This window comes from Lytechinus pictus, chromosome 18 (genome assembly GCF_037042905.1).
Source record: "Lytechinus pictus isolate F3 Inbred chromosome 18, Lp3.0, whole genome shotgun sequence".
Lineage (NCBI taxonomy): Eukaryota > Metazoa > Echinodermata > Echinoidea > Temnopleuroida > Toxopneustidae > Lytechinus > Lytechinus pictus.
In genome coordinates, this window is record NC_087262.1 from 9,191,299 (window position 1) to 9,253,337 (window position 62,039).

General features: G+C 36.3%; 2 protein-coding genes across 2 annotated transcripts; both read left to right on the forward strand.

The window, feature by feature from the left end:
• The first annotated feature begins 2,612 nt into the window (after window positions 1–2,612).
• On the forward strand, window positions 2,613–31,915 carry LOC129281358 (maternal embryonic leucine zipper kinase-like). The gene is made up of 6 exons (XM_054917302.2): window positions 2,613–3,295; window positions 8,216–8,322; window positions 12,691–12,776; window positions 18,068–18,184; window positions 23,984–24,127; window positions 30,476–31,915. The coding sequence occupies exons 1-6, from the start codon at window positions 3,279–3,281 to the stop codon at window positions 30,563–30,565; spliced, it is 561 nt and encodes a 186-aa protein (XP_054773277.1). The 5' UTR covers window positions 2,613–3,278; the 3' UTR covers window positions 30,566–31,915.
• A 9,517-nt stretch (window positions 31,916–41,432) lies between these two features.
• On the forward strand, window positions 41,433–52,938 carry LOC129281581 (maternal embryonic leucine zipper kinase-like). The gene is made up of 9 exons (XM_054917502.2): window positions 41,433–41,522; window positions 43,394–43,561; window positions 44,500–44,598; window positions 45,198–45,284; window positions 46,129–46,233; window positions 46,640–47,214; window positions 48,332–48,518; window positions 49,397–49,503; window positions 50,905–52,938. Exons 1-9 carry the CDS (start codon window positions 41,436–41,438, stop codon window positions 51,080–51,082), a joined length of 1,593 nt encoding a protein of 530 aa, XP_054773477.2. The 5' UTR covers window positions 41,433–41,435; the 3' UTR covers window positions 51,083–52,938.
• Window positions 52,939–62,039: the final 9,101 nt, after the last annotated feature.

Consider the following 62,039-nt stretch of genomic DNA (forward strand, 5'->3'; position numbering starts at 1 on the left):
GTTTTTTACATCCTACACCAGACTTTAGAGTGTACTATGCAGGCCTGGATCAAACTGGATGCACAATGCAACACGTACAAGTAGTAGCATGACTTGAAATACGGGAAAATCAAGGTTGATATAATATCAGTTGAATACTACGTTGTATAAACTGTGTTTCGTGTTGCCCTTTTGTTCGTGAAATCTTCCAGCATAAAATTAAGAAGAAACCCTATATCCATCTCAAGACTGGATATTTATGTCCATTTATGGTTATTTGGGGGGCCTAGCAAACCCTGCAAGAAGTGTTTTTCCAGACTATGCAATGAAAACAAAAATAGAGGAGGATTGTCAATCCATTTGTAGAAATCCCCCGCTTTTAGAAATCCTTTAAGTGGTACACTTAAGATATCTTTAGCACAGCACATAAGAGTTTGGTTAGTCAAAGTTTGAATGTGTTGTATCCCTACCTGAACACTCTTAATTTGTTTTTCAATTCACTCAGATCAAGTTGCTCTAGAAGTGGACTTCAATTACCTTTTTATCAACAAATTTCATTTTTGGTTTTTATACTTGTGTTTTTTATATAAAAACAAAAGAAGTCCTGTTCCTAACAAAAATATAGGGCCTTCAATCAAGACAAAATATGACATGAATTATATCAAGATAAATATTACAAAATTGTATCATATTTAATAGCAATGCATCTATATCTCTATCACATCTTCTATTTCTTTCATTTAAGAGCGAATTCCACTGTGGGCATTAAAGAATTGAATTGGAATAGAATGACAGAAAATCATACATGTTTCTTTGCGATCAGGTTTTCGTTTTGCACGTATCCTAAGAGTGTGGTTTGCAACCCAATACAAGGAAGGAATTTGAGAAATTAAAATTGTAAAAGCATGTGAGGTCTTGGATATGTGCGTAGTAGTAAACGTCTGGCTGGCGGTCGGCTACCTATAACTGTTGACTGGGCGCCTGACTGTCGACTGTCACGTGTGCACGTAATAGAAGTACACACGTTGGGGGTCTGAGTCTAGTCTGCTGTGCAAACCCTTCATCCTGGGGAAGTGGACTGATGCAGCCAAAGGTCCGTGCCAGTGACTTTTTACATAGAAGGCCCCTCTCATGCAGGAACAGCAAGTTATTCATTGTTTATTTATTTGTGCTAGTCTTGTGTAAAGACCAACTCATTGATAAAAGTCTTGATCTGGGTCTGTGCATGCAGACTAGTCTGAAGCTTGGAAACAATGAATAGTCTACCACTTTAGACACTTTACTCAGCCTGCTATCAACAGAACAGGGAAATCCAATGATATCATCAACCTTGAATTATAATTGACAACGTCAAAATGATGATGCGTTTCAGGCTGTGCTAAACTGGGTCATTACGCCAATACAGAAGTGGAAATGAGGTCATGTCAGAGACAAAGTTTACATGTACGTTCTTTGAGAGAAAAAAATTGCTTGGCAATTTGCCCATTCGATCTGCAAATAATATGAACTCAATGTAATTTGTAAGATCGTGTGTATACTCCCATGTCATTCAAATAGGAACTGAACTCTGGAGCAGCTCTAGTACAGAGTGAATCTGCTGCCATACATGTAGGTCCATGTGCATTATGATAGTCTTGATACATATACCCTTTCATTTGTAGATAAGCTGTAATACAAGTATCTGTTAAAAGAATTATGATGGATAGTTGATATTCATCAAAAATGAGAATGCTTGCAATCATAATACTATATACTTTTATTTCTTTGCAAATATTTTGTTATCAATATTATAAATAGAGACAAAAATATATTATAACTTTTAGTAGGCATATAGGCCTGTTAGAAGAATACATCGTCAAAATGCTGCATCATGGTTACAGATCCAGGAACTGTAACTGGCTTATGCTGGTGCAGAAATAAGCATTTTATGTTTTTGCCTTATAAAGATGACATGTACTATTGATATAAATAGGCTACAGGACCTGTTTCAGTCACATTTTCAATGTTTAGATTTGAACACGGGAAGTGCAATGTCATGAATGAAAACGAAAGTAGAGGCTGGTTGGGATAACATTTATGGGTTATCCCCTAAGCATTAGGACATTGACCTAAAGTACACCTGTGTACATTTCTGTTGCAATGGCAGTGATTTTTCATTTTGAAAACTTAGCCACAAGTTTGGAAATTACCCAAAATGTTGACAAATTGTCACCATTGCCTTCTATGAATAATAATGAAAAAGTTTTATCTGCAATTTGGCATGATTCAGAACATGATTTTATAGGGGCCTGGTGGTGAGACTATCATGTCCAATGAGCATTGAATGCCTATTGCAGAATGCAATGCTTTGTAAGGGTCTGTTGATTAGACTATCCAATCCAGTGAGCATTCACAGCTGAATGATATGCACATATAAACTAAAGCAACAAAAACAACATTGTTTATAAGCATGAGCATACTGCAGAAATCTTTTGGTTTTGAATGGGTCTGGTGATTAATCTATTCAATCCGGTCATCATTGTGTATGAGCACGAAGGCATTATGCAGAATGTTTTGGTTTTGAAGGGGGTCTGGCAATTAGACTATCCAATCCAGTGAGTATTGTTTATAAGCTAGCAGCTCTGCTCATCGTAGTCATATGTCATGTGTACACGGAACGCACCAGAGACTCGCAGCTCCAGCCAAAACTCAATACTTTCGTCACCGAGGCATGACTCCTCTGCATTTGTGATTACACTCTTCTCTCTCATTAGTCGATAAGTGAGGTTCTTCAACTAAGCGAGGCTTCCCTGGCGCTCTTCTCTCGATTAAAAGCTTTGGAATGTCATCTGGAATTTCATTCTTCTCAAATTGGCCACAAAGCGAGCTCGAACTCAGATGACTGAATAAGCCTTTTTGCTCTTACCTGCGAGTGGAAAATTATTGTTGCCGGATTATATCTGAATAAATTGAAAGATAAGCTGCTTATCCAGCGATTTGTGTCTTTATGTTTTCAAAATTAACAGAGAATCACTTGGAAGCTTTTAGACGTTACAAATGTTCCAAGATAAATTAAACTTTACTGCTTTCGCTGAATACCAATACTTTCCATCATCATCGAGCAAACCAAAGAGTCAAGCAATATTTCATATCCACTTTTCAGAAGCAATATTTGATGGTGCGGGAAGCAATATAGTGTTCATATTGTTGCAATAAGAGTTCATCTGCAGAATAATGCTTGTTTAGATAATTTTTCGTCACTTTGTGTTGATATTCGAGGAGTTAAGTTGGATCAGCCAAGTGTAATACCAGACACAATCATGCGTGGGCAAATATTGTGAGTATTTCATCAAGTTTTGATTGTTAATTTATACTTCTGATTTGATTTATTTTTTTTCTTCTACATAACAATATAATATGGTTACATAAATAAAATAAAAAGACATTTTGATAATAAATCAAAAATAGATATCAATGAATATAAAATCACTTGAGATGGATTGTCATTGCCAGCAAAAAAATGCTTGAAAATATGACAAACCAAAACATATATTAAATATATAATATATATAGGATATAATATTTAAAGAAAAAAAACCACTCGCTATAATATACAATCATGAAGAAAATCAATGATGTTGGTGAAAATGATGATGATGATGATGGAAATTGAATAGTGGCTATCCTAAATGTATCAGAATGGGTATTCTTGTTTTCAAACCTAATCATCTGTCCATAGCTTTAGCAAGAGAATATTGACTATGATCATGAGCATGATGTTAATTTTCCTAATGGCATTCATTCTGGTTTCAAACAAATAAAATACTTGAATATTTCAATATTCGAATGACACGTTGAATGAACGTTTGTGTCCAGTTCGTTTAATATAGGCAGCTTTCTGCATTAAAAAAATAAACAAATCAAATACATTTACCATCCAACACTCCTATCCTACCGTCACATTAAAGATATTTTACCTAATTGTTAATCTTTTTTTTTAAATTGAATCGAGGAGAAAAATACATTTGAAATATCTGGGCCCTGTCTTACAAAGAGTTACAATTGATCTGATCAATCGCAACTATGGACGGCCAGCAACGTCAACATGTATTATGCATGTTTGTTCAAAATATTTTCTGTTGTTCTATGATGTATATTTATGCATTCATTTTTTTCTTGAAAATTCACTGTGCTTCTCTTTGTTTAACAAAGGACATTGTGCCAATCTCCTGTAGAAAAAAATTATGACACTGATGGATTTCCAATAGAGTTACGATTGATTGGATCAATCTTAAATCTTTTGTAAGATGGGGCCCTGATCCCAATGAGAGTTGGCACACTGTGTTGATCAGTTCATTAACCCTTTAAGTCTTTAATTCTTTATGATGATGACAGGAAGATAAAATAAAATAATTCCCTAAAATGGTTTCTGACTAAACACATCATAAAAGGGGTTTTAATCAAAATGTCAATTCTAAGTGGGTCTTCTGAGAAACTGCGTGATGTTTATGGTTTAAGTGAGATCAGTGACGTCAAGAATTTTTTTCCAGAGCGTGGTGTTGTAGAGGATTAATTGGATTAGTAGGGAAAATAAATAGTGAGAAAATTCTTAATCCTCGTGAGTGAGATTTGTAAATAAGAGATTGCAGGATTAAGATATTCAGAATTAGTGATAATTCAGTTATGTATATCATTCAGATTCTGTAAAGATGTGGATTCTTTAAAATATAATAATAATAATAATAATAAACAGTTCTTGTATAGCGCATATCACAATTATGAATAATGTCTCTATGTGCTTCCAAATACACATACATGTAGTTGATTTTTTTTAAGACTATGATTTCAGCATAAAACCACAGTGTTTCATTAAAACCAACTGCAATATGACATTACAATATTTTTACTATAGAAATTGTAGTGTTAGAATATACACCACCAGTGTTCATAGGAACCACTCAAAATAATTTAAACCTGTGTTAGATTTACTGCGTAATATACATGTAGATAAACACAAAATATGATAACACGTTCTCTGTTGTTATTTTAACACTGTTTGGTGTAATTATGTTTGACAGGATCTAATTACAGTGATGTCCTCCTCTCAAACTATATGTAGATCAGAATATATTTTTTCAATGAAATTGATTTTTTTTTCTTTTGAGAAGGTTTAAGCCAAAAAACCTACATTGTGTGGAAAATGATGGTATTTTATGAGTTCAAATATATTAGCCAAGGCACTAATCTTAGTGTCCTACTACTATCATCATTACGCTCTATAATGTTACCATCAGTAGCCTTGATTAAGTATATATGTTCATAGGATCTCGAAAGTGATAGCAACAATTTGGACAAAATTCAGGTTTCATAGTTCAACTAATCTAGATTTGTAGACCATTAGAGAAGGTTCCTTTGAGTACTTTATTGACCTTTGCATTTTTTTAAATCATCATCTTAAAAAGTTTATATATTGTGGTATTGCATCTTCGTAAACAACATTTATGGATTCAGCCTTCAATAGACGGAGTATTAACAGCTTGGCTGTGGTTTAAGATATCAAGCTCTATGAGTACTGAGCTTGTGTAATTTTCTTATATCTTTATGAAAGATTATTCATTTTCAATATTTGAATTTATTGTAGGCTGAAATTAGAAATCACATTCATTTTGTGAGAGAAACTACACACAGTAAAAACTTTGTTTAAAGGTTTTGATTGTACAAGTCTGTTCACAATACGAACCTTACAATAATAGTTTAAACAGTTTAAAACAAGTGTTTATTATCTTAAACAACAAAGTTTGTTTTTTAATAATTCTCAATAAATAAAGTGTGGTTGTGTAAACTGTTAAAAAAACTTTCATTATAAGGTTCATAGAGTAAACTGTGTTGTATAATTTTTAAACAATGTTTTTGCTGTGTAGACTTTGAGGGCTACGTTTTGCAGCTTACATGTACAATTTACATTCAAACAAAAATCGGGTCCCAAATTTTTGCAGGTTTTTTTCACTCTTTGTATAAAATCCATTCTCAAGATTGTAATTTGCTCTTCATAATAAATTTAGCATTCTAATTAAACAACAACGAGATATAAGATGAATATTTTTTAAAAAAAATTGTTACATCACAGAAATAGGTTGCCAAATCTTATTCATTAAAACAAAAAATTGTCAAAATTTGAATGGAATATTATTCCGTGATAATAAATGGTTTTAATCTTGACGTATGCTTAAGTTCTAGAATTTGAGTGAGAATTCATAAATGGCTTTAAATATAAAGAACCCAAGTATATCTTATGCAACGATTGTTTTCCCACTTAAATAAGCTTTTAATAATCTTAATTTAATGATTTAAAGAGACTAATTGATAAAGAACAAGCTCCACTTCCTGTCTTAGTATTTGTTTCCATGATGGCATGTACGTTACGTGGTTGTCATGGTAATAAGTTATTTCCACTTGCCATGTGTTCATCGTACTTTAATGCTTCCAAGGTCAAACATGGTGTAAGGTTACAAAATACCTTCAAAGACCATGAAATCAAAGAATATGATTAAAAAATATTTTCTCATACAGTCCCACCCACATTGTATGACGTCGTCATTTCAATCAAAATCCCCAGACCGATAAACCGTAGCCGGTTTTTAAAACCAATTGTTGCAAGGGTTGAATGAGGCGAGGTGAGTTGGTTGATTGATTTTGTTTTGGATGGCTCCCGGGCAAGGGTGTGTGCAGTTCAATAGAATTTTTTATGAATGAATGATATTCATCCATTCATTTACCCGATGTTCCTTTTTATGAAAGTCGGACGTCATGCTTTTTCAAGTGAGGCACAGTACTATAGAGACATCAAAATTGGGTGGGATATTTGAAATATGTAATGAACATACATGGAGTACATAGCTGCATTATGTGGCAAAAATGTATGAATGGCTTTATAGTTAAAGATTTCAAGAGCACTTTTGTAGATTTGTGAGCAACATATAAATGCAGCTTAAAGCTAAATTACAGTAGTTGCAGTAAAACACTAATTTTGTGAGAAAGTCTGTAAAACCAAGGTTAAGTATGACTATATCACCGTGGATCTAGATCTGGTACAGTTACATAAACTGAACTTTGTGAAATCATAAAATCTAAGCTGAAATACGATCACACTGAAGATCGCCAACACAGATAGGCACACGTGGGACAGTGTATTATTATTGCTGGAATAAAGACCCGACGGAAGTGACCAAATCCGCGCTTATTTTGCTTATTTCTCAGCAATTACACAATTTCTTCCAGAATCCTTTGGCACATATATTTTATTCATACAAACAGACACTTGGGTGGTCATTATATTAGATTCTGTAAAAAGTCATTTTGAGATCGTTACCAGAACTGGAATTTACCTATGTGCATGTTGTGCTGGTATAGAAAAGTGCTTGTAACCTTGTAATACAGTGGGATTTTTAAGCATATGATGAGAAAAAACCAAATACATATATGTTTCAGGGCCTCTTGAGAAAACAGCATATTCCTGATTGCTGAAAGAGCTACCATCATAAAATCATGGAGCTATTAGTAGCTCCATGATAAAATAGAACAAATAGAAAGTAATGATACATCATTTTTGAAGGGGCTGAGTTTACATACAGACCACTATTTATGTAAATTTGTTGAGTTAGCTAAAGAGCAATCACAATCGATTTCTATTTTAATAGATTTTAAGTGGTAAATCATCAAATTGATTAGATTTTTAGGAAATTTGCTGAAAATCGTGTACAAAATGCAGGTCAATGAAAATATACAACTTTAAAAATTGGAGATTTACATTAAATTTCTGTTGTCTCCCCCACCCCTCTCATGATCACCCCCCCCCCCTTGCTCTGGCTCTCTTTCTCTCTATGCTACCTCTCATCCAAATATAGAATTGTTTCCTTATACATGTATCTTTCTACATATGTTTTTATCACGTTTTACATCTATTTATGAATAATTGTTTCATTGCCCTGATATTTTAATTTTATCTCACATCAGGACAACAGAGATTAAATTTCTAGTTTTGAGTTTTGCTATTTTGCTTCTGTGCGATCACTGAATCTGGGTATAGTATCTTGGAACCATATAGGCATATCTCCTGTATGTTTTCATATCGACTGAATTTTTTATGTCACGCGATGATTGATATTCATGCCGATAACCAAGCCCACCTTCTCAATCAGTTGTATTTTTAGCCATTGCATCGCTAATAATAGTTCTGTTGTTTATCTTGTGATCACAGATTGAAACCGCCTGAAATAGCGCTGAACGGCGTGCGGCAGACCGCCATGGATAGCGACTGGAATGAAATCAAACACAGATACCATCTGAAGGAGACCATTGGGTCAGGTAAGTCAACAGGGTGTATGTTCACTTGGACCCCGTTCACATTGCAATCCTAAAACTAGTCCAGTGGAAACCGGTTCAGGAAATCAGTGTGGAAGAAATGCTTCACCAGCGCTCCCATCTGATCGCCCAAAAGCAGTTTTCAGAAAGACTTTATACAATAGGAAGGCTCTCGGTTTGTGTGCGAAATTTCAAACCGCAGTGTAGGCATTCTACACGCAACATGTGCGAAGATCGCTTCCCGAAGAATCATGGTTGCGTCCTCACCTATGCTTAAACTAGTTTATCGAGGCAAAGCGATCTAGAAGACTGCATCGCAGGGTGATTTTCCGAACCGGTTTAGAATATCGATTCCACAACCAATTTTGAGCGTTCATTGTGCATGTAATAGAGTATAGTTTACACTGAACTAGTTTTCAGTAAACTGGTTTTAGGACTGTAATGATCACGGAGTCTTGGTCTAATTCTCAGATAGTCTAATATATCATGGGATAATCCTATTTGGTCTAATTGCCATTTGGTCGATGCAACATTTATTCTAATACCGACTTAGACTATTTCTTATTTGGCAAAATGCCTAGAAAAGAAGAATTTGATAATCACATGCATGTCTTACAAGCAATTGGTCAGTTGGTCCTTTTCCAATTGAGAATTCAACCCTGATCAGAAAATACCAGGGGGGGGGGGTTTCATGAAAGGACTTGTCGGACGTTTTATCGGACAGTTACCATAGTAACAGTACCTCTCAGCCAATCAACATCAGGGAAAGATGTCAGATCTGTCGGATGAAAATGTTGATGAAACACTCCCCAGGTGTTATGCCAGAGTAAAAAGAAAGTACTTGTAACATTCCCCAAAAAGTCAACATCAACAAATTAGCAGGTACAAAATTACGAGAACTTTTGCAGGTTTTTTATTTTTATATTGTGGGGGGGAGGGGGGGGGGGTTCCTTCCAATATTTCCCACCAATATCAGCTCTTTACTGATCACGCGAGTGATTACGCTCAAAGTTATCATGAGAAGAAAAGTTGCTTGAATGCCAAGGTCCTTTTTGCTTTGTGTTTCTGAGGGCACTGAAGATCTTTATCCACCCTCTGCGAAATATGTATGTCTTTTAAATCAAAATTGGAGTATCGAAAGGGACTTGATCAAATGATAAAGCCAAAAAAAATTGTTTATTACCCTTTATCTCTCAGTGTACCCATTTGCAAAATTTATGAAAACATATTGAATATCACCAGTAGTTCAAGTGCCAAATGCACATTTTAAAACCCCCAGAAACCTCCTGGTCTGGTGGTACTGGTAGCAGTCTGCTTGTGCAGACGGCCATTATTGTCACTGTACTAAACAAGTGTGTTTGGAGACAAGCCTAGCATAAGTTATAAAAGTGTCAATATAGGTATGGCATATAATACAGAATTCCATTAAACCCAGTGTAGGCTAAAAATGCAGACCACCTTATATTATACCCCTTTCATAAACCCAATTATGCGGCTAATAGCAGCATAATTTGGTCGTAAAATCGGAGGAGGACCAGAGTTATCCGCATTATTTTGATGCTGCAATTATCCGCATAATAGCAGCATCGGGACAAGATTTTGAGTTTATGAACGTATTTCCAAATAATGCGGATAATTGCCATGGTGCGGTCACAAGGTCACCCTTTTCCAACACAACCGCATCGGAGGGGGCGTGCTCAGTTGTCATGACGATTATCCGCCTTTTTCAGGACGGGCGCTCGTAAAAATAATGCGGATAATTTTCGGAGTTTGTGAACGCACTTTTTATTGAATTATCCGCATTACTATTAGGCGGCTAATTGGAGGATAGGTTTATGAAAGGGGTATTAGAAACAATCCAACATAATTACTTTCTTGAATGCACAAGGCACTGGAATGCATAGAGACAACATGAATCCCACGATGCAGTGCACAGAGAATTGTTTTTCAACCAGAAACTGATAAATACATTTGATGGATGATGTGATTTCTGTTATATGGGTCAGGATTTTTTTTCCCCCTCTGGTGTGCGATCAATGGGTGATTTCAGACCGCCTCGAAGTTCATCAGTTCCAGGTATTTTCTGATAGGGAAATTTACCCTGATCAGAAAATACCAGGTAATTTTGGCAGTGTGAAAGCAAATTACTTGTAATAACCCTGAAAGAAAATACCCGCTAAATTGTAGGTCTAAATTGCCAAAACTTTTGTGGGGATGTTTCCAAGGTCACAGGCATTTTAGCGGTGTGAAAGCAAATTACGGGAACTTTCCTAGCCCAGCGTGTAGTGGGCGCGGGTGGCTGCTTAGCTAGGGAATTTGAATCTCGCGCCTTGCCTGCTTATCAGACCGTACTGCGCATGCTTGTAAGGGTATGTTTCAGGGCAGCGTGAATGTGGGGAAAAAATAATCGTCGGTATTTTTTAGCCTGAATTTTTTTTCGTAATTTAACAGGGATTTATTGCAATCGAGGTGGTTTGAAGCCACCTAAATGTGGGTTGTTTATTTGACTGCATCTCATCACCCTACTGAGGCCTGTATGATGCATGGCATACCTACAGAGAGATGTGCCGTCCATGTCTCCCTCGTGAAATTCATAATCCCCAAGAATTATTAATGAAGCCAAACTCATGATGCGACGAATATTAAACTCGCTCCAACCTTGTAATAATTCTCATATCATCCTCATTATCGGTGATTAGGCCTCTTTGTAGCCTCATTTTGCTCAATCATTTGTCTTGTCCCGGTTTGAGGCTGTTCCATTTCTCTCCCTACAACCCCCCCCCCCCCCTCTTTATTCTCTATCCCGCCCCCTCTTTCTCATTTCCAACATGCTGAAGTTTTATTTCTGTTTATAAACTAACTCACAGAGTACCAGAGAAAAGGGAGATAAAGCTTTTAGAATTGAATTTGATTCTCATTCTCTAATACCCCTTTCATAAACCCAATAAAACATATCCTCCAATTAGCCGCCTAAGAGTAATGCGGATAATTCAATAAAAATTGCGTTCACAAACTCCATAAATTATTTTTACGAGCGCCCGTCCTGAAAAAGGCGGATAATCGTCATGACAACTGGACACGCACCCTCCAATGCGGTTGTGTTGGAAAAGGGTGACCTTGTGACCGCACCATGGCAATTATCCGCATTATTTGGAAATACGTTCATAAATTCAAAATCTTGTCCCGATGCCGCTATTATGCGGATAATAGCAGCATCAGAATAATGCGGATAACTCTTGTCCTCCTCTGATTTTACGACCAAATTATGCTGCTATTAGCCGCATAATTGTGTTTTATTGGGTTTATGAAAGGGGTATTAATTGTCTCATAGCAACAGCTGCTATAATGATGTTTAATACTCAATTTATTTTAAAACAGTTATTGCTGTGGTGATTTTTCCTCCTACTGAACTTGCAAATTCCTCTTTCCCAATATTTCCCCTACCTCTTTTTTATTTTTTTAAATGAGCTCTTTACATTAAGACTCTGATTCACTGTTAGAATGCAGCCTCCAAGAAAGTACCTGAAATTTATAATCATCTCTTTATAACCCTTTATAGTTTTGCTTTCTGTGCGCATTGTTCAAATTCAATTACAAGTTTTCTCTGTGTGTGTGTGTACTTTCACTTTTGTTGTAAACAGGTCCACTGATGTCGTTTTCTTTGTCTACGTTGAACAAAAATCCAGGTCGTTAAGTTTCAAATGACAATTAAAAGAAATTTGTCACAGATAATGTTAGCTTCAAAATCTTTTATTCAGAATATTATGGTATCCGGCTATCCGCAAGTAAATGCATTACATGTATGAACTTAAACCAAAGAACAGAGCTGTGTCTATCCCTTGCTAATACATCGCCATGGGTAATGTGAGAAAGCTGCTTGGGAAGACATTATCTGAAAATCAACTACAAACAATGTTGTTGATGATGATGATGATGATGATGACGATGATGGTGGTGGTGGTGGTGGCGGTGGCGGTGGCGGTGGCGATGATGATGATGATGATGGTGATGATGATGATGATGATCATGATGATCATGATTATGATGATGATGATGGTGGTGGTGAAGATGAAGATGATGATGAAGATGATGATGAAGATGATGATGATGATGATGGTGATTATGGTGATCATGATGATGATGGTGATCATGATGATGATGATGGTGATCATGATGATGATGATCATGATCATGATGATGATGATGATGGTGATGATGAATATGATTATGATGATAGCTGAAGAAAAAGTTTATGATGAAAGTAACAGTGACAACAACAACCACAGATTTAATGGCAATGATACTTAAGACAAGGAGGACTGATATTTCTTGTACATTCAGCTTGTTTTTTTATTTTCTTCACTCCCTCAGGTGGTTTTGCGAAGGTGAAGCTAGCCACTCATCTACTGAGCGGTCAGAAGGTGGCCATCAAGATCATGGACAAACATGCCTTAGGGGTAAGTTAAAAAAAACGTTTTAAAAACGTTAATATCCTATTGGAGTATTAATGAAGCATGGCTCAAAAATTGCCTTTCACTGTGAAAACTGAAGAGACAATCCATTTACAATTGCTATGATTTAAATCAGTTTGAACACTGCTGGGCTAGTCCAATGAAAGTCCTTTACTTGCTAACAATGTGAATACCGCAGGAATGGTCCATTGACAAGACTTTAAATTGTGAATTAAAGCCGTATGAACACTGCCGACAAGACTTTGATTGGGTCTCCCTGTGACAACATCTTCCGTTGGCTTATTGCCTTTAACCGTAAACACTGGAGAGACAATCCATTTACAAGATTACAATGATTTAAATTAGTTTGAACACTGCTGGGCTAGTCAATTGACAGTCCTTGGCTTGCAAACAATGTGAATACCGCAGGAATGGTCCATTTACAACACTTTTCATCGTGAATTATAGCAGTGTGAACACTGCCAGGCTAGTCGATTGACAAGACTTTGATTGGGTGGTCTCCCTGTGACAACATCTTCCTTTGAATGATGGATGACACACTCTTAAAGGAGCATACCAAGAAGATGGAGAAGAGAAAAGATGAGACACAGACCCCATTCACACGTACTGCGCAAAGTCTGTGCTGCTGTTTGTAAAAAGTGTTAATTGGGTGAAATGGATGAAAAGCAAATGGGTATAAGACCAACTGGTTATGAGATGAAATGGTCATAGACGAACTGGTGATTAGATGAAGTGGTTATTGGACCAAATGGTTATTGGACCAAATTTTTAGTTATTAAGACAAAATGGTGAGTGGACGAGTTGGCAATTGGAAGAATTGGCATTGGGCAAAATGAAAATAAATCCTTAATGCTACAGTAACACCACAGAAACCAACTGCAAACCGACTGATGGTATGTAAGTGCAAGTAAACAGTACCTTTGGTCGGTTTGAAGGGGATTTTGCAGGTATAACAAAGGCATTAATAATAATGATAATAATAACGTTTTATTTACCCAGGGTAGCCACTTCAGTTAGGAAACTGCTCTACCAGCAGGCCCTGCATAACATAATATGTTATTATTACCCTTCACAATCTAAATGCTGAGCGCCAAGCATGAATGCGGAAGGTCCCATTTTAAAAAGTCTTTGGTATGACTCGGCCAGAGATCGAACCCACGACCTCCCGCTCATGAGGCGGATGCTCTACCACTGAGCCACCATGCCCAGTACTGGTACACTAACTCTCTCTTGTGGGTGTTTCATAAAGCTGTTCCTAAGTTAACAAACAATTTTGACTATACTGGTGACTGGTGATCCATTCTTGTCCTAAATGATATACATCAAATTTTCATTCATTTTGATTTAGCACCTAAGAAATGATCACCAATCATTCCTAAAGTCACTCATAACTTACGATCAGCACTGTGAAAGATCGTTAGGGAGCTAATCAATGTCGTCATTTGCGACACTAGATTGAGAGATGCCTTTTTGGAATAACCTGAACCTCAAGATGACGAACAGACCTAGAAAAGAAGGGAACAGGATGGAGAGAAAAAGAGAGGAGTGTGAAACAATAAAAGCAAAAGAAGGAAGAGATCAAGGATAGAACTAGGAGAGAGCAATAGAGGTAGGAAGAGGCAGAGGTGTTTTTAATTATACGCTTCTTGAGTGTGGAAGTCTGAGACGAGCGAGCACTCGGCCCACAGAGTGCAGAGCGATCTATTTTTTAAAATGTTGAAGGAGTTGATCTAAACAAAGTCGTGTTGCCATATAGTCCATGACACCGTTCTCATTACAATCCTTAAAACCAGCTTTCAGGAAACCAGTTTGGAAGATCGCTTTGCTAGCGTTCCCGTTTGATCACCCGGAAGTGGTTTTCAAAGCCACCTCACAGAAAGTGATCTTGTTGCTATGGGTAAACTCTCAGTGAACCCGCAGCGTAGGCATTCTACTTACAACATGTGCGAAGATCGCTTCTAGATGAACGCTTGTGTCCTCACTTTCGCTAAAACCAGTTTGACAAGGCAAAGCGATCTTGAAAACTGCATCGCGGGGTTGTTTTTCAAACTGGTCTGGAAGATCGCTTCCAAGACCGCTTCAGCCATTCTCATTACACATTAAACTAGTTTCCACTAAACTAGTTTCCAGTTAACTAGTTTTAGGATGGTAACTAATACCCATAAGTTATAAGATATTTGTTCAAAGCACCTGATAATTCATTCTATTGAATAATAAATGTTATTCACACTTGCCCTTTCATCAAATACCTGTAAATTATGAGATACTTATTCAAAATACCTGATAACTCATTCTTTTGAATAATAAAAGCTATTCACACCTGTCGATCATCAAATGCTTGTAAATTACAAGGTAATTGTTCTTGATATGTCATCCTTTTGAATAATGAGCGGTTTTTCAATTCTACCTATTCATCCAATACCTAGGAATTATGAGATATTTGTTCGTGCCTCAATTTACCTAAATCCATTTGGCGCGTCTACACTCTCCTGAAACAGGTACAAGCCTCACACGTTCCTATAGCAAATGATCTGCATACATGTTCTCTGATATAAAAAAAATCTTGTAATTTGCTTTCACATTGCATATCCCAGCAACCTTAACTTGGGGGAATTCCTGTGAAAGTTCTCATAATTTTGAAAAGTACCAACTAGTCACAATCATTGCTTTCTGTCACACACTGCAGATATCCCAGCATCTATAGAAAAATCCCTGTTCAAGTTCTAGTGTTTTTTGAAAAATAGTACCAACAAATTTGCAACTGTTTTATGTCAGCGATGTTACGATCCCTTTGCTTTCAGTGTCACACTGGAAAAATACTTAATTCCCCCTAATTCTGAATTCTACTCTGGTATTATTAACATCAGGTATTTGTAATTTAAAGGCTATAAAAGCACTTTCTGCTGCCAAGGTAATCATTATATCATAGAAATTACAAAAATTTTATTTGTGAATTGAACACATTTTTTTTTTAATCAATGATCGAGGTGATCAAACTTTGAAATGATTCATAATGTTCACATATTCTAGATATTGATTCAGATATGAAGTATTTTCACTTTGCCATCTTATGAGATAGCATCCAACCTTTGGCATGGTAATCGTTATGTAAAGTTTAAACTAAATCAGGTTTATGGTACGGTATCTTTGAAATTGTTCTTGTTTGTTTTTATCCTTCCTGCAATTTGTTGGTCAAATAGGATATGGGAAGTTGTAACATTGTTTGTGTACACACAAATTTGAAAGAAGTATCAGTGAACTTTCAACATTGACCTTCAAGTAACTGAATTCATATCTTTGTATCATTTTGAAAAAATACATAGGCCTATGTATATTGCAGTTTAAAACTGTAACTAAATTTAGTTATTTCTAAAAACATGTTTAATCTAAATAATTGATTTTATTGATTTGTTATTTGTTTAAAATATGTTGCAGTTGAGTTTTCCAGTTGTTTATTTTTAATATTGAATAGTGATACTTTTAGTTGCTTTTGTTTTTACCTTCAGTGGTATATTTGTAAATGAAGTTTTCCACACCTACTTACCTGTAAAATATATATTTTTTTAAATCTTAATCTTGAAATAGCCTCTACAATAAGAACACTACATGCAGGTCACTCTAAAAGTTCAACATTACATTGTTTGTAACCCTCCCACACACTGGCTATTAAAGTGTATTGTTGCGTATTTGTTTTTCTTGGTCTGTTTTTAGTGGATTGTGTGTGGGAAGGGGTCGTGTTCAAAACAACCAAGAGTAGGTTGCATTTTCTTCCATATTCAGCATTTTGAACTAAAATGCAAGTCTATAATCTAGGTTATGAATTTTATTATTTTACAAAATAATGAATAGGTCCCTTTATATATATCCAGCAAAAATATGGAGTTTTTCCCCTGGCATTTTTTTTTATAGTTGCTCATTGAGAAGCAAAGATTGTCAATATAATGTTTTTTCTTGATGAATGCGATGATATTTCCTACATCTTCATCTTTTCTGTCAATTCATTCTCAAAAATAATTATTGAATAGGATCCAAATCAAGTAGGGACAATACATGCTTTTAGTCCTTATCCGACTCTGCTAAAGGTTGAACAAATCCTTCTGAAAATGAATTGGGTCATCCTAAAGAAATATAAACATTGCTGGTTCTTGTTATCCTGATTGATTTATTTATTCATTTTTCATTTGTGGTTTTATTTTAACAGGGTAGCCTTTTCAGCTATAAAGACTGCCCGACCAAGGGGCTCTATATCATACATTTGTTTTTAGAATGTAATCCTTTCTTTTAAAACTCAATAGGTTTATTTCCATTTCGTCTAATGCCAATTCACCCAATTGCCAACTCGTCTACTATCATTTGGTCTACCATCAGTCCATCCACCCACTACATGGTCTGCTTTCATTTGGTCTTAATGCCATTCCGTCTAATAACCAGTTGGTCCAATAGCCATTTAGTCCATATACCATTTGGTCTAATTGGACTAAGTGTTAAAATGTGCAAAATATAAATGTATGTATGAAAATAAAATGGATATTAGACCAAGTGGATATGAGACGAAATGGTCATAGACAAAAGGGTGATTAGACGAAGTGATGATTGGACCAAATGGTTACTGGATCAAATGGTTGTTAGACAAAATGTAGATGGATGGAATGGCATTAGACTAAATGAAAGTAGACCAAATAGTGGGTGGACGAGTTGGCAGTAAACAAATTCGCAATTCACCACTCAATAAATCTTATCTATATCCTATCTATTCTCCTTTGTTTTGCCTACATCTATTCCACCCTCCTAATATACACTAATGTACATGTTTTTTCATTTTTCTTTTAATATGACAAATAAGTGTCAATTTTACAATGTAATCTATTGTATGATTGTCAATCAAACATTCATAGATTAATTTTTTTTTCTTACTTGTTCTTCCTTTCTTTTGCTCCTTTTCTTCTCTTTTGCTCTTTCTCCCTTTCATTCTTTTTCCTTATTTTCTTCTTTCTCCCCACTTTCTTTATTCATCTTTCTTGCTTGCTTTTTTGCATTCTTTCTTGTTTTCATTCTTTTTTATTTATTTCTCTCTTTCTTTCTTACTTGCATTTTTTCTGGTTTTCTTTCTTTTTACTTTCTTTTCTCTCTTTATTTCTTTCTATCTCTCTGTCTTTCTTTCTTTCTCTCTCTCTCTCTTCCTTCTTTCTTTTCTTTCTTTCTCTCTCTCTTTCTCTCTTTCTTTTTTTCTTCTTTCTTTCTTTCTTCCTGTCTTTCTTTCATTCTTCCGTCTACAGGACGACCTTCCCAGAGTAAAGACAGAAATCAAAGCAATGAAGGAGTTGGTTCACCAGCACATATGTACGCTCTACGAGGTCGTAGAAACAAAAAACAAGATTTTCATGGTTATAGAGGTAAGAGCTTGTTCACATTTTTACTTTACCAGGACCAATTTCTCCCCCTTTCCACCTTTTTCCCTTTCACTCTCCAACTCTTTATCTCTCTTTCTCATCCCTCCATCCCCCCCCCCTCTCTTTATTTCTTCCCATTTCACACTCTACCTATCATTTTTCTTTCTCTCTTACCCCCATTTCTGTCAGTGTATTCCTGGTGAATTTCTTTAAGGCTGCGTTTATGCCACCTCAAGCCAGAATCATGATTTGCTTCCAGAATTCAGTCTGTTGTACTTCATTTTGTTTAATTCTGTTTGTCTTTCCGGTTTATCGAAAATGCTGTTCGGAAGTGAATGTCAGCGTAGATCCAATTTAATAGTATTGACACTGTTAACTCAACAACAACTGAGATCATTGTCCAAATTCAAATTCAGATCATGATTCTAAGGTTAAAAAGTGGCACATAAAAGCACCCAATCAATAATGATAATAAGTAACAATATTTGTATAGCCCTTATCACACAACATGTCTCTATAAAGCACTTTAGAAAACTAGAAAGAGAAAGAGAGAAGGAATTTCAGCAAAAATAAATTAAGTAATACATGCATACATGTAGTTCACAGTAGACTGTAGACAGTTGAGGGTCTGCATATGCTATGGGAACAAACTTTTTAACAAAAAGTCATTTTTTTAATGGATTTGAATTTGTCGGTTGAATCTGCTTGTTTTATACTTTGAGGTAGATTGTTCCAGAGTTGAGGGGACCAATTTAATGTCATACAACAGTTTTCAGATTTTTATTATTTTTTTCTGCTATTTCATTTTTTGGGCATTATTTCACACTACTTACTACTTCACCCAACCCCTATTTACTGTAATCTCAATTCTATGCGTTGGTCTGTTGATTAACAGCTTCCTGATTTGTAATATCACACTCGTAGAAAAAAATTTATTTTAAGATTTGAGATGCAAGATTTCATGGAAACCATCATTTTGTATTGATGTGTTTTTATCTAAATTCCAGGAAAGTTGCATTACGCAGGCTTCAGGTCCAGGTGTCCACTTGTGTGCTTTTAATTTCCCCTGGGCGTTCTCTATCAAATAAGATTGATTAAATTGATTATTTTGGCTTATTTTCTTGTTTGCATCATGCCATACCCCGTGATTTAGGGCTGGTTATTTCTTGTACGTTCGAATCCATCCCCCTGTTTTCAGATCTTTGACAGATAAGATGGGTATTGGATGATTTTGAAGTTTCGGGAGGAATTCCTGATTTGTAGGATGCAAGTAGCGGTTGCCATGGCGATTCAAGCACGAGGTTGTTTGTCGGCAGGATATGAGGGAAGTTGATATTTTGAATTCAAGCCGAGCTTCAAAGAAGCCCGTCAAATAACAAGATGGGGGCAAAAATATGTGGGTCACTTTATTTGATATATTTTTGGTTATTTATTCATTTATCTACAATTTATCTATTTATTTATTCTTTCATTTATTTATTAATTTATTTATGTTTTATTCAGGTTAGCTCATGTCACCAAAAATGATGATTCTTCATTAGGCCCTGATTATTATTATTTTTTTTTTTCAAACAAACTGAAAAAGAAGAAAGGTCAAAATTGACACATTTAATAAGGCAAAAAGAAATAACATGAAAATAAATAACATACATGGGCTAAAAACGTCAATGAACTTTAAAATATGTCAATATACAGTGCATGCCCAATAGGCTTATTAGGGCATTAAAAATGGTACATTATTTACAAAGAGCACTGGCAATAACAGATAATATGAATAACTGCAGCGATCTATTGTGAATTAATGATAGTAAATTATTTACACGTGCGACAAGAATTTTGTAAATCAATTGTATATATCTTGCATTATTGAACATTTGCCAAAGCTTGTTAGACAGGCTTTAAATATTTCTCTCTCACACTTGCAAGACAAGTGTTGTTGTTTTTTTCACTTTGAAGAGGCTGAAGAGTGGTGATTACTTGTTCTTTCGGATTTATTTTGAAGGCCCAATTTCTCCTTCCTCGTCGTCGTCGAAAAGAATTGACATTTCTGAGGCCTTGTAGAGATCCAACTTCGAACTGTGTGTGGGTGGAAACAGTGAGAGAAAGTGCACTTTTGGAATTACTGAAGTGTCGCCCAATTCGTTGCTTCTGAGCAGTATTCGATCCACGGAGAAATGGCAATCTTTCCTGACTGCTAATGAAATCATTGCAGTGTCTGCATGTAGTCTGTCTCTGTATCTAGGTCTGCCCCCCCCCTCTTTGCCCCTCTCTCAGTCTCTCTTTTTTCCATCTACTCTCCTCTTACCCCCTATCTCCTTCATTCTTTTTCCATATCTCTCTATCGTTCTCTTTTCTTCACTCTCCTTTCAGAAGCTTTGTTGCCGTCAGCCCCCATGAATTTTTTCCGGGGTTCTCGTTTGTTCATCCCTCTCTTTTCATCCCCTCTCTTGTTTCGTCTATATGCCCTTTTCTTGATAACATATGTTTACTATGCCCATGATTGAGTAACGGTTTTGTGACATAGTAGATCTGAAGGTCGTAGGATTTGTGGCTCAAGTCCTGACATAGCACCACCAGTGTCCTTTGGCAAGGCATTAAACTAGATCTTTCATTCGCCACCCAGGGATTTATTTTGTGCTTGTTGGGAGGATATCCTTTATTGCTGTGAATGCAAAAATCAATACCCTTAAAGAACTGGGGTAACAAAGTTAAATAATCAATGTCCAATGGAGCCTTTGTGAGCTCACCTTTTTTTCTGTGCAAAATCAACTGTGCCTGAAGCTTAGACTACCATTATCTCAGAATCGGGAGCTATTATTATTATCATCGTTATGATTGAAACACATGGTGAACATCTTAAAGACTGCGAGGCTGATTAGCTCTACCCCGTAATGAAACTGCTCTGTTTATTTCCCCAGGCAAGACGTCATATGATTGGTATGTGAATGAACCAAGCTTCGTCTTGGAATCGTCTATTTTGTTACGTCTTTCGATGATTCCCTAAAATGTGTCTGATCCTGTCTATTATCTTAACTCATCCGTTAAAAAAGTTAGGTTTTTCTTTAAAATGCAAAGCTTCGCGATATTTTGTGATTAGATTCGTGGAAAGATATTGATAAATCGTTGCTCTGTTGTATTCTGATAAGTATGGCATTTGGTTTGAGATGAAACTGTCACTCTGTGGAATATGATCATCTGTTCTTCAAATTGGCAACTATAGATATATTTGAAGTCCTTGGAAGTTGTATTGTAAAAATCATATAATGATTTTGAATTTCCTATTACTTGTCAATTCGATATAGTTTAGTTGGTGGTGGTGGTGGTGGTCATGATGATGATGATGCTGATGACAATGTAGGCTTGCTTATTCCTTCACACTATGACTGGATATCCAAACCGCAAGTTGCTTTGCACACTACAAATCTAATATTACTCAAATCTTGCATCATCTGATATCATCCCATTTCATTTCCTCTTACAATTCAGATCCTCACTGCCAAAGAATTTATCCCATAAACACCGTGATCATGATACAAATTTCTTGTCCACGGTAGATGTCATGTAATTTACAAGACAACCTTCCCTGGGGAGTTCCCCCAGATGATGGATGACTCCACTTTCGTGTGTACTTTTCAGGGCAGAAAATTGCACGCTTGACGCCGCCGCTTGCTTTCCCCTAATTTGTTTCTCTCACTCTGCTTTCATGGGGATGCCTCGGAAAATGCAAACAAGGCTAATTCACTCTCTCTCTCTCCATTAAAAGCAGCCATGAATATTTCATACCTCTGACAATGGACGCTTGGATGAAGAGATGGGAATCTAATTTACAGTCGTCTAGCTGTCAGGCTTATCTGCTCATTTGCGTTGATTGGCCCAAGCCTGTTTATATTTATGTTTGTTTTACCCCTTTACTATAATCTCATGAATGGATGAATATAAGTGTGGACCTTTAACTAATGCCCAGGCTGGATGTAGCCAACATTTTTTATTGCTAAAAACACATTTCACAAAGAATTTACTCTTATTGGTTGTGAATATAGACATTTTTCAAAACTTTCATGTTGAATTGCTATTCTGCAGAATACGTGAAGATAGAAATTTGGTTTAATGCAAGAGAGATCTCATCATGATTATGCATTGGACCTTCTTCTGGAAAAAAAAAAAAGAATTTCAAAGAATACCAAGCATTTTACTTCCAGATAGAATTGGTCGTGTGAATTGTTCAGTGTCACTTGTGATGCGGAATACCAGGGCCCTGTTATCATTATGGTAACTTTGCCATCTAATGGTGACTACCATGGAATCCTTGATTGTGATTGGCTGTTGAGCATCGTTACAGCGGTAGCTACCATAGGATCGCAAATAACTTTTATGTAACGGGGCTCTGAATTGAAAAGAAAAAAAAGTGATCCCAGAAACTGATCACATTGGATGCAGTGTTCTAGCAGAACAAACTCAGATCAAGAAGATATATACATATTTCTGCCACCTTCAACAACCCACTATTTTCAGACTTTAAAGTGTTTTAAAGTGTTGCTCTTTTTTTTTTCTTTCTTTCTTTATTTGAAAAATATATTCCTCCTTTTATTAGACCCTATATCCTGTTCATAATTAATAAATTGTGCTATGAAATAATATGTGCTGGAAAGGAGTGGGAGTTTATGATGCTAGTTTAGATTTATGAGTTTCTTGTAAGCTTGATAAACCTCTTCACTTTAAGAGGGTACTTCGGACAGAGAGAGAGAGAAAGAGAGAGAGAGAGAGTGAAAGAGGAAGAATGATTTTCTTAAGATGTTTTTAGTTTTGAACAGGAATGTGTGGGTGATTATTATCAAGATGCACTTGGGAAAAAGTGTGGGGGAGTTTAATTTCAAGGGGTATTTCACTAATAGTTAAGTGTAACTTATAGTCATTTCACAAATAGTTAAGTGTAACTTATAGTCATTTCGCAAATAGTTAAGTGTAACTTAGTCATTTCACAAATAGTTAAGTGTAGCCTAATTTCACAAATAGTTAAGTGTAACTTAGTCATTACACAAATAGTTGAGTGTAACTTATAGTCATTTCACAAATAGTTAAGTGTAACTAATTGTCATTTCACAATTAGTTAAATGTAACTAATTGTCATTTCACAAATAGTTAAGTGTAACTTATAGTCATTTCACAAATAGTTAAGTGTAACTAATTGTCATTTCACAAATAGTTAAATGTAACTAATTGTCATTTCACAAATAGTTAAGTGTAACTAGTAGTCATTTCACAAATAGTCAAGTGTAACTTATAGTCATTTCACAAATAGTTAAGTGTAACTAATTGTCATTTCACAAATAGTTAAGTGTAACTTGGAGTCTTTTCACAGATAGTTGAGTGTAACTTATAGTCATTTCACAAATAATTAAGTGTAACTTATAGTCATTTCACAAATAGTTAAGTGTAAGTAATAGTCATACTTACATGGTAACTTGTAAATTGTAATTGTACCTCATTCAATAAAAAAATACAAAAGAAAAAGTCTTCTGATTCAACAATCTTTTTGATCTCTATTTTGATCATATCAAAAAAGATAATTATTTTTAATCACACACGACCCAGGTGAGGTAATTGGGTACCCTGTAAAAATGCATTCCTTGGGGGGAAAAGCACCTTATTGGCTGCAAGGCCAAGCCTTGGTTAATAATATGCAGTACTTCGAAATAGTTCCAAGCGCTATATACCGTAAATGTGGCATATTGTCATTTATTCATTATTTAATATTTATGATTATTATTTTTGTCATATTGTTTCTTTTTTAACTATGTGCAGTACTGTCCTGGCGGGGAGCTATTTGATTACATCGTCGCCAAAGACCGTCTCAAGGAGGCTGAGGCCCGAGGATTCTTCCGCCAAATCATTGCAGCTGTCGCTTTCATCCACCACGAAGGGTACGCACACAGGGACTTAAAACCGGTAAGCATTATATGGGAGAGGGTGTGCAAGAGGTACGCACATGGGGACGTAAAACTTGCAGTGGCGGATTGAGGTCGCCGTGCAAGGGGCGCAATCCCCCTCTAAAATTTGAGAACTGCCTATTGGAATTAATGATTAGACTACTTTCCTCCTAAGCTTAAACATTGTAGTCTAATGAATATTTCCCCAGCTGTATATAGTAAACATAGTTAAAAATTCTTTAAAATAAAATTGTAACCCTTTCCCCTGCTCTCTGCGCCCCTCAATTTCAAAATCCTGGATCCACCATTGAACTTCTGAGCATTTTTGGAAGGGTATTCAAGAGGTACACATGGGGACTCCATAGGTATTAGAACAATGATGCGAGTGTATAAAGGGGCAAAGGGACCTTCTAAAGGGGAAGTTCACTCTGACAAAAAATAAATTGTAAAAATAGCAGAAAAAATAATAACAAATATTGGTGAAGGTTCGAGGATAATCCATCAAGGAGGTACCTAGACAAGCAAGGGGAGGGTGCATAGAGAGTGTTTTATTCTGGTAAGGTCTTTTGAAAAGGTACAAACAAACCCTGAACAGCCAGGCAGGGCGGCAGGATGGTAGCCCCTTTCCCATCAAATATCCTGATCTCTATAGGCGGTGCTGCACCATCCCGAGTTTGCTCAATCTCGAGATTTTAGCCCGATCAGCCCTCTTCGCGATTAATCTCGAGATTCATGAAACCCCGTCTGCACCATCCCACGAGGAGCTATATCTGCTCGAGCGAGGCAACAAGCCCGATATTCCGGGCATGCGCACTTTCGGATCTTGGAGTTTCAACGGCCCGCGCTTTTGAATAACTTCCCGCGATATGCAAGCAATGAACTCCTTTCATTAGTACTTTCGCCGAATTCAACCGGTGTTATGCAACAATCCTTTCAGCTCAGCGAGTGAAGAAGTGATGTATTCTTCGTGAAATATGATGGCGGAGTAGGAGGCAACGACAGAGAGAGAGAGAGAGAGGGAGAAGGAGGAAAGAAATGCTATTTGCTAACATTTTGCGAAGGAATAAGACAACACTGCTGTCAGTGTTGTTATTGAATATGACCATCGTCGATGCGATGAGCGCCTCCCCCTTCGGTCTGGTCTCTCCCGGGGTCTCTCCCAAAATCCATTCACTGGTGGGGACACCATCGTTGCTTATGAACGCTATTCGCATGTATAAAGTTGACTTTCGCACGTGTTTATGTTTTGACCAAGGCGGAAGTGGAACGCGAATTGCATTATGGACTGACGTCATGAATAAATTACCCCGAGTCCAATCTCGAGTGCGTCTGCACCGACGAATTAGCGGGATAATTCGTAAAATAGCGCGCTATTTTGCAAATAAACCCGAGTTGACTTGGGATTGCAATCTCGAGATTAATCCTACGAACTAGCGCGATAATTGCGTCTGCACCGCCAACTATCTCGAGATTTTTCAGATCGGGATAATTTGCCGGATCAGAAATAGCGCGCTAATTTGAAACTTCGGGATGGTGCAGACGGCCCTTATGTAGCAATGGCGATAGCCTTTTTTTTAATATCAGCAAGCTCTGTAATTCATGAAATGAATAAGATACATGCACTTTAATATCAAGGAATAGCTCTTGTTCAATCAGGTATACATGTACTGAAAATACTATCGTGATTTGTTATCTGGTAAGATTGATTAAAACTAAAGTTACAAAAATAAAGTTTAACGAACAAGACAAATAGATTAAGAGGAAAGTGAAAGATACAAAAGATATAGTTATGGGTTGCCATAAATCATCCAGGTCTGTAATCAGTGAACAAAACTAAGTATATAAAATTTATGGTCAGTAGAGGTGGCCAGCTCTTGAGCAATCAGATAAATTGACCTTATGACATTTATCGTAGAGAGCTGGGGGGATGTCTAATCACACGTAGTAATCTCAGGGCACAGGTTTCTTGTTTACATTTGGCTTCTGTAGACTTAGACCCCTTGTACACATACTGTACGTCAAAAGCCTGGTGCACTCTGCAGGATCCGATCTGATCCGGTTGCGGTTCCATTTAGGACAAAATCTGTAATAACATTTGATATGAGCATTCCAGCCTTTATGAATACTGAAATCCAAATTCCAGTCTATTGCGAGCCTCCATGTAGGAAGAGAAAAAAAAAACTTATGCATTTCTAAATTGTTGTGAGGTTGTAGAAGTGTTGCCATTGGCTCTAAAGCCGAATTGAATTTGATTCCGACCACAAGGCTCACAGACAAGCAGAATGTTGTTTTTAGCATTCCTATCATTAATCCGGACATCAAATAAGATGATTTTGCTTGTTTTTAAATTCATGTTTAATGGAAAATCTGATTTGTTAAAAAAAAAATGGGTTGCATCAGATTGCATAGTGTGTAGCTGGCTTTAAAAATGGACTGAGGACACTTACGTGTAACAACAAATTTTTTGAAAAGGCGGAGTTAGCCCCCCCCCCCCCCCCCCCCCCATTGCCATCTGATTGCAACTTGTATGGATTCCTTGATTTTGAATGGTTGCTGAGCATCGTTAGCATGGTGGTTGCCATGGAAAGGTAAAATAGTCCTGATCAGAGAATACCAAGGTTTTCTAGTGATGGGGTACATGTATACGTAAAAGCACCCTGTAAAGTACCCAGTACTGAAAAGCTGATATAACATAATTTATGTATTTCATTACAGAAGTGATGCTTTCTATATACGCTGCTATACAGGGTATCCCAGGATGCAGTATGGTGACTTTTACGTACTTTGACTTCTCAATTTTTGTCTTTTTCTTATTAAACCAAATTCCATGATCTTAATGGTATCATTCTCCTTGTTAAAATATGCTTTAACCAGTAATCCAAACAAACTTTTTAAACATTTTATCCAATGATGCAAATGAAAATTTAAAATTGTATCCAATGATGCAAACAAACATTTAATAGTTTATCCAATGATGCAAACAAACATTTAATATCTTATCCAAATATGCAAATAATTTTTTATCCAATGAAAGCAGGGAAACACTTCACGCTTTATCCAATGGTGCAAACAAAACATCAACATTTTAAAGTCAAGGCACTTCAAACCCGCCACCACTTCATTTTTTCTAGGATATCCTGTATATGTATTATTTTATAGTAATTGGATTTGAAAAGGTGCTTTTCATTAGCCTAAGCTAATTGAGTCTCTTAATGAGTGATTTACGAGTCGTCTGGGAATGCTGTAAATGTCAACGTAAAAAGGTCTCGACTTCCTGACAGCGAAATGAACACACTAGAGCAAATTACATCAGCAAAACCCACGTTTTGACAAGTTTCACCTGCTGGATTTGGGATTTTCTACAAATTATGATTAATGGCGCAGGTGCAAATTGTGGAAATTCCTCTAGAATTCTTTTCTACAGAACCATAAAGAAAAATAATTGTCTTAAAATGTTTGTTAGGATGAAGATTGTGAAAGAAAGGCAAGCAAAGGGCAAAATGAGCCATTTAAGTCATTGGATACTTAGCCCACATTGATGGAGCCATATGAGCTGGGATGTATGGAAAACAAGATTCAGTCCCATACAATTTTAAGCTTTTAAGGGGGAAACAAACCTTATTAATGATAATTTATGATTTGTGGTTTCAATTCAATCCAATTTCAAAATGGTTCTGCAGAATAGCCTTAATTTCAAAACTCGCCTCTTCAGCCCTTCATTTTGAGATTTGCAAGACATTATATTTCACGACTTATGAAGCATCACTATTCAGCAACCGCGGTTTGTGCCGAGAGTTTTTCGAAACTGGGTTTTCTAGGGTAAAAATTTGTTGATTTGAACGCAGCTATAGATCCACTTAGCACACTTATTATACCAGATGGTATACCCGTGGTATACCCTATCCGATCCCTTGTGGTCCTCTAAAGTACCTTCTGCAATCAGGATGATGATGGCAACTCTCTTATTTGTTTTCTTGTCTAAGCTTTGTACTAGTCTGCAATCACAGACTCGCATTTTGACACTTTAACCGTAGGGTCCATGCTTTAACAAATTATATAATGTCTAGAGTTGGAGACTAGGCTCCTATTAACCCTATGTGTGGTAGAAAGCAGTCACGGTACAGTACAGGAGTGAATCTAGTCTCACTATTCAGACCCTGCATCATGCACAATGTGAAAACTAGAGGTCTGGGCCAGCAAAAAAGCTTTTCACTGGGAGAGGGGGGGGGGGTATAGGGATGCTCGGTCAAGAGATTTTTTGTGTGCTTGACATACCTACAAATTCCCTTTCATTCATGCATTGAAAAGAATCATTTTATTCTTTATTTAAAAAATCATGTTATAAGCTTTGGTCAATGTAAAAATGACATGTTTTCAAAGTTGTCTCATAAAATGAAAGAGTATGCCTATGTAATGAAACACAAGTTGTGGGAATCATGTGATCAATTATATTATTATATGGATAAAACTTGCAAGTAAAATGTTGAGATTCAATTAAATCGGGTCTCTGACAAAAATCCATTCTTAGTAATAATGTTCTTGGTATAAGCTCACATGTCTCTCAATTCACGAATTGGGTGACAAGGGTATTACACAACACCAAGTCTCTCCCCCCCCCCCCTCAAAAAAAATAAAAATGACATATATTTTTAAGTTTTAACAAAAAAAGGTTTTCGGCAGATTTTGTTAATTTGTGTTTCTGACTTTCTACTCTTTTGTCAAGTCATGCTTGAGTATGCACAAGTTAAATGCAAAATGGTAACTTTCCAAATTTTCATGAGAGACATTGTTTTACATCACATTTAAAGATAACCTGAAAGAATGATAATCATGATATTACTTTAAATTCATAATTTTCCGAAATCGATTTGTTCTAATAACTTCAGGCATTAATTTAAAGCATAAAAAATTGTCAAAAAGTTCCTCTAACCATTTCATAAAATCCTGTGAGAAGTAATGAAAGTGATCAGCCTCTTGATACCACTTTCACACCAGTCACGGGTCACATTGGAAACTGCTTAGATGTGACATCTGAACACAGAGCTCTGTTATGAAAAATAGTAAAAGACCCCTATAAAGTTTATATTTTACCTTCACTTTAGACCAAAATTTAATAAATAAGAATGTGAATGGAGATGCTGTAAGATTTAGTCAAATGTTTCAATATTTCTTTTAAAGGTAAATATTAGTTGTGGTAACAATCTAAAAATGAGTTCGAACAGAATCCAATAAAATGATCACCCAAGTCTTTGTATGTATGAATAAAAAAATATGTACCAAATGGCTCTGGAAAGAAAATATGGTAGTGCTGAGAAATGAGCAAAATAAGCACAGAATTCCATAATATGTCGGGTATTTTTTTATAAACAGTATTAATACATTGTCCCACACGTTATGCCTTTTTGTGTTAGTGATCATGAGAATTATCGGTTTTCAGCTAAGATTTCATGATTTCACAAAGTTAAGTTTATTTCAATGTACCCGAACTCGGTCTATGATAATATGGTAGCATCTAACATTGATTTTAAAGACTTTCTCATGAATGACTGTTTGCTGCAGCTACTTTCTTTTAACTTTTGAGATCAAGTTTATAGAATGCTTGAATTAGATTTGCAATGTGAATTGGGTGTATCCCCTGCAAGATGAAATCCAACACTCGCTCGCCTAGATGATGCAACTCAAAATCTATTCCAAACTTCTTTCTCAGATCTTTTCTATCAGTCTAAATATCATCCGTGGGCAATCTCTTCTAAGAAATGATATTAAAACTATGTTTGCCTCGCCATCTGCCTCGCAGCTGCAATTGTCTTCTGTATAGAGGGGCAAATCAGTTTTAGGGGCTCTCGGATTGTTTATCCGGTTTCTCTGAATGTTCAAGTAATTTCATTCATTTATCCTTTTTCATTTTGACATTCTCCAATTTGTTCTCATTTTTCATCAGTCTGTCCCTGCTTTCCCTCCCCCATTTCAATTTGTTTTTCATGTTTATCACTTATTGAACCCACTTTCAAGAAACAAAATAAATTCTCTGTTATTGTCTTTTTATATTTACATGTATAAACATCATTTTGCTCTATTTGATATTTGATTATACATTTTCATATCAGTCTTTTTCGTCTAAAATAATAATTAAATCTCTCTCTCTCTCTCTCTCCCTTCTCTCCATAATCCTTTTTTTTCTTCTTCTCCTCCTCCTTCTCCTCTTCTTTGTTCTTCTTTTTCCTCTTAATCTCCTCTTTGTTTTTCTTGTTCTCCTCTTAATCCCTTTCCTCCATCTACTTCTTTTTCTCATTTATATCCTCTTTTTTTCTCCTTTTGATTCTCCTCTCCCTCCCGTCTTCTGCCCCTTCTTCTCTCCTCATCACAGGAAAATCTCCTCTTAGACGAAGACCAGAGCTTAAAGTTGATTGACTTTGGCCTTGCAGCCAAACCCAAAGTAAGTAGTAACCACTTCTAATGTACCATATTCGCTTACCCCCCTTCAGCACATCGTAGAAGTTTTTTCCCCTATCCTTTCCTCCCGTCGTCGTCAAGAGCTTCGTATGCCCTCTCCCCTTTTTTCCTTGATTCCTTTCTCCTCCTTCTTCAATATATTTAATTCCCCCTTTCTTCTACATTCCATTTTGACCCCTCCCTACTTTCCTGAAATCCTTCCTGACCCTCTTTGTCAGCATCTCATTGTTATGAACATGCTAATTTAAGTGCATTAAAACCTTTCATATAAACAAAGATAAACAAAAAATTTAGGGGGTTGGCATATATTCTCTTTAGAATTGCCCATCTCATGAATTTTGATATCTATGGCCATATTCCAAATATTTCTTGACAGAAATTCCAATGACAAATTGGACACCAAAGGGATAGTTCATGAAAATGCAAAATATCATTCGCACGAAGAAATCTTGTTGGCAAAAGTAGGCTGGTTCATATAAACGCCGATGATCTCACCTTTCTCCCCTGAATTTGTTATTTTCTTCAGATATTTTCATGTTAAATTCATCAGTGGAGTAATGCACTGGAATCAGATGAACATGAAATATTCATTTTTGTCTGTAATGCTTTCAGCTAAAATCACAGGGGGGAAAAACCGATCCTCCTTAGTTGTTATTCCAGAATCCAAATCATAAAAGGAATGGATTTTTTTCTCCCCTCTCTCTCTCTCTTTTATATCACTCTTCTGAGTACTTGAATAACTGTTCTGCATTTCTTTTTTATCAATTCCACTTCTTCATTTTTTCTTTGATAAAAATGAATAGTCTCTTTTGGGGAGTGTTTCATAAGTGACTATTTGTATTTCATAAAACATTCGCACTAAGCCAAATTAAGCAATCAGAAGCAAGGATTACAGTAGCTTATAACGATAATCATTGATAGTCACTAGATTTTTCATGAAATGCTTAATTTCCCATACATGCAGAATGCTGTACATTTTACACCTGCTTTCCTAATACTTTATTGAAACCTGTATATAATGACCATAAGGGGACAAATAAAACAGCCTTCATATTAAAACACGTGGTCTTTACTGCAGGGTTCCTATCATACATGCCTCAATGGGAAAAGTACACTCCACTCTAAAATTAGGATTTAAAAGATAGCGCGGATCTGCTACAGTTACTGAACGCTTGTGCGGAATATTTTAGTGCGGGCCTGGTGCGGACCAAAAAATGATAAAGGTACTGAAAACGGTATGACAGGTTCAACTGCATTTGTAGATATTTCTTTTTGGGAAAAAAAAAATGAAATGAAGCCCATCCCTTTGTTGCGTGTAATGATCCTTTTTTTAAATTCAGGGCAGAGCCATGACAAAAAAAAAAAAAAAAAAATCCCTAAGTTATCAAAAGCATTTTACTTCTGCGTTGCATCTATGTACTGTGTTTTCAATTGAGCTCAAAACAATTATAATATCTTTTTCACCATCCTATTTGGGCTGTTGTTTTCAATTTTCCCAGAATGAAGTGTTGTGTTTCATTAAAGTCGTGTAAAATTTCTGATCAGTTTATCTGACTTGTTCAGTCTCCTCAATATACAGTGTTTTAGCTTCCAAGGTAGTCAGTGTTGCTATGGTGATGTAAACAAATCGTGCGGAAGCACCAAGATGTGTTCCCAGGGATGTTTGCTTTTATGAGAGCGAGACCTTGGAAAATTGGTCCAATATTTGTAGAAGATGACTGTATTTTTGTTCAAAAACATAATAAGGCAGTTGGTAAGAAGTTATATGGAGCGTTGTGGCCCAGTGGATTAGTCTTCTGACTTTGAAACAGAGGGCCGTGGGTTCAAATCCCAGCCATGGCGTAATTTCCGTCAGCAAGAAATTTATCCACACTGTGCTGCACTCAACCCAGGTGAGGTGAATGGGTACCCGGTAGGAAGAAATTCCTTGAATGCTTTGAGCGCCTAGGCAGCCCAGCTAAAGCCGGGGTGATAATGATAGCAGGGCCCGCTGGGAGAACAGTTTTCAGAACTGAAGTGGCTTCCCTGGGTAAATGTACCTATATTATTATTATTATTATTATAATTATATGGATTCAACTTGTCCTGAAGCTTTATTTCTCTTTTTACCAGGCCCTGTAACATGAAGCTTAGTGGTTAATTATAGGACTGATTAATACTATTGATTGCATTGGTTATTGTGTATGACCAATCGTAAAAATTATCTCTATGATTAATTGCCAAGTTATATGTTCCAAATTCCCAGGAATCTTATACTATATACTGTAGGAAACTGGTTATAATCAATTTTGAAGGTCTCAGTTCAATAAAATAATGTAAAATAAAGTCAAATCAAATCAAATACATGCAAGTATTTTCTTTGTACTTAAAGTAATTGATGGAACATGATTTAAATGTATTTATCCGTAATAGTAGATTACATACGAGCTCCTGTTGGCTCTATAAAAATCTTGCAAGATGTTACTTTCTGAAATTTACTGGGTTTTAGATGTGAATGTGAACATGATATGTACTATAATAAGGGATCAGTAATTTTGAGTTAGTTTGAATTATACTAGCAATTTTCTTTAATGTGATTTGATTTTGATTTTGAAAGCTAGGTGGGTTTATTTTTAGATACATTATCTTTTGACTCATTTCAATTTAGGTTCTTTCCTCCAATTCAATATATGATTTTGATGTGGGAATTATTTTTTTATAATTTGAATGATTAGGTAGATATGGAAAATCATTTATTGAACCAGCTTAGGTATAACTCTGTCTACCATCTTGCCTATCTTCTCAAAGTTAAAACTTTCATCTCTGCATCCTCCTCAATGATTCAATTAACGATTCCACGCTTCCAGAGCAAGTGCACAAAAATTATCCCCCCCCCCCCGTGCCCATAAGCGCTGGGTATCTGTTACGCACAGGGGTAATATGAGCTGAAAAACAAGGATCTTAGCTGGAGAAACCTTTAGGTGTGAGAGAGGCAGGGGCTGGCGTCGAGGTAACTGTAGACCAAATTCATGGTATGTAATGTTGTCACCTGGATATTTAAGCTAATATGATCAGGTAGTATTCAAAACTCTGCACGCAAAAGTGCAGGTTAATATCGTGGGGGGGAGGCAATGAGGGGCTTGCGCCAGTTTAAAGGAGGCTATTTCATCCTACAATACTGTATACCCATTTAGCACTTGGGTGGGGAGTGACAAAGTGTAGATTAATGCCTTGCCAAAGGATGCTAGGCAGCAGTGGGATTCAAACACACAAGAAGACAACTACGTGTACACTATGATGCTTCCAAGATATAAAGTGACAAAGATATACATCAGAAAGTTGGTGCCAGGAAATTACGTTTTAGGATTAGGTTTTTTTTCTCCTCCCAAGTGACAGCTCGAAAATGTCAGCTCAGTCAGGGTGTTTATCCTTAGAACCAGGGTACTAATTATGTTTACAATGATTTGTGTGTGGGTGTGAAGTCTCCTTGTCCAATTCTCTTTCCCTCTAATCCTCCCATTCGCTCCTTCTCCCTACCTCCCCCTCTCTTCCTTTCCCACCCACTTCCTTCCCCTCCCTCCCTCCCTCGTTCCTTTCTCTGTTTCACTCCCCTTTCTTATTCGCATTTTTTCTATTTTAACATCAGAATTCTTCTTGTTTCTTACACCAATATCTTTCCAGTCATTTTTATATGTTCACCCTTTTTTCCTCTATCAGTTAAGACATTTTATCACATGTCAAAAAAGCCCTCTTTTTGTATAATTCAAAATGAACTTAATGAAAAAAAAAATAACAATCACTCATTTGTTGAACACATATCCTCATAGTGAATTCTAGTTCTTTTCTTCCACTTCATATTTTACAAGTATTTCATGACCTCTCCATTTTCCCCTCTAACCGAATTTATGTACATGATAAAATGTTAATATCAAAAGCCTTTTGGCCAAGGGTAATGGGTTGATTCTATTAGGGTGGATAATTGTGGGGGCGTTTTCTTAACGTTAGTAATTGCAAATCACTTCCATTCCTTGGAGCACATCTGCGCTCAATTACGGGTGGAGCGTGGACCATTTTAAGAAAGGACCGTTCCCACTGCCACACCGGTCATCAGCTTGCATTCCACCTCAATGCTGGCACTTGGTGACCTCTTGCAACTCTATAAATTACCACTTTGTCTAATGCCTTATTCTATCTCATAAGGTCTGTCACTTTTTGTCTACTCTTTTTCTTAGACAACCCATTGTTCTCATTTCCATTAAAGCCATCCTAGTGTAGTACTGTAGGTTTCGTGGTACACCATGTATGTATCTTTCTTGGGCAAGTGTTGGTCCTGAAAAGGACCACCCAATCTCTCATACTTGCAAACTCCCTATATTACTAAGCCAACTCCCTATATTACTAAGCCAGTCCCTATTTTGGGGCAAGAAATTTTTACCCATAATGCACTTGTGTCTGTATTTTGTTGAGATTTGTTTTATTCGCACTCACTGATTTTCACTATTTGTTATAAGCTACTGAAATCCTTATATCTGATTGGCTAAGAGCAGCATTATTGATGAAAAGCACTATTTCTTGTTCCCCTGTTGACTTGGTGCTTTCAAGTGCAACTGTAGGATGGCAATAACTTCAAGGAAAACCCATTTGTTGTGACACACGAGTTACTCTGCATGGCTGTGCACTACATGGAAGCATGTCATGCCCTGTCCATGATAACAGCCCCGTCGCGTGCCCGCGCACCTCCCCGCATGAAGTCCCCTCCAAGTCTGCTCGCTCGTGCCGCTCCATATTGTGTCGTTAAGATTATACAGTAACATTGGTTAAATTGTTCAGATGGTCCTAGTCGCTGGGCTGGCTCGATGTAAACACTTGAAGCTTTGCTGTCATCTCTTCCTTTTCAGCTAAGGAATTTTTCTTGAGTTTGTGGTTCTTGGGCAACTTGGAATCCTTTCTCTCTCTTTCCCTCTCTCTCTCTCTGTCCGTCCTTCTCTTTCTCTTCTTCTCTCTCCTCCACAGACAAACATTATGTTGAATACTGATAGCAATCCTTATTGTGCTTAGTGTATTTGAGTCTTCAGATTATGTTTTTAATTATCAGGATTATTTGACTTAACTCACATATTATCGACCCGTTGTATTTAAGTTGTATATTCACCAATTATCTCTATATTTGTATGTATAATTAATTCTCCTAATAATGTTTTTAGTTTCTTCGTTGTTCTTTTACTGAGGTATCTAGTACATGTATCTCCTTCTTTCTTTTTCTTTCTTAGTGCTTTGAAATGTCCGTATTAAAGCGCTTTATAAATCTTGTATATATATTATTAATCGCTAAAAGACATTTTATATCATTAGAATAAATAAACCCAGGGCCCTGCATCATAAAGTATAGTGACTGATCATTATGTTGACATATACAATTGATTTTATCGATTACTGTGTATGATCAATCGTAAAATTTGGTCCCATGATTAATTCCTGAGCTTTTTGTTTCAGGCTCCAGATGTAACTCTTAACTACAAATAATTTTAATCTACCATTCTTTTGGATGTTAGTGTTGATCTTATTTCTTCAATATTCATGAAAGAGATAATGTGCTATTTTTATCATTGCATAATAAAACTACCCTTTTTTATAACAAATTTTCATCACATGATATCAGTGATATGTTCTTGATGAATGAGGTGCCAACTGCCAAATGGCGCTTGTAAAAGTGTGGTCAAAATTATTTTCAGGTTTACTTAATGAGAATACAGACGGTTTCGACTATTGCTTGTTTCATTGGTACCAAATGCATTAGAAACTTTAATGCTTCTCAAGACTATTCTTAGCTGATTGAGAGGGGAAAAAATCATACAGGAACGGTAGAAAAATCCTGTGCCTCTGAAAGTGAAAAAAAATTGACAAGATAAAATTTTTATTTCTCAAGAATCTGTTCTGTATGATTGTATTTACCTTGAAATGTCATGTCCCGTCAGTACAATTATCTTTTCCACAAAAAAAAAGAAGAGAAATAATCGAAAAAAGAAAATTAATGAATGAGAATTCAAGGTAGTCTTGAATTACTTTAATTGTATCAGTTGTTGAATCAAATTCATGGAAACACATTGTGAGGCAAGTACTAGCAGTAATCATCGATGCTACAAAAATGATGTCCTAGAATTATAGGAGCTTTAACGGGATCATTGAATTCAAGCATTCTAAAGAAAACGTTCTAGACTGAAACATGTACAAACCTCAAGTAGATCAGGGCCTCGTCCGGAGATGCCAATTGAAGGATTTTATCAATATTTAGTAGGATTTTCAAGGGGAAAGTGACATGAAATAGGATTTTCCCTTTAGAAATATAATTTTTTGAACTTGTGAGAATGATGTTTCTGGTATGTTTTTCAAAATTTTGTAGAAAAAAGGGATCTTAAGCTTGGAAATAGGTTAGCAAGAAATAAAGAATATGATTTTTTCACAACTTATGTTGGCAGCTGTGCCCGAATCATACAGAACTTCTGATTACTGTATCTTTGCCATTATGGTATTACCATGGTAATAGGGATTCAGTAGCCAATCAAGCTAAAGGCTGCCATCATGTAGCAAAGTTACCATAATTTTAAGTCTTTACGAAGACGGGTTGAGCTTCTGTACCTACTTGGAAAATGTTAAAAATTATTTCATAGGAAATGCAGAAAAAGGTGTTGAAATTTTAAAAGTTTTACTGGGGATTTTGATACGAAATAAATATCTTGTATTCCAGAATACATGACCATTGTTTGTAATTTGCTTAAGATCTTGGACTTTGATAGTAAAGTAAATATCTTTCATCGCCAAGAGAAGTTGCTCGATACAGTTTCTTTTAAGACTCTTCCAGTCATATCATGCCTACATGTTTACTTTCTCTCAAGTTACCTATTCAGGCCAAAGGAAAATAATCGCTAAGTCCCTAAATTGGCAATGCAATTAAAATGTCATAATGACCGTTTTTTTTCCCGTAGATTTACTTGCGATTTATAGCAAACTTCTTGCAATCAGTTACTGCGATTGCTGGATCAGCTATTACACTTTGGAATTGAATTCAAATTCTTTCCTTTGCATAAAGCAGACCTGGGGCTCTTATAAAGAATTGTGATTGATCCGATCAATCGCAACTATGGAAAGCCAGCAGTGTCAACATATAAAATGCATGTTCGTTCATAAAAAATTCCAGATATGAATGCATATCCACAAATTCATTGATTTCTTGACAATTTGGTGCGTTCTCCTTTGCATACAAAGGACACTTTAAATTTTGATTGGATCAATCTTAAGTCTTTGTAAGACAGGACCCAGTAAACAAGTGCAGTCAAATTTGCAGACTATTGATTGAACTTTATTCTTGACTCGCAATTAATCGCTTGAATTTTGGGGTGCACCCCGTTCCTGGCTAGACAATTAGGCTAGTATTACAATGCGCGAGTACAAGAACAACCTGTTAGGCCTCACGAAGTGCGATTTCCCTTGCTGTTAACATCTCTGTATCTCAGTAATATTAATTAAAACCAGCCTTGCCCTTTCACCTCTGGGATCAATTCCCATGGCACTCTCCCAACACCGTCTGGCCACTGGTGCGTTGTGCGCAGCCCCTCTGCTGTGTATGAATAATGCATAAAACACTGTTTTAGCTACCAGTGCGTTGTGCACATCCCCTCGAATGTGTTTAAATACAAAGTGGGCAGTGCGAACATCATTTCTATCTCATTGCACTTATCCAGGAACAGAGGCAGTCTTCTTGCTTTGTGGGTATAGGATGTGTTCCCATGACACTCTCACAACACTGCATGGCTATTATGGTGTGATGTCTGCCCCTGTGCTGTTATGTTTAAGTGGCAATGTGCACAGCATTTCTTTCTTGTTGCACATCTCCAACAGATGCGGTCATCCTTGGGATGAGGAATGCCTTGCCCTTTCACCTCTCGGGTGTGTACCCACAACACACTCTCAACATTGAATGGTTACCAGTGTGTGGTGCGCAACCCCTCTGCTGTGTATGCATGCTAAATGTGCAGTGTGTACAACATTTTTAATCTTCACATATATGTATCCCACAAATACATCACTCTTGTTTGAGGATTGAGGAATGCAAAGAGAATTGCCTTTGTGTCGATACTTGAGATATCACACCCGATATAGTAAGTCCATATCTTCAGAAGATAACACATGATAGAATGCTAATCAAATTACCCCCGTCCCAGTAAGGTTAGTACACTGCAGCGAAAGCAACGGATGGGCGCAACGCTAATTGATCCTTGAGGATACTCTGTGGACACCCTCTTCTGTTCCAATTAATCTTCTTGTTCAATGAGGCTTGAACTACAGTACCTAATGCTTTCAAGAATGACTCTAGACTCGAATGCTTGCTTTTCATATTAAGAGAGCATGTCAATTGTACACTAGGAGGCTCTCTACTGGAATTGGGATGGTCTTTATGTTGCTGACGATGGAGGCATTTATTAGTTTAAGAACTAGACTTGGTATTATTTATTATTGGTGTCATGTGTGTACTTAAAACATGTAATCAGGTATGCTACTTTTTAGACTTGAGTTTGAATTCAGCACTTTCAGCACTGAATTTCGGACTATAGTCTGAATTGAGACTTTTTCACCATATTGTTTAGCCATAGAAATCACTCTTTTCATGTAAGAAATTGGCCATTCTAGGAGATTTCCAGACTTTTTGATTGATTCTAAGTGACATCCTAAATACAGAGCATATCGCACAGGAGTATGAAATCAATTATTGTAATTTGAATTTGTTCATGACTAGTAATCTGTGTTTCATACAAAGAATAAATAATGACAAAAGATCCAAGATTAGACAAGATTAATTATAAATAAACACCCAGCACAGGTTTTATGTAAGCTTCCCATTCTCAGACCAAAATAAGGCTTTCCTTACTTGTTTTGTTCAAAACATGTTCGCATCCTTTCTCATCTTCATTTCAACGCCAATCACAGACACACAAGAAGGTGCGTTTGCAATCAGCATTTCTCCAAACTGACCATTTCTCTGAAAGCGTAAATATAGCATGAATTCTAGAGGTGTTTAAAAGACATCGTAATGAAGGTATACACATTTTAATTGATATCTCAACATAACATTTACACACAATTTCGACCTCTCTTTCCAGGTCAGTGTTGCATTCGCTTAATTTTTTTTTTTAAGCATACACAGTATTTGTTGAAAGTGCATTAATTATCAGATTTTTTTTTTAATGCTCATTCTGCATTCGTAAATGAAGCACACACTAGCAGGAGATAACTCACTATTTTATTCCTGAGAATTGTTTCTGTTTACGTCGTCGTCGAAGGAAGAAGGCCTTTAAATTTGCAATCATCCCTAGCAATAGATCACTGCACCTGCATCTCTGACCTCTAGCATGAAAGAATTCTGCCCCCCAATCCTGCCCCACCAGTAAGCCCCCTGGTTCGTCTGTTCTTGTCAGTCATTGGAGAGGACTAGGGGGTATCCTTCAAATTATTTTACAGTCTACCGCATCTTGGTATTGTCTTAGCAAGCACGACTGTAGGGGTTTTCTCAGAAGCTATTTATGTGGCCTTTTCACTGTTCCTTGGTGTACTGATGTTGATGGTGGTGGTGGTGGCTATGTTGGTGATGATGATATTGATGTTATAAGTAATGATGTTGATGGTGGTGTAGATGTAAGTGGCGATGATGATGGTGATGTTAGTGGTGGTGAAAGTGGTGATGGTGACGATGATGATGATTATGATGACGATGTCGATGATGTTGACAATGATGATGATGATTATGATGATTGATGATGATGATGATGATTGATATTGATGCTATGGTGGTGGTGGTGGAGTTGGTGGTGGTAGTTTTGATGAGGTTAGTGGTGGTGTTTGTGATGATTTTTATTCTTTTGTTGACGATGTGATGATTTTTCTCCCCTACTTTCAGTTGCTCCCTTTTTTCATCCCCCTTCTGACCCCAAGATGATGATAATCAATAATGATATAATTAAACATACACACTCTTACAGGAAACCCTCTCTCCTTCTTAATTGATCAAAGCTATCCTTATGTTTATGTGACTGAAAAATTTGGGACATCTTCAATAATGATATGTGAAGCATAGTATGTTGTGGTCCAGTGGATTAGTCTCCGGGCTTTGAAACAGAGGGTCATGGGTTCAAATCCCAGGCATAATGTCATTTCCTTTAGCAAGAAATCGATTCACATTTGTGTGTCTCACTCAACCCAGGTGAAGTAAATGGGTACCCGGCGGGATTTATTCCTTTAATGCACCAATCACCTTTAGCAGCTAGAGCTAAAGCCGGGGTAATATATTATACAAATAATGCACGTAAGTGAGAGCATGCAGGGCCAAATAATGAACGATGTGCAAGAAGAGCCAATGGATATACCGCACCGAGGTCCGCAGGACCGAGTGCAGTATATCCATTTGGTAAGTCGAGTGCAGAGTTCATTATTTAGGTCCTCTATGCACAAGAATGTGTGCATTGTTTGTTTTATACAACCCCTCCCCCACGTTACTGAGTTGCCCCGAATGCTATATTTGATCTAAATTCTAGATAATTCTAGGTAATTCCAAACTTCGCTCTATCCTGCACTCTGACATCAGAGTGCAGGATAGTGCATTTGGTATGACGTCAGAGTGCAGGATAACTACATTTCGTATGACGTCAGAATGCAGGATAGTGCATTTTGGATGCCATAGTGCAAATTGCTGAATATCATGTGATCCGATTTGGACCAATCAGATTACAGAACATTCTTGGGGGTTGTATAATGTGTGCCATTTAATAGGAAAAATCAGTGCGTTATAAATGCTGTATATTTTTTATTATTATCTTCTCTTTTTTTTATTTTCTCACCAGGGAGGTATGAAGGATCATTTAGAGACCTGTTGTGGCAGCCCTGCCTATGCAGCTCCTGAGTTGGTTTCTGGCAAAGAATACATTGGCTCCGAGGTTTGTATTCCTAGTAGAATTTATTTTCTCAGTGAAACATAGTTCATATATATAATCCCTGTCAAATTGACAACAAAAATAATTATCGAAAGTTGATGTTTTTGTCCTTTAAAATTGTGAATGCAAATTATTCCATTATCAAAAATGAATTAAAAGTATTAGATAAAAATTGACAACTTGAAATGATAACTCCTTAAATTTAAGTGGTAATAATAATTTTCTCTCAAATTCAAAGATTTCGCAGACAATTTTCTTCTTGATTTAATCATTTTCCATTGTGTAGCTTTTTGCAGGGATTAGATGAGTGTTTTATAAGCTTTTTCTCTATCCTCTCCTACTCTAGTACTTGTTATTTCTTTTTATTGTTGCTATATTTATGTCTTTTTTTTTCACTTACACTTATGGCAAAAGTAAAAAAAAGTTTTTTGTTATTAGCTATTAGCTGAGAGAACAATTAGAGAATGTTGATATTCGTTATTGAAATGTTAAATGAGAAAGAACTTGGAACAGGGATTTATTTTGCCAATTTGCAGATCCATGCAGTAGAGGAAGGATTATCACAAAAATGAATGGATTTACACCCAGGTGTCTGGAGGAAAAGTTTTAATCCAACTCTGCTTGAAAATTGATGTGTCTCAATTAAAGTGCTTTTTAATACCCTTTTTAACTGTGCTTATTAAAGCCACTCCTTGAATATGTAAATACATTAAGTGTGATAGCCCTGAAGATATCTAAACATATTTCTCAATTTTTTCTGTAATTCATGCTTTCATTTTCATTGAAATGTTTTTTAAAAAACATGCCATTCACTGGGACATGTACATGTAGCTCATTTTCTGTCAGGACCACCGGCAATTTGTATTTGCGTGAAGTATTTGTTTTATGCATGCACTCAAAAGATTTACAAATGCGGTTTTAGTGATACCGTGGAAGGTTGGTATATTCTGTGATTAAACATAGGGAACAGTCACAAAATTGGCAAAACTTTTTTTTGGAGGGGGGAGGGGAGGGGGCGCATCCCCACCACCCCTGTAACACAATGTTTAACGATTAATCCATACAGTGGATTTGTGTGATGGATTGCATTAAGCGATCAATTAAATCAGTCGTAAAAGTCACATTACTCAGAATAAAATCTGTGTTATTGGGCATGGTTCTAAAGGTTCATTTGTGTTTTTTAGGGGGGGTGAGGAAGGGAATAATGCTGATACTGATGATGAAAGTAACAAGAAATGAAGACTGGGAAAATTGATCTTTGTCATTCCAGGAAAAATTGAAATCATTGACATCAAACAAAAAATTTACTCCTTGGTTGTTTTTATCTTATTTAGGAGCCATCCCCTCCAAATAAATGAATGAATAAATAAATAAATAAATAAATTTGGCAGTAAAAGAAACAGATTAATTTATGAGGAGCATCCTTGGATTTTCGATACTATCACAAATTTGAAAAAGATTCAAAACTCTGAATTTCATGGAACTATTTATGTTATATTCAAATTTTACATAAATACATGTCCTGGGGCCCGTCTTACAAAGAGTTGCGATTGATCTGATCTGTCGTGACTATGGAAAGCCAGCAAAGTCAACATATAAAATGCATTTTTGTTCATAAAATTTTCTAGATATGATATATTTTCATACATGTATATCCATTGATTTCTTGACAATCGTGTGTGTTTTTTTTTGTTTACAAAGGACATTTTGCAAATTTCCTGTAGAAAAAATATGACACTTATGGATTTCCATAGAGATACGATTGATCGGATCAATCACAACTCTTTGTACAGTACATGTAAGACGGGCCCCAGGAATTTAGTTTTATTCATTATTACAAGTTCCTAGATTTTGATTATTTTCTTCCAATACAGGCTGATATATGGAGCATGGGAGTGTTACTATATGCATTACTCTGTGGCTTTCTTCCTTTTGATGACGATAACGTGTCCCTCCTCTATCGCAAAATACTTTCTGGTGTGTATGAAGAACCTCCGTGGCTTTCAGACGAAACCAAAGATCTTCTCAAACATATGCTTCAGGTTAGTAGGTCAGGGGTCACCAACCTCATCATCACCTAATCACCATCATCATCGTCATAATTACTATCACTACCATCATCATCACCACCATCATCATAGTGGGTGCGTCGTGGTCTAGTGGTTCTTACTCTTGCCTTTGAAACAGAGGGTCGTGGGTTCGAATCCTAGCCATGGCGTGTTTTCCTTCAGCAAGAAATTTATCCACACTGTGCTGCACTCGACCCAGGTGAGGTGAATTGGTACCCGGCAGGAGTAATTCCTTGCATGCACTGAGCGCCGGTGATGGTAGCTCGAGCTAAATCCAGGATAATAATAGCAGCGCTTTGTATCCTCAGGCAAAAAGCGCTTTATAAATCCAGCTATTATTATTATTATTATCTTCACCACCATCATCATGATCATCATCATTATCATCAAAATCACTATCATCATCATCATCATCATACAATGTTGGATGAAGCATAATTATTCTATACATTTTATTTGATTTTGTCTTTTTTTGCAATAGTTAAGTTTTTTATGGTATCTTCTATTATTATTGTACTGTGTGCCCCTTGAAGAAGCATACTTTGACAAGTTTGTATTGATTATCAGTGTAAAAAAAATAGAACAAACAAACAAAACAAGTTTACCTTCATGTTATCAAAAATATAAATTTAACTCATTTAAGCGATTGGATGCTGAATTCTCTAATTTCCATAGACTTTGTACAGGTGGCACTCGGTTCCCGTAGCCTACAGGTTAATTAATTTAATCCTGTATTTTGCGAGAAATTGAACTGAATTCTTGCAGTGGAGCTGGTGTTGTCTTAATGGCCCAGATAGATTCTCTGGGCATAATGAGACATGAAATTTTAGTAATTTGATTTAAAGAGTATTTTGTATTTCATCATTCTGAATTCTTAAATATCTTTAATTTTTTTCACTTTCATGATCTAGGTGAACCCCACAAAGAGGATCAAAATGAAAGAGCTCATTGTCCACCCTTGGGTCGTGAAAGCATTCGGTACACCCGTAGATTGGGAGAGTAAATGTGAGGTAATTACATTGCCAATTTACAGAACTTGGTGATTTGACTATGCCAAAATCATCACTCAAACCTCAGATTGAGAGGTTCCTATTGCCAATTTTGAGTTTTATTGATTTGACTGTAAGAAAGTACAATGTACAATGACAGTGAGAAAGTAATTAGATTTATGATGCTGTTAGTACGATCTGTTAATGAATGACATGATTTCAAATATACATGTATATGAATAATTTTGAGATAGCATCATCAGGTATTGTGGAAGTTTCCATCAACAAAGAATTTTCATTATCCATGAAGATACTGGTAGTAAATCACATTTAATAATTTAAACATTTGACTGTTACATTTGGCGGAAAATGTCATATGGGCATATGAAAACATTTGTAGATGTGCAGAGATAAATTTTTGTCATTTCTAATTGGCAGTGTGTGAAATGATTCTGTTTTAGATGTGTATTTTGTAAAAATGCACAAAAATCAGTATGTATTTTTTTTTGGAGTGCATGCATCAACCATCTGTAAGGATTTTTAAAATCAATTTTATTGCAAAGATCCACAATCGTAGATCTTTATTCTTGATTGTGTTGTCTATATTTCATTTTCTACAGAAAAGTCAGCTAAATGTGGACTGCGTCACAGAAATGGCAATGCACTATGGGAAGTCGAAGAAGGACATAATGTCAACGTTAAAACAGGTCAGATTATAAACATAATCATAATAGCTGTCTTTTTGTTTCAAAAACTTGTTAACATTTTCAATAGTCTATATTAAAAAAGACCCAAAAAAAAGACGCAGTAAAAGAATTTGCCTTGCCAAAGGATGCTAGACTTTGGTGAAATTGAACACATGTTCTCCTGGGCCTTGTCTTACAAAGAGTTACAATTGATCCCATCAATCTCAACTGTATGGAAATCCATACATACCATAATTTTTTCTACAGGAACTTTGCACAATTTTCTTAATAAACAAAGAGAATCACACTGAGTCTTCAAGAGAACAATGAATGTATGAATATACATCATAATTCATATCTAGAAAACATTTTGAACAGATTTGCATTTTAAATGTTGACGTTGCTGGCCGTCCATAGTTGTGATTGATCAGATCAATCGCAACTCTTTGTAAGACGGGACCCTGATTACAAGATGAGAGTCGGAACCACTGCTTCGCAACTTTTATGTTTGCAACAGCTCGCTCTTTTACTGATAGAAGTGTTGTGGTCTAGTGGTTATGACTCTGGCCTTGCAATCAGAAGGTCGTGAGTTTGAATCCCAGCCACCGCATTTACCAAGGAATTCGTCCAAGCTGAGGTGCACTCGACCTGGGTGAGGAAACTGGGAGCCTCAAAAACCTTCTTGCACCAAAATCAGCAGAGTAGATTAGCCAGGGTAATATCTAAGCACCTTCAGCACCTAAGAAGGTTACGTGTGCAATATGAATACCCTATATCTATATTACTTTGGTTTCATAATTGCCTGATAGAATAATCACCTTTGAAACAAGGTTTTGATGTTTGTGCTGTTTTTTTTCTATTGCAGTGGAAATATGATCACATGACAGCCACGTATTTTATCCTACTAGCCGCCAAGTATCGAGGTAGAACGGTCAGACTACCGATGGCGCATAGACCACTTACAGAAAAGGTAAGAAGGATTAGATTAGAGCAGGGAAATTTAAGGTGTATCAATTTACCACCAGACTGAAAAGACATTCATGCTTTGTACATGCTTAAATTACAAAGATCTTTATTCAATAACTAGTCTATTAATGATGGGCGTTGAATAAACCAGTTCTCAATTATGCCAAGGATTTGATTATATTTCAAAATTGAAAGACTTTCATTGTCTCGGTTCAGATATGCACAGCCAAAACTTTATTTTAAGTGCTTACATGTAGTTTTTAAGAGTGGAATCATAAATCATCAGATTATGTGATTTTTCAGTGAGAATCTTTGCAGGAGAATCTGTTGATAGAACAGTAATAGGGGAAAAAAAACTGTACAAAAGTATTTTGAGGCACAAAATCTCTTTTGTATGTTTTTTTCTGCAGAATCAAACCGACAGTGCAATGAGATTCCATCATCACCATCAACATCACCATCCGCAAAATTACCATGACAACCTGGAACCGCCCACCAGCTCGCCCTACATGTTCAGTTCAATGGAAGATGGCTTGGAAGACGAGGAATCCTACATCATCTCGTCTCCGCACCGACGGACCGCATCCGAGAGGCGCCACTCCGGGGATCACAGAAGGCCACGCAGCTCTCAAAATCCGCGAGAAAGACCGGTCAGTACGCATTTAGAAGGGACTTACGTCAAGCCGGGCGGAGAGGACACGTACATGGTGTCGACACCGCTGGTGTCGGGGAAAGAGAATCATAGAGACGATGACGGATTCGTGAAACCCACTGGTTTGCCGTTAAAGACTCCTGTAAGGAAACGGAGTAAAAGCGACGCCAAGGAGAAGACGTTGCAGAAGACGAGAGCGGCGGCCGTGAAACAACCGGTCGTTCCAACATTATCGCTTCCTCCTATAGTAACGCCTTCAAGATCCATGGATGGTGATCTTAATAGACTTACCATCAACACTCCACATAACAATGGTGCCTTAGACATCCAAAAGTGAGTGCCATAAGTATTCCATTCTGTGATGTCTCCAAAAACAAAAAGTATATGCAGTCAAAGCTGTCTACAGCACCCACTTACCTATAGTGACCACTAAAACTGCTTCCCATGGAGGCAGATTTGTGTGTATAAGTACCTGTCTATAGCAGCCACTTGCCTGTAGTGACCACTAAAAACTGATTCCCATGGAGGCAGATTTGTGTGTATAAGTACCTGTCTATAGCAGCCACCTGTCTATAAAGGCCATATTTTGTGTTTCCCTTGGATGGTCACTTTAGAGAGGTTTGACTGTAGTTATGATCAGGGACGTTGTCAAGGCTGGCCTCAATGTCATGTTTTTATGCCACTGCTTGTGCTCTTGGGCTGGGGCATGTATTCAAATTCTGTGTTAGAGTTTTATCCAGCGGCCTAGTACTCCGAACTCTCGGCCTCAATTCCATCCCTTGAAAGATCTCTGATTTTGGTGACAAAGGATGACATTTTTTAGGCATCAATTATGTTTTACGAAAGTTAACTTTACACCACATATGTATGGAGTGCCAATAGCCAACTTATTCACCTTGCTGAAGTTATTAGTATTATTGCCCTGTATAGAAAAGCTTATATTATTAGAGAAGCAAATAATATTGCACAGAAATTCCTCATAGATCAAGAAAAATCAATATACCAACAACTTATTCAAAGGAAGGTATTCAAGTACATGGCTTAAGTCTCTCAGAAACAAAAGGTTACTTCAGTAATAATTACAAATCATGTTAGCCAGGGCCAGCTGAATTGATTTTTTTTTTTGGGGGGGGGTAATAATGGCAATTGTTTCCATGTTATTTTCTTTAATTCAAGATTACCATAGTGCACCATTGATACTTATTATAATAATTATTATTATTGTATAGATTTTATTCGAGAACTATTGCCTTTTATTAGGTAATCTAATTTGAAGGTAGGGGAGAAAACTAATTATTACGATTGCTGAGTTTAATTGCACGAATGTGCAAGATTGCAACATCAGCGCACAAAGGGTTAACTAAAGTGGTTAGCCTTGGAAAAAAATATTCTTCTACTCCTTCTCCTCTTCATCATCATTATCACTAATATTTTGTTTGTTTGATTGTAGAGCTGTCTCCATGGAGGATTCGTTAGACCGAGTAATGATGGAGGACGGGGAGATGAAGAGAACCGGTCTGAGTGGATCTGCAAAGAAGATCTTCGGCAGCTTTGAGAAAGGAATCGACAAGATGATCGACCTGTTATCACCGAGAAGAAGATCCAACGCTGGCATGGATGAACCAAGGAAGGTCAAGGTACGGGTCGAAATTGATTATTCATTGCAGAGGTGTTGTGGTCCAGTGGTTAAGTCCCCGGCTGTGAACCACAAGGTTCAAATCCTTGCCGCTATGTCTTGGGGGAGACTTTAATTTACATTGCCACACTAGCTCTCATGTGTCATGCGCTGTATCAAAACTGACGATTATTATTTTTGTATAGGTTATTGATTCAGTATAGAGGTTTTGTGGTCCAGTGGTTAAGTCGCCGGACTTTGAACCACAAGGTACCAGGTTCAAATCCCTGCTGCAGCACCAATGTCATTGGGCAAGTCATTTGCCATGCTGTTAACTGTCGAGGTTATTGATTTATTCTAGAGGGGGTGTTTTTTACCCATCTGTGACTGCGACGGTAGATATAATTGTAATGATATTTAGTTCCTTTATGGCACATATCATGTACGTGGAGCGTTGTGGCCCAGTGGATTAGTCTCCGGACTTTGAAACAGAGGGTCGTGGGTTCAAATCCCAGCCATGGCGTAGTTTCCTTCAGCAAGTAATTCATCTACATTGTGCTGCACTCAACCCAGTTGAGGTGAATGGGTACCTGGCAGGAATTTATTCCTTGAAATGCCGAGTGCGTAAAAGCTGCTTGAGCTACAGCCATGGTAATAATATCCAAGTCCTTTGGAAGCGCATAGATACGTTATTCATAATGTGTTATGCACTATACAAGAGCTGACTATTATTATTTAACATCTCTAGTTGCTTCCGAAGGCAAATGACTTTGATATCATTACCCTGGCCTTTGCCCAGCTATAATCTTTAAAAATGCAACTTATTGGATAATCAAATAAAACTTTAATCATCAAAATTAAATCAATGATGTGTAAACTGTCTCTTTTATTTGTTCCCAGGCTCTGTACAATGTATCAACAACATCAACCCTCCCTGCCGATGTGGTAGTGGAGAGATTAAAAGAAGGCCTTATGTATAGCAATATCGACTCGTATAAACAGAAAGGGTGAGTTGGACTAATTTCATTGCTTGTGATATGTGACGTGTATTACATTGAACCAAGCTGTGCAAAATGGACAATGTCCATCATTTTGTAGCTGCTTTATGAACTCCTGTAAGAGGGTGTTTCACAAATAATTAGGTGTGACTTATGGGGTGTTGCAAGAAACTTGCGTTCAATTGCAAGTTTACTTTTGGTCCCTCAATCGATCATATGTCTTGTAATCAATTGTAAATTTGTGATTGATTGCTAATCTGCTTCTTGCGACAAGGAGTGTAATCTGATTTGCTACAGCTACAGATTACCCATCAGTTGCAAAATTGCAGCAAAATTTTTGCAATTGATTGTAGATATTTTTTTGAAACACCCTTAAGAGTCACATTTAAATATTGAGTTGCATAAGGTATATAAAAGGCATCACTGCATTTATAAAATCATGCTAGGAGGATGCGCGTTACTGTGGATTAATCAGTTAGATTGCTTATTAAATATCATGCGCGTTGGCATTTAAGCATGACTTATGGGGTGTTGCAAGAAAATGTTTGCAATCAATTGCAAATATTCTGTTGCAATTTTACAATTACACTCCTTTTTTCATAGAGCAGATTAGCAATCAATCGCAAATTTACAATTAATTGCTAGACATATGCTTGATTTCGGGAACGAAAATAGACTTGCAATTGATCGCAAGTTTCTTTCAATGCCCCATTAGTCACACTTAACTCTTTTTGAAACACCCCTTGATGGAGACATCCAAATTAATAACATTCAATCATTTTTCAACTATATAATGAGATACCGAACAGTGACAAAATGACTACAAACCAGCAAGATGCTCTCTGTGTATTTTGCCTCAATACTCTGTGAAATCTATCAACAATCGTGTAATCTGTGACGAAAGTCAATTATACAGTGATTTCATAGCCCATGCTGCATTACAAAAATCTCTTTTAAAAGGTGTTCATGTGATTTAGAAAATTTGCGAAGTCTTTGAAAATGCAGGCATTGCATAAAAAGCTTGCTCGAACATGAAACTTAAGGCAAAAATTGCAAAGAAAGTGTATGAATTGGATAAAATTATTTCTATATTCACTGTAAACCTCATCTCCATCCATATTCCTGAGGAGCTATAATAGAGAACTGGCAACTGTTAATTATTAGTTCTGTGTAGGATGTACATGTAGAACCTTGTTCGTCTCTCTACCAGGCAGTATTGTACCTTGCCAAAAAGTCTGTGCCACATCTTTTTCCTGCATTCTCCATTGTTCTGTCCATGATGAAGTGTGAGAATTGGTAATGAAGGGCCACTTGGGGGATTCCCGCGAGAAAAGCGTGACTCAGACTTTTGACGAGGGTCCTAAATGTTCTATTTCATCTAAATACCTTTTTCAATATATCTTCCTGTAGGTATACCCTGCGATGCAAGAAGCAAGATTCCAAGGGAAAGACTGTCCTATCCTTCGACATGGAGGTCTGTAGGCTTCCCCAGATGGACATGGTTGGGATCAGGAGAAAACGCCTCAAGGGCGATACGTGGGAGTACAAGCGCATGTGTCAAACCATCCTGGAACACTCAAGACTCTAGCGCCCTCTCCAGGCCGCCCTACAAAGTAAGAATATTTGTCAGCTGCCTAGATGGACATGGTTGGAATCAGAAGTAAACTCCTAAAGAGTGACATCTGGGAGTATAAATGCATACTGTGTCAAACCATCCTGGAACACTCAAGACTCTAGCGTCCTCTCCAGGCCGCTCTACAAAGTAAGGATATTTGTCAGCTGCCTAGATGGACATGGTTGGAATCAGAAGAAAACTCCTCAAGGGTGAGATCTGGGAGTATAAATGCATACTGTCTCAAACCATCCTAGAACACTTGAGACTCAAGCGCCCTCTCCAGGCCGCCCTACAAAGTAAGAAGGTCTGTCAACTGCTGAGATAGACATGGGTGGAATCAGGAGAAAACACCTCAAGGGTGATACGTGGGAGTATAGGCGCATGTGACAAAACCATCCTGGAACACTCTAGACTCTAGCGCCCTCTCCAGGCTGCCCTACAAAGTAAGGTCTGTCAACTGCTGAGATAGAAATGGGTGGAATCAGGAGAAAACACCTCAAGGGTGATACGTGGGAGTATAGGCGCATGTGACAAAACCATCCTGGAACACTCTAGACTCTAGCGCCCTCTCCAGGCCGCCCTACAAAGTAAGGATATTTGTCAACTGCCTAGATGGATATGGTTGGAATCAGAAGAAAATTCCTCAAAAGGTGAGATCTGGGAGTATAAATGCATACTGTCTCAAACCATCCTAGAACAATTGAGACTCTAGCGCCCTCTCCAGGCCGCCCCACAAATTAAGGCTGTCTGTCAGCTGCCCAGATGGACATGGTTGGAATCAGAAGAAACCATCTGTCGAGACAATTGCGCCCCCTGTTGGCTGCCCTACAAATAAAGGAATCCTCTACTGTACATTCATGGCCTATCATCATTGTGTCATGGATCAATGTGCTGGTTGAGCTTTCTGCTTATACGAAGGTGACCTGAGAGCCAACATCTTCAAGGGACTTGATGCTGAGGATAAACAACTTGGTTTCAACCTCTGGTTATTGGTTTGCTTCCCCGTCTCCGATTTATCACCAAAGCTGACTGAAAACTCGCTAATTTTGTATGGTGGTTGAGAGAATGGCCATATGAGTTCAAAAGTTAAACTTGACTTCGTAGATGAAGATGCAGCCATAGTTCAACCAAGTATGGTAGATGTCAAAATTGATCCGACTTCAACAATAATACATGTAGGTCCTGAATATAACTCTTTTTAACATGCGTCTGCGACAGGCCAATAATTATCAAGTGCCATTGTAATCAAATCTAGTATTTTATCAGTGATATATCTCATTGAGGAATGTTATGTATTTATGATGATGAGTGACATTGTTCTTTGCAGCAAATGGTCTTATGTTTTATCTATTTTCGTGGTGAATTGGTATGATAGGAATTTGCGCTGTTGATCAGCTCTGGGTTAAAGGATATTTTGGGGGTTTCCAAGTTGGAAAATTGTGGTAGGAAGTGCTGTTGGAATCTATTGATGGTGAATTCATGAAAGGGTTTTTTTTTTTCAGGAAATATTGGATGTAGAAAATATTGCAACTTGTACATCCCACCTATCCTGTGCTTTTGAAATTCATTATGCAATTTAAAAACAGTCATTTCTGTCTTTTAACAATCCTTTTTAATAGTGATTATATGAGATTATGTTATATATTGATATAAATTGTCATTCTTAAAAAAAAAATGACAGATACAGGTGGGTTAAGTAACTCATTTAGATTTTATGCAATTTTTTTTCAAATCAAAGGTTGTTCCTGATAACATGGCAAAATTATGTTAGGTCTGCCCAGCAAAGACAATCATTTCCAGATTTTACTCGAAAGAAAAACAAAACAAAACCCTGGCATTCATTTCATGAAAGGATTTGTCAGACATTTTATCCGACAAGTCCTATGTTATCCAACAGTTACCATGGTAACAGTGCTTCTCAGCCAATCAAACATAAGGAAAGTGGTCGGATCCGACAACTTAGTTGGACAAAAATAGGTTGAAGAAATGCTCCCTTGACGTCAAGTGTCACTATGGCTTGTATTCTTTAAAGAGGTTCCAATTATACCATGATAAATAGCCATGGGCTAGACAGATTTTGTGAACATAATTGTGCTTATTTGATTGCATACATTAGAAAAGTCCAATTATAAATGCACGCTTTTGGCAAATTCATGCTTGAATGAAGCACGATAATACAAGAAATCTGCATAGTCCGTGATCCAATTAAAACGTCTTTTGAGAATACGGGCCTTTGCGGACTGTCTCTCTGTAACACTCCCACACTGATTCCCAAGTATACTGGTATTTTATTTTTTAATTGATAAACATTGGTTAAGCAGCTTGCCTCCAGTTCCTCAAGAAAACTTGTTTTTCAGAAGAAAAAAATGAGTCACAATGATTAAGTAATTTCAATTTTCATACAATTCACAGTAAAATTTGTAATACTTGCCATTATGATATTTCATCATAATATGCTACAGTTGTAGACAAACCAGGAAAATCCTTTAAAGTTATCATTTGTATATTACATGGTTAATATATGTACAGTACAACCATGAATCCGGTAAGATATGAACATCAACATCATCATGTATGTTTTGATTTCCATATGTTTTCAGAAAAAGCAACTAGTAACTAAAGTTGAAGCATGAAGTATAGCCCATGAATTGATTAAATGTCTTTTAGAGTAAAAGTTGGCTTGAGAAATTAACAAAGGATACATGGCTTATGTAGGATATTTAGAAATTGTGTGGAGAGTTAATTGGATTTGCTTCCAATAGAAATTCAAGCTCTTGAACGTTTTTGATGCACCAACCATGAATAGACAAAAGGTCTATTGCTTGGAACTTTATACTGTTGTATTGATCAAACAGTCGTTGGTATACAACTTATTGGCCTGTATTCTGAAGTCAGGTTTAAGTTAAACTCAGGTTTAAAGTTGTGGTTTAAGTATGGTGAGCCAATTGTTACATACATCACTAAAAGTAGAGATATCATACTTCAGCTCATTTGGCTCTCAAATCATTCATAATTGTCTAGGAAGTATATATAGATTATTGTCTTCACCATCGATGAATCAGGAAAGAGCACAGTAAACATAAGAAACGTACAACTTAATAAAAAAATTGATACTTTTGGCTTCCCATACTTAAACCACAACTTTAAACCTGAGTTTAAGTTAAACCCGACTTCAGAATACGGGCCATTGAGTTTAAGTATTGTTAGAGAAAAGGATTACATTGTGAAAGAGAGAGAGAGAGTTCATTGAAATAGAGGGGACAAAATTGAAAGTAAAAGAGAGATGTGTGAGAGGGGAGAGAGAGAGGGGGGATTTAGAGATAGAATGAGAGAGAGAGAGAGAGAAGGAAGGGGTGAACTGTTGGGGTGGAGAGGGGGTGAGAGAGAGAGAGAGTGGGGAGGGCAGGGAGAGAAGGAGTTATTTTGAATTTTAGTAGAGAAGAGAGATAAAGATAATGAGAATAGAAATATTTCTGTAGTTGCAATAACAAAGCAGGCCTTTTATTATACATTGACTTCAGGAAGGCGGTTTTTAAATTCATCAATGAACAAAAGTATATATATATATATATTTCAATGAAATTCATCATTTTACGAAATATTTTTATCATGCTTTCGTGATCGTATGTATATATGACCTTGTGCGGTATTCTTAGTTCATTTGCATGTGGATTTCTGTACAGTTTTTATTACTTACTGTGATAATTGTGGTGTCTGTAATATTCTTTATTCAGAAGAAAAGAAGACATCTTGTTTTTTTATATATATATATTTAACAGGGGTGTGCAAAGTGATTATCCGATGATGATGAAGAAGAAGAGGTCGGTGAGAGCGATGATTTATTTTCATTATTTTTATTATTGTGCGGCTGCAAGGGGACCAAGTTTAACCCAAAAAGAGGTCAAGATTTATTTGTGGTGCAATGCCTAGAAATCTATCGGAACGTATTTGGGTCGCACCGAAAACTAGCGTACGTATACACTAGCCTATAGCACTCTACTAAACCAATAGGATCACGCCTACTCTTCTCTTCCTACGGCTTAAGTAGCATTCTTCATTCAAAGTCAAAGTTTCCTTCTCTCTTTTACATCGATGTTAATGTCACTCAAAATTGTAGTTGGCACATACAATGTTTTGTTTTCATACATTTGAGTTTGTGATTCGATGTGTAGGTTTTTTTTTTAAATGCTCAAAAATGTTCTTTGATTTGCATCATAGTGAGTTTTTTTATCATTTTCTGATTTATATGCCTCTTGCCAGTAAGAGGAAATGGTTTGTGTTGTGATAATAGCAAGGTGCATTGTGGGTAATTAGAAATTATTTTAAAGATGTCATTCATTTCATTCAAGCCATCACGATGCGGGTGTCACAGACACAGTAACTTTCAAACTTATTCTTTCTCTTTCCTCTTTTTTTTTTTCCCTCATTAATTTACTAGACTTTTTTAAACTGTTGATATTCACAATGTCTATATTGCTGCAAGTTCAAAACTAATCTTTCTTTTGTTTTTCGTCATTGATCAACTTGGCTTTTTTAGACTGTTAATATCCATTGAACACTCTTTTTAAGCACTATCTAAATATCTGTTTCAATTTTAATCCGTTCCAATCCCAGTAAATATTCCACAGATATATGGGCCGTGATACAATTGACGACAACTTAGACAGAAAATCATGGAATTTTATCAAGTCCGCTTGAAATGCACATTAAGATTTGATTTTGAACTTATTTTAAGGTGAAATTGTTAACTACTTCGAATTCTGTCCCAAAGGTCCCCATTACAAAAGTAACTAATTGTGCGGACTTGAAATAATAGTGATTATGGGATAGCTTTTTGAAATGAGAAGTCATAGGGCAGTCTAGTCTTCATTAATGTGAAAAGTTAGTGTGAGAAAGAGAGGGAGAGAGAGAAAAAGAATGATATTACAGTCTGAAAGTAAATTGTATCACTTTTGAGATGCATATTAGTGCATAACTTATCAGTGGTGTCGGGAGGTAGATGAAAGGAAAGCAGTTTGACCCCTCTCCGTTTTGGTACTTTTTATCAGATTTTATATTTCTCTTTCATCCTACTTAGTTGATCGATTTCAACTTATAAAATCATTATTTTCTCATTCCCTTTTCTTTCTTTTAAATTCAAATATTGACTTATTTAATTTTTTTGGTTCAATCTGCTGCTATTTATTGTTGCCAATAATGGATTTATTTCTTTCAAAGTGAATGTATAAATTGCGGGTTATTGTGAATATATAAGTTAACAAAATTATTTTATTCCTTTGAAGTATTATTTACCCCTTCATTGCAAGCAAATGCCTTGAGTTATTTTTAAGTCTTCATATGTGTACATTGAGTGGGGAAAATTGTATTCTATATTGCATCATGATTAAACAATCAAACTTTAATCATAACTTAACTTTAAGTTATTGATTCATTGTGATATATTTATAACATAAACTATGATACGAAAACAGTTATCGCAATTAAATACATATAGGCTATTGTATTTGATATCAACACAGTAGTATATACTCGGTCTATAATGATATTTAGGTCAACTTGCAGCTATGAAAGAATGTTAGACTTATCAGAAATAACCAAATTTGTAGAAAAAAATATTTACTGCATATGAAGGGCTGAAATATACCCTGGTAATTTGAAGCATTTTGTGATTGGTGTAAAACTGCTCATTTATGCGAAAATCGATTATTCGATTATGTCTCAATTAGGTGATCATTAATAATGGACAAATATAGATGTCATCCATTGGCTTCAAGCGATTTTAGAGCATATCAGAGGTGGTATAATGTATTAAAGCTAAGTTATTCCTGGGCCCCATCACACAAAGGTTAGTGATTAATCGCTAGATGAAATGGCCTATCAAGATCACCGTTGCATGCATATTTTGCTCAGTAGACTGACTGGGAACCAATCAGAATCGTTCTTTAAAATAAGGGATTAGTCGCTAACTTTATGTCACGGGGCCCTGGGGATGTAACACAAAGAGGTACGATTGATATTTACATTCGATTGTAATTTTAAGTACATGATTCCCATAGATTTATAGTTACAATTAATTGTACGATCGATTATATCTTTTGTGTTGCCGGGCCAAGGTTGTGATTTCAAATAATGGGCGAAACATGTTTTAAGTGATTAGTGATGGTTTTTTTTTTCATATTCCACAATCTGAGAGGAAAAAGAGAATACAAAAAACCATCGGAAGTCGTAAAACGAGGTCCTATCAAACCTATAATTTATCATTCATTGATATTCATTGTGCGATTCGTGACCTAGAGTAATCTTCCCACTGTTATCCCTATTTACATACAAATATGACATTTTTCTTTTGAATTGAATGTTGAATTCTACAATCATTTCTTCTCGCATCAATGAGCATATTTGTAGGTTTTTCACAGATATATGGCACAACATTTTCACTGCAATCCAACCATCAAGAAATGTGTTCAGTCATTTCAACTTGGCTCACTAGAAGTCATTTATATAGCGCTTAATACAAAGTGCTGCATACTATTACCACGGCTGTCCTGATTGGACGCTCGAGCATTCAAGGAATTCCTTCCTACCCATTAAGTACACCTGGGTGGAGAGTGGCAAATGTAGATAAACGCCTTGATAAAAGGTTGTGAGTGCTGCGGTGGGATTTGAACCGTGGACCTTGCGGTAGTCATGTTTTTGTATGCCGCGGGTACCGTAACACTTTTCGCTGACCTACCTGTCATTGCACATTTCATTGTGATTCTTTTGTATTCGAAATGATGATGATTTAAAAAAATGCAAAGGATAATTTATCTCTGCTTTGCCTTGCTGTTCATTGATGTCTTATTGTATATGTGTATGCTTGCAATTATAAGAGGGTTTGAATCTGGTATGATGTAAGAGTGGTAGGATGAATGTGGAATGTTTATCCAATATTGTCTTTTCAAGTACCTTTTTTTTTACTTTAAATTAGAAAATGAATATGACGGCTTCCAGCATGAAGGGACCTTTTTTAAGATTATTTTTAATTTCAAATATTGATAAAGTACATAGTAGGCTATCCAATGATGCAAAAAAAATATTTTGAAATTTAAGTAAAACTAAAAGTAATAGCAAATCAAAAAGGGTATTTCTGAAAAAATTTCTTAAAATAATCCCTCAAGTCCCTTCTTGTGGGAAGCCGATTAATATTATATTTACCCAAGTCCACTGATATTTATTTTGAAGTACATTAAAAATATGAAAATATTTTTGTGTGTGTTATTCCTATGATGATGTTGGATAGATTTTAATTCAGTGATTATATTATCAGTTTAATTGATCATATTCATTGATCAGATTTCATTCATTGATCAGAAATTAGATTCATTGATCAGACTTTCACTCATTAATCAGACTTTCATTTATTAATCAGACTTTCATTTATTGATCAGACATTCATTCATTGATCAGGGCCCCGTCTTACAAAGATTTACGATTGATCCCAATTACCCAATATTTTTACCACCACGAGGGTAATAAGCCATTTCGTAGTTCCTTTCTGCGCATGATCAAAAGATTCTACGCATGATCAGAGGAAGGTCATTTGTACTAAAGTGACATGGTGGTTTAAAATCTAATGAGGTAAGCACCAACTTTGATGTCTTGATTATTCATATATTCTTTTGAATTGTGGTTTTCATTTACATCCACAAAAAACAACAACGCGTCCACGAACGACTGGTTTTCACAGTTTGCCAAGTACATTGTGCAACATGCTATGATATGCATTCAAAGTAGGAATGCAACAAATACCTTCATAAAGTGTTCATTGGTGTGCTATTCTAGTTACCTGGTCTATTCAATTTCTTCATCCTGCTATGTAGGGCAAGCTTACGTGATATTTTGCTTTGAAATCTGCCTATCATAATGAAAGAAATGAAAGGTCATTTGACCGAAAATTGTCCATGAGTAACTACGAACTGGTCTATGTGTCCAACCAATTTGAGGCAGTATTATACCCAACGCGGGAAGCATATTGTCCAGTAAGGTTTGAAAAAATAAGCAGCAATTGCTTTAGAATGGGCAACATTTTCAGCACACTGGATAAATAAAAATGCTAAAAAGAAATGCCCAATGTTGGTTGGACACATAATTACCGTCATGGAGCACTTTTACCCAATATTTTGAGAATGTAGAGAGAAAGATGTAATATCATTGTTTGCATTACAGATATCGTGAATTTGTAGGGTGTGCACCTTTTCTATCCGAGTTCATTCCTAAAGTACTGAACATAAAAAAGGAAAAATGCGACTCACCTTACCCCACAAAAAATCTTTATAATAGTAATGAACGGGAAATAGTAACGAATATCATAATAACATAAACGAAAAGTAGATAAGAAAGCAACTAGATTTTTTTTATGTCATTTAACTGCACCATTTTTAATTGAGCTGCACCATTTAATTTTAATTTTTCGATTGAACAACCTTGAGCAATACTCCAGGAGAAGGAACATAAGAATCTTGGGAATAAAGGAAAATGCCAATGAAGTCACCGATAATGTCGTGCAAGAAGTAGCATCACGTATTGGTATCCACATCTCTACACGGGACATCGATCGATCACATCGAATTGGAAAAAAGAATCTCCAGTCCGCATATGAAAATTCATATGCTTGTGCTGCCAAGGAAACCCACAAACCACGCCCAATCATCGTGAAATTTATGTCGTATAAGACCAAGTATGAGTTCATCAAGAAGCGTAGTAAGTTAAAGGGGAATCCAGCCTTGGCCATAAAATGTTGTGTTGGGAAGGAGAAAAATAAATTAAAAAGAATGGCGAAAGTTTGAAAGAAATCGGACAAGCAATAAGAAAGTTATAGCTGCTTTAAAATTGAGATCACTAATAGTATGTAGATTTCAAATTGGCAACTGGGTAAGTAAATTATGACAAGGGGCAAGGACAACTTTCCCATAGGCCATGTACTTTATTATCAGGGATTTGTGGTTTTCTCCTAAGTACCCATTCCCCTGGGGCAGTAATCTAAATATAATCCAGGTAGTATATTGTTTTATGTCCTCATGAAAAAAAAAATAATTTGAAATAAAACTTTTGGGAAAAAAGACATTTTAGCCATAATATGTACTGGAGTACATGGAAGAGTAGTCCTTGCATTACATCACTATGACATCCCATATGCGGCCAATTTGAAGTCTCCATGGGCATAGTGATTACCGATATTTACAACTTTAAAAAAATCATAACTTTCTTGTTGTTTGTCCAATATTGTTCAAACTTTCACCTATCAACTTGTCTGATTTTTCTTTTTCTTATAAAAACAAATTTTTATTTGGGTAGAATTCCCCTTTAAAGAACTCTGGGATAGTTGTGATGGAGGATCTGACGAAGTACAACAATCATCTCTTGTCACAAACTTTTAAGCACCAAAAAGTGAGTTCCTCCTGGTCCTTGGGCGGCAGGATATTTGCTTCCATCAAGACTACAAATGGACATGAAACAAAAAAACTGATCACCTCTACAAAAGACCTTGAACTTTTGTAATGTATTAGATTGGAACTCTGTTTGATCCGGAAGTGTAGCTTGCAATAATATTAAGTATGTTGAAGGTTTCTGGTTCTTATTTTCATATTTTCTCATTTATTACTTATTATTTCTTTTTTATCTAATCATTGTATGTATTTGTGTGTAGGTGTGTGAATGTATGTGTATTGTGGGATAAATGCCTATTTTCGTCAGTTCAAGCAAATCTGTTCATGGTGTAAATATCTCTAAATTGAAACAATTTTTATCTCCAAGTTTGAATGAAGATTGTGATAGTGAGCTCGCCAAAGAGTTACATGTATACTTACCTGAGGAATTCAATAGTTGCATTAATAATCTGGAGTTGAATGAATTAAGAGACGTATTTTCATGCATGCATGTAAATTGTAGAAGTATATTTAAAAATGGTGATTCTCCATTATCTCTTCTTAGTATTTTAGATTTTACATTTTGTGCAATAGGAGTCTCTGAAACTTGGTTAAAACCTGATGATATACCATCTAATATAAGTGGGTACGAATTTATTGGAAAATCAAGAGAAAAGAAAAGAGGAGGTGGTGTAGGGATTTTCATTCGTAATGATCTTAACTTCATACATAGAAAAGATCTTGATGTGAATAATGATTGTATAGAACCCATTTTTATTGAATTTAATACTTTTAACAAAAAACAGTATTTGGTACAATATATAGACCTCCAGGTCAATCTATTCCTACTTTTCTTGGAATGCTGAATGTAAATTCTAGAATCTGTTAATAAAGAAAATAAAGATCTCTTCTTATATAGTTGGGGATTTTAATATCGATCTAATGAATTCCCTTAATAGTGCAATAGTTGACGAATTTCTAGATATTCTCCTGATCAATTCTATGTATCCGTTAATATATTTTCCAACACGTACCACTCATAATACAAGTTCCCTTTTAGACAATATTTTTACTAATAAACTTGTACATATTATGTCAGGTGTTTGGTTGCAGACATTAGCGATCATTTACCTATATTTAGTATTTGTAAAAAAGAAAAGAATAAAAGTCAATCATATTCCTTTGAAAAACGTGACCTTAGTGAAGTAAATATAGGTAGGTTTATGGATAAACTCAAGGATATTAAATGGATTATTAATGAAGATCCAAATCATAGTTATAGTTGTTTCCTACATCCATTTTTAGAATGTTATCATGATTGTTTCCCTATTAAAACTGTAAAAAAATAAAAAAAGAGTAAACAAAACAAACCATGGATCACAAAGGAACTAAGTATTTGTGCAATAAAAAATTCAAGTTATATAGAAAATGTCTTCAGAATCGAACAGTTTATAGACATTAAAAATATAAGAAGTTTCGAAACAAGTTGAACAATGACCAAAAAAAAGCTAAACATAACTGTT

Excerpts from the sequence above, each read along its gene's own strand:
- LOC129281358 (XM_054917302.2), top strand. Across the intron at positions 8,323-12,690 it reads GAAGGAGACCATTGGGTCAG|GTGGTTTTGCGAAGGTGAAG; the intron begins GTAAGTCAACAG and ends TCACTCCCTCAG. Across the intron at positions 12,777-18,067 it reads TGGACAAACATGCCTTAGGG|GACGACCTTCCCAGAGTAAA; the intron begins GTAAGTTAAAAA and ends TTCCGTCTACAG.
- LOC129281581 (XM_054917502.2), top strand. The coding sequence starts at position 41,436 with ATGAAGGATCATTTAGAGACCTGTTGTGGCAGCCCTGCCTATGCAGCT. Across the intron at positions 41,523-43,393 it reads AAGAATACATTGGCTCCGAG|GCTGATATATGGAGCATGGG; the intron begins GTTTGTATTCCT and ends CTTCCAATACAG. Across the intron at positions 49,504-50,904 it reads GACTCGTATAAACAGAAAGG|GTATACCCTGCGATGCAAGA; the intron begins GTGAGTTGGACT and ends ATCTTCCTGTAG.